Here is a 61,790-nt window from a genome sequence, read left to right on the forward strand (position 1 = left end):
ACAGGGGTCGCCTAAGACCATCGGAAAACACATATTTTCGATGGTCTTAGGAACCGAGACACCGCTCCTCTATCCGTCTCCAGGTCCACATGCAGATACGCCCACATACGAGTACCCGGCGACCCCTGGGAAAGGGTCGTTCAACCCCCAAAGGGGTCGCGACCCACAGGTTGAGAACCGCTGCACTAGAATATGGATTCTTTACACCAAATTAGAAGCAATCCCACAGATGGGACATGCCTGGATTTCATGCTTAGAACTTTGAACTGGAAGTGTTTTTAATATTCCATCATAATTTTAAAGGAGGATAATTTCAAATCAGTGCTTTCTTTCCCTCCATTTTATCATTTTTATGCCTTAAACCTAATCATTTGCTATCTGATAGCAGCAGTAGCTACCTCAAAGTCATTACTATCTCAGACTTCTGACTTGGTTATCAAAATAATTCAAATGAGCTCTTCTTGTAATTTGATACCACCTTTGCTTTAAACTCTTTGAAACTTAAAAAAAAAGAGCTGCCTTATCAGTACTGCACTTTCATCTCCTGCACTGAGCCCGCGGGCTTGCCCTTGGTCTTGTCCTTTCTCGAATGTTCATGTTCTGCGAAGCCTTTTCTATTACACTCCATGCAATCCAAGTCATGCCATTAAAGAGAAAATAGAGTGAGCTCCCAATTTCTCTATATCTAGAAGTTAGTGAACAAGGAAGGAAGGTCAAAAAGTGAAATGATCACAACATTTGGAACCTCCTTATGAATATTTTTTATGTTTCTTTAAAACTGGGAAAAGATAAAAGTCAAGTAGCCAAGGAAGGTAAAATTTATAACAGAATGAGAGGAACAAAATATACCAAGTTAGTGAATAAAACACTTGAATAATTTTGCCAGACCAGAGCAGATATTTCTTTTTTTTTAATTAAAGTTTATTGGGGTGACAATGGTTAGTAAAGTTACATAGGTCTCAGGTATCCAATTCTGTAATACATCATCTATATATCACATTGTGTGTTCATCACCCAGAAGCAGATATTTCTATATCTGGATGATCGTTGGTTTTTAGGAAACGCTAATCAAACTGCTCTCCAGATGGGAGTTGGTGTCAAGTCTTTATGGCTGGCAGCAACACTTACAGTATTATCACAGTATCATGTCACTTTGCCTAAAACAGTGAAGCATCTACAGTAACTCTGTTTGCTGAAGATTGTCTTGAAAATGGGAGGCCAAATATGAAAAGATGCTCCCATGGGGGCACATCTATGCAACTCTATAACCTGCAAACAAACCAGGGGGAAACTCTGACAGAAGAATGTTGTCCTGGAGAAAAATAAATGTATATGGAGAGATGGGTCATCAGCTTTCCTTTGTTATAGTGCTAAGAGAAGCAAGAAATTAGAGTCACTTATATGGAAATTTGAAAACTCCTTTTATATATACAACTTTCCTTTGTGTATATAAAGTTAACAAAAATGCACTGACGTCTGGCAGGTTGTTTGGGAAATGCCTCCTGCAATTAGAGAGAAAAGTGACTTACCAGAATGTGAACATTCTATTACTGATAGCTGCACACAGACACTGGAGGTTTAAATTAAGACAAGTCTGTGGTGTTTTTGGGGTTTGGGGTTTTTTTGCCTACAAGCACCATGGCTACGTGTAGCCATTACACTGAGACATAATAAATCATCAAAAATTGGATGCTGTAAGTGCTTGGTACATTATGAGAACCATCATTCTAGTGCAGATGTGAAGAAATGGTATGTTCTTGATATGATGAGAAATTTCATTGTTATGTGGGTTAAAAACCTCAGAAGTAATCCACCACCGCTTTGCCAAAGCTGATGTTGGAACTACTGTTGGCTCAGATGAACAGAGCAGGGTATGTGATGACTATGACTGGAATGAGCCGCAAAGAGAAACAAACTGTCCCATACTCAAATGTCAATGATGTTGTAGATATTGACATGTTACCTCCCTCTGCTGATGGGGAATTTCAAAGGAGAACAGACATTCTTGAGGTAGGTCTGTTTGGAGCATTGAATAACAGGAAGAAAATGAGCCCACATCCAAATATCTAGGAGAAAGGAGCATAAACAGCACTGGTGAGCAGTGAAAAACTGCAATAATGTGAATGATTTTGGTGCCAAAGCAACAGTGATTACATTTGTTTGTGAACCATAAAATAACACATCAATATCCAATCCTGGTAAGCCAAATGTAAAACCAGGGTATCCCAGATATGACTAGTGGTCTGTGATATATATATATATATATATATATATATATATATATATATATATATATATATATATATATTTTTTTTTTAGTCCACCATATATATACCGGGGATGCCAAAAAATGTATACACATTTTAAGAAAGCAAAACCCTATTAAAATTGTAATACTCAGCATATACCAATAAAAAAAGATGAATACAAGTCTCGTTTGATGTCTGCAAATACAAGAGGCACTCAAAGTGGTTCCCATCAGCATCCAGACACTTCTGATGATGGCGAACTACTGCTTGAGCAATGCTGACAAAAATGTCTGCTTGTATACATTTTTTGGCACCCCCGGTGTGTGTGTGTGTGTGTGTGTGTGTGTGTGTGTGTGTGTGTGTGATATTTTAGTCCAACAGATATATCTGGACCATCTAGTACATGTGAGCTGATTTGTAATCCAGGCTCCATCTCTTCTTAGCTTTGTAATCTTTGTCAAGACCGGAAAAATTCTCATGTGTACAACAAGGGGACTAGATTATCTAAACCATCAGTTCTATAATTCCAGACTTGCTAGCTGCAGGAACTGAAATGGAAATTGGAACCTTTACTACATAAACTCAAACTATCTAAAATATGAATTATTAAAAAAAAGAGAGAGATTCTATTCTTCAGTAACTTGATGAAATGGCACCAGAACTTCTGAATTTGAAAATTATAAAATTATAAAACCACCTGTTTAAATAGTTCTGCATGTACTTTAGTACACATTCAGAAGCATTCTTTTCTAGGAAACTACCCAACATATTTTGAAAACTGTACATATTAATTTATTGCTAAAATATACAATGTATTGGCATGATAAATGAAGCCAGATAAATTTTTTAAAACTCATACATAAGATCATATCGCTCCTCTGCTTGAACCTTTCTGATTATTTCCCATTACACTTAGAATAAAATCTAAACACCTTCTAGCTTACAGAGCCTTGCAAGACCCTCTGGACAGAAGAAGATAAGAAGGACCGGAACTCCAAGCAGAGAAAGCTGGTGCAAAGATCATAAGATGGGGAGGAGCTTGACATATCTGAGGAACAGAAAGAAGGCCAGTGTGACCTCCTCTCCTACCACTCTACCCTTATTTCTGCTACCATCAGTCGCTCTGGCTTTATTTCTGTTCCCTCTCATCTTCTTGTGGCTGACTCCTCCTTGACATTCAGGTTTCAGCTTAAATGCTACCGCCTCAGCGAGACCTTCTCTGATTTCCCAATATAAAGGCTTAGGCTAGAGACACAAATTTTGGAGCACAGATGATATTACTTTAGGAGAGAATATGGAAGGATTTAGGCTCCAAACTTATTTCTCTTTCTAAGATACTATGCTGCCTCTCAAAGAATAGGTATTGAATAAAAGTAAATTAATATGAGAGGCAAACCTTTGCAGAGGGTGGATAAAGTTAAAAAAAAGAAGCATATACTTTGCTGAAAAATGAAGAGGTGCTATTTGAGACAGGTCTTGAAGAATAAATAAAATTTAGACAACAGGCAGCATGTGCAAAGGCACTGAGGTGTGAAAGAGCATCTTATTGAAATGTTAACTCCATGTATGCAAGGACATTGTCTGTCTTGTTTACTATTATATCTCCAATATCCAGAGCCGGCTAGCTCACAATAGGCACTTGGTACACACTTCTTGAAGGAATGAATACATGGAGGGATGGATGGATGGATGGATGGATGGATGGATGGATGGATGGATGAGTGAATGCCACCATAGAGGAGCAGGCTTGAACACAGAGTGCTTTGGTGAGAGAAGCAGAATATGAAACAGGAGAGGTAGAGAGAGGTCAGTTCACGGAGAGCCTTGAATCTTAGAATGTATCCTCTCCATAATGGAGAGCCAATGAGGATTTTAAGTAGGATTTTGAGGTGATCAGGTTTTGTTTTAGAGAAAATCTCAAGTGACAAAGAGGCAATGGTTACAGAGGTACAACAGGTACAGAGGCATTTATTCTGATTGCTAGTGCCCAGATCATTTTGTTCACGATTCCCTGAATGTACTTGTTTCTCCATAGCCCACCTAGAGCTGATAACAATAACTAAAGGATAGTATATCCTGCACACATTAGAGTAGAGCCATTTGTATAATGCCTCATAACCAGTACTATATTTTTGTCATACTTGAAAAAATACTGAAGAATAGAGTGGGGAGAAGTTGCACAAAATATCTCACCATTTCTTGTTTTTTTCCTTTTATTTCTTTCTAAATATAAACTAAATAAAAGTAAACACTAGCTATCACATAAGACCTAATGAAGGAGAACTAATGACAAACAGAATGCTTGTTCAATAGATACTGACTATCCTTGAGTGCTTACTCTCTGTCTGGTACTATTGTGCATTAATCGTTGCAACAATCCTTGCATACAGGTAGTACTATCATCTTCATTTTAGAGATGAGAAAACTGAAGCTTGACAAATGAGATAGTTAGGAGATAGAATTAAAATTGCTTGGTGATCATTTGGATGTGAGCATCGAGATAGTGAAAGCATTCAAAATGATACCCAGCTTTCTAGTGTAGGCAACTGACTGTGTGGTTTTGTGCCAGTCACCAAAATGGTATTACAGAGGAGGAGCAGATTATGGGAGAGGAGAGAGTAGAAATGTATTAGGCCAAATGAGTGCTACATTAAGTTTTAGGTGCCTGAAAGAGATGCCCAGCTGTCATTAGATATTTCAGTCTGGGTTACAGGAGTCCTGTCTGGGCTTCCCATCTGAGGGAATAATCAGCATATTGCTGCAACCAAAGCAATGGTAATGGTTACGATCACCCAAGAAAAGTGTGAAGAGTAAGAAGAGAGTCTAGGGCAGTCCTATGGGACATGAATATTTCAAAGGAAAATGAGGATCTGTCACAGAAGTGGGAGGGGAACCAGGAGAGTATGACATCTTAGAAAGAGCCAAGAGACTAGAGGGTGCTATGAAGTGAATGTTTGTGCTCCCCGCCTGAATGTATATGTTTGAGCCCTGATCCTCAAGTGGTGGTGTTAGGAGGCGGGGCCTTTGGGAGGTGATTATGTCATGAGGGTGGGGCCTTCAGGAATGGGATGAGTGCCCTTACAGAAGACGTGAAGGCGATGATGTCGCTCCATCTTGTGAGAATTCAGCAAGAATGCAGCAGTCTGTGGGCCAGGAACCGGGTCCTCACCACAACCTGACCGTACTGGCACGCTGCTCTGAAATTTCCCAGCCTCCAGAACTGTGAAAAATAAATTCTTGTTGTTTAAGCCATCTAGACTATGACATTTTGTTAAAACAGCCCATACTAAGACAGAAGGTTTCAAGGAGGAGGGGAATGAACAATCAATGTAAAGTTGGCAGAGTCGAAGTTGAAAAGTGCCTATTTATTTTAGCACCGCTGTTGAGAATTTTGACTGGAAAGGAGAGGTGGGAGGAAGCCCACAAGGTTACGTCTGTGTGGTGAGTGCTTTGGGGGGTGAGGTTGAGAAAGGTGACTCTGGAATATTTTAGATGAGAGAAACTTTGACAATCTTTAAATGCTGATAATAAAGAGCAAATAAAGACGAATCAGGAGACAGACGTGTTCATCAGGGGAGCCAGTCTCAGAGTTGGCAAGAGGGAATAGTGATGCAAAGCAGATGGAGGAGCTTAGATCAAAGTAGTAGTAATAGTTGTTGTTGCTGCAAAAAGAAAATGGGAGAAAGGATTGCTGAGGTGTCCAAGGAGGTTAGAAAATCTCCTGACGGAAGTACAGGGAGTTCCTGTCAGATGAATTATATCGCATTTTGTCTGTGAAGTAGCAGGCGACACAACCTGCTGAGACTAAGCGGGGAGATGGCGGGAGAAGATCGGCCCTTTCTTTATCCCGCCGACTCAATAGTGGCCAACTCTTTGTGGCCCTGCATCCTCTTGTTTTCCCGGAGGAACAGCGCTTGACGTTGTTTACGAGAGTTGACTGAACGTGTGACATACTCCGCGTATGACAGTCGAAACTACCACTCCCGGAATGCAGTGCGGCTCCTAGGAAGTATGGTGCCTTGGAGCGCTCAAGCCTAGCCCCTCCGCCCGCAGCCATTGGAGGAGTGCTCACATTCCCAGGAGGCCGCGCGCGGGTGGGGCCCTATACCCGGAAGCTGGCGGCGTCCGGTCCCTGCCGTCTTTGGGAGCGGGCAGTCGGCGACGCCGTGCTGACCCGCGCCCCTCAGTCCCGAGCCCGCGCGCTCTGAGAGGGTGCCCGGACAGGTAAATGCAGCGGGGCGCGCTTGGCGGAAGGCAGGGAAATGACGGCGGTGGGCGAGCAGACAGAGGTGTCGACCGGAAAGTGCTGGGGTGGGAGGAGGAGGCGGCAGTGCAAGGGTGACGTCCTTCTCTGGTGTCGACAGTTCGAAATGTCAGGCAGGTCCAGTTTTGGCCAAGTGCGTTTTATGCCACTGAAATGGCCTCGAGTTAAAGAGTGTCGGAATGCGTCACTGAAGTTTTTACAGGAGGGAAAAAAATGTTAACTTCCCCTCAGCTCGCATCCCGCAAGATCTCTCTCTAGCATTTGAATCTCTTGACATCTCTCGAGTCTTCTGAAAACTCCTCGCTACGCCCTTGTTTCGATGACGTCACTTTCTGCGTCACCTCCTCCTCTTGAGCGCCCACGTGGGTTTCTGGTCCTTTGCGTGCCCTTCCTCCACCATCCAGTGTTGACATTCTTCTTCCTCAGTTGGGATAGGAACTCTCATCCCCGCCCAGATCTATTTTCTCAGCGTTAGACCTGTATGACGTCATTATTATTATTGGCCAACTCTGATCATGTAATAGATTCTTTGGTACATGCTTTACATCTCCCTCTCCCATAATCCCCACAAACAATCAGTTATCAAATCCTTTTCTGTCTTATTCATTGCTCTCAACTATCTGTACCTCCACTGTCCCACCCTCGATCTCAGAGGATACTGTCATGTCATGTTTGGGACATTCTCTCCCTTTGAATGGCTGTGGTTGAGAGCATACCCACTTATATGTTTAACAGATATTTACTGAATAGGTAATAGGTGCTAGACATTCTTCTAAGCGCAAGAGATATAGCTGGAAACAAGACATAGGAGATCACTACTCTCAGCAGCTTACATGTTGGTGTGTGGGAGCAAACAGGAATAGTCCAAGATCATGTAATATGGTGGTGGTGGTTAATGTAAAATAACACAGGTGGTTGACTTGACAGAGGAGGTTCCTATCCTGAGAAAGAGGGATTGGGTTGGGGCTCAGAGCATCACCCAAAAAGAGTACTTCCAGTACCAACAAGAATAGTCTTATCTGTGACCAGACTTAAGGTTTTCGATAAATACCCCTTCTTTTCCTCGGTCATATCAATGTTTGTTCTTCATTCTTCTGTCTCCTCCAAGGTTATTACATCAGAATTGGTGGTTTTTCTGTCGTTGGCTTATTTCCTCCTAAGACCCAGGCAGAAGAGTTGGGGGTTGGATTATTCACAGCTTAACTGCTTTATCTTACTTATGGAGATAATAAAAATATTTGGTAGTCAAAATATTCTTCTTGCCAGGTCCTACTGAATATAAAGTTGTCTATCATTTATAGTATATTTAAAACCCAATCATGCTCAGTGTTCATTCATTTATTCAAGAAATATTTGAAGGAATTGTATTGGGTTGTTGGAAAAGTCATGATGCTTTTTTTTCCATGTTAACACATCTAAATTTGGTCATCATTTATTTTAACTGCTGTACATTATGAATATGTTAGAATTTATCCATTTCTTTCCTGACAGGTATCATGACAAATTTTTGCAGTGAAAAACATAGAAAAAAATACGTCATGACTTATCTGACAACCCAATATATGCCAGGCACTGTGCTGGGCACTGGGAACCTAGTAAGGATAAAATAGACACTTTGACCTCTCTTCCAAGGAAAAATAGTTGTAACAGTAGACTGACAAAATTCCTAATACGTAGGCTCTCACCTGCATTCTTTTTTTCTTCATTCAAGGTGAGGTAATCACAAAACTTGAAGAAATCTCCTGAACAATTGTGTACATTGTTAGATTATTCACTCGCTACATTTTATTGCATTTATTTGTTTGTGTCTGTCTTCCCCATTGTACTGTGACTCCCTTGTGTGTAGAGGTCTCTTTTCACTGGTCTTCATGCCTCCAGTGTCTACTACAATGACTGCCATATAGTGACCCTCAGAATGTATGTGTTGAACTGAAATAGAAAAAACTATTTGATCCAATCCAAATCACGTAATTTATACAAGGCCTTCTTTATATAAAGCCATTAGACTTATCCCTAAACCTTCTCGCTCACCAAATGTGGACCATTCCATTTCATGAGGCTAGTTTATGTACCTTCCCTAGCTTGTTCTCATGTTTGTGTCTTCTCTTGTTCTATAGCTCCCTCCTAAAATGAGTTCCCATCTCTTTCCTGAGCACCTTGTGTGCCAGCCCCCCGTTTAATTCAGTGGGCCACTTTAATAGTATGTCCCATGATACAAGGGTGGGAAAAATTTAGTATTCATTGTGTTCCTGTGAAACATTCGGCTAATGAACTCTTGCAAGGATCCGCATAATACATCCCCTTGCGGTAATATAAATGATGATACAGGATGCTTGCTTTTTATTTTGCATTGACTATTACCATGTGCTGTGCATTGAGTTGATTCTTCCCCTTTTTTCTGTTTGAACAGTTGCACAACCTTTATTCATACAGCACGTTGTGGTATCATTTGGTTTCCACTTGGTACAATCACATCTTTGAGGATCATTTTCTCCTCAGCCTGAGATAATGTATGGTTCATGTTATTCTGCCATACTGTCATTTTCAGAATAGCAGATAAAAGTCTCAGTTCTTAAAATAAAAGTTTTGTTCCTTGCAGATACCTTTCGACTGTAAATTGTTACTGCGAAAGATAAAATTTATCTTTATAACTGATGATTTAAAAACACAACAGGAATACAAGAGTGCTTGAGTCATGACTGTCATTATGATTTTAGGATGTGCCAACCTCAGAGCAGCCAGACATGCTTCTAAGGCATTAAAAATTAAGCATTGTCATTTTAGGGAATTTCTTGCAGCCTGTGCCTTCCTAATGCAAATGAATACTGAATTGTGTGCCATCGCTCATTTATAAGGTATATATATATGTAGATGATCCAAATATTCACATACATTTTTTAATTTTCCAAAAATAAAACTATAGAATTTAAAAATTTCTCAGAACACATAGACTCGAGGGTGAGGAACACTGACTTGGCCTTTTTCCCCAGTCAGTTCCCTGAAACTCTCCAACCTCCGCTGGAAGATGCGTCCACCCAGGGGGAATTTGCATCATTGCTGTGCTGTTTGACTAGCAATTTTTTAAAAAACGGGCAGTCCCTTACTCACAAATGGATATATTCCAAAGGCTCCTTTGCAAAATTATTGCAGGATGCACTTTCCTCTGTAAACAATGCTATTTATGACATTTCATTTGTTATACCAACCAGTAGCATCTTACTTAACCTTTAATTTAATGGACTGAAAGAGCTTCACCACAACTTATAATAATTCCTCTATAAGAAAAAAAGCCACCAAATCTTATGGTTATACCTCAAAGGTACATTGTATCACAGCTTGACTGCCACTCTGATTATTTGTAATTTACTGCAACAATACTGATAACCAAGAAACATAATATCGGCCCATGGTGCCTAATGTGTAATAAAGTATATCGAAGCTACTGATATTAAATTGAGAAAAATTGCTAGTGAATTTTTGAAAAGAGAATAAAATGCCTGTTACATTTGAAAAAAGAAAAAGAAAAAAAGCCACCCTGATACATTGTAATTAAAAAAAATAAAAATAAAAACAACTTCCATCATACTTACAAAGAAAGAAACAAACTAACTAACTATATCGAGCATTCTCATTTGAGTTCCCTCACAGCATATCTTCTCCTGGAATCCCAGCAACTGGAACAAAAATGTTCTTTCCTTGGAACCTTCTAGGCAATAGAAACAGACGTTTCTAACTCCAAGCTGTTGGAGGTTGCCTTTCTGGCCCAATGAGTAAGGAAAGAGATGGGATGGAGGTTTTGGAGAGGAGAGGGAGGCAGGTTGGGGTGATGCGGGTATGTGGAGAGGAAGAGTAGGAGTGATTTGGGAGGAACAGTTAGTTTCTAAGATGGGAGTTTATTGTGTCCTCAAAATGAAATGTTGTATCCTGACTCCTGGTACCTGTAAATGCAACCATATTTGGAAATAGGGTCTCTGCAGATGTAGTCATTAAGATGTAAGTTAAAATGAGGTCACACTGGAATAGGTGTCCTTGTAAGAAGAGAAGAGACACAGAGAGTGCCATGTGAAGACCTGGACACACATGGAGAACACCACATGTCTATGGGGAAAGAGACTGAAGTGCTTCAGCTGGGGGCCAAGGAACGCCATGGGTGGCCAGCAGACCAGCAGAAGCTAGGAAGAGACGGAAGGATTCTCTCCAACAGATTTCAGAGGCCGCGCAGCCCTGCCAACATCTGGATTTCAGGCTCCTGGCCTCCAGAACTATGAGACAGTACATTTCTGTTGTTTTAAGCCGTGCAGCTTTTGGCACTTTTTTATGGCAGCGACAGAAATCTCATACAGGATTCTTAGGAGGGGTCAAGTAGAATGGGGACGATGGCTCTTGGACACAAGGAGTCATAAGAGAACAGGGAAGGACAGTGTCGAGACAGGGCTTTCCTTTATATTCCATTACCTTTTTCTCCCGCCTTTTCTCTCTCTGGCTTATCTTTACATTCTTTTTCTTCTTAAATATTATATTTATACAGCACTCTATGGTTTACTAGACAGTCACATCCTGCTAATAATTAGCAAAGGCAGGTTTTCTAACTTCAAATGCAATATTATTTCTACCACAGTTGTTTCTGTTATCCCGATACTCAAGACATTACAGGTTCTATTGCAAGAGAGTTACAGTGGGGGCTGGTGAGACGTACTAGGCGGGGCTTTTAGCACTATAGGAGAGAGGAAGAAATTTCTATTAGCCACATCTGAAAGGAAAGGAAAGTTTCTGTTGCTGTGGGCCCGATGTTTAAGTCAGACATTTAAAACTTGAGGACTGCTTTTATTGAACACGACACTGCTTCCCTGTAACTTCTATCCATTGTTACTAGTTATATTCTGAATAATGCACTCCCTGTTCCAGGTGACTGTACTTTATATAAACTTGAAGACTGCTGTCACATTCCCCCTAAGCCTTCTCTTGTTCATGTTAAATATTTCTACTTCCCCTGGCCATTCTTCAAATGACACACTCTCCAGGTCTCTCACCCATACTGTTGCCCTTCCGTGCAGTCTTGAAATGCTATACCAGCAAATGAACTCCGTATTCCACTTGTGTTCTAACCCCACAGAGTATAATGGCAATAGTACTTAAAGAGATCAAGATACGCTGTTTCTTAATGTAATTTAAGATTACATAAGCATTTTAAGCGATTACCTCATGTCAGTTCATAATGAACTTATGGTCCACTAAGACACTAGATATTTTTGTATTGTTGCCAAACTCAGTTTTCTTCTTGAAGCTGCTGAGGGACTGAGGCTGCTACTTTTTCATGTCTCTGTGTCAGGAACCGTATGAGTTTGCGTTTCTGTTTCTCTGTGTTTTTGTTCCACTCCACCACATGTCTCTTTGACCCTAAGCAGTGACTTACTTCTTTATAAAATTTCAGTGACTGTTTTACAGTCATCTTCCTGTGCATCAGTGAACACAGCTAGGAGCTGACACTTGTTCCTTCTCGAAGCTTTCTCTCCCTTTGGCTTCCAGGCCACCACACTCTTCTGGCTTTCCTCTCCTGTTCCCAGTTTGCAGGCACCTGTTCCTCCACCTTTCCCTCAACTGTTGCACCTTGGGTTTTGTCTTTGGTTTTCCTGCAATTCTGGTGTGCTTTGCTCTTGTTTTGTTTTTGCTTTTGTTTTGCATGCAGTGTGTCTTCAGCAAATAAATCAGTTGGAAATGGCAAGTCTAGATGAGCTCATCTAGAGATAAGAGTGCAGAACCAGTCCCTGTGGAAATTCAACATTGAGAGGTAAACTGGAGGAGGCGGACTCAGCAAGAAGACAGAAGGAGCAGCCAGATATGTAGGAGTGTTTCAAGAAGGAGGGTTAGTCAGCGATGCTAACTGTTCTGGGAGGTCGAGTAGAGTGAGAATGGAGAAGTTACCACTGAATTTTGTGACATAGAGGCCGATGGTGATCTTGGCAAGCATGGTTTCATGGAGTGTTGAGGACAAAAGCTAGATTATAGTAAGTTGAGGCATTAAAAGGAGGTAGAGAAGCAGTGAGTGTGTAGATTATGATTTGAAGAAATGGAGCCATACCTGGAGCACGTTATAGGGTCAGTTGAGGCTTTTAGAATCGAGAGACATAATGTATGAAAAGTGATTTGGAAATTACAACTTGCTACATATGTGTAAGGAGAAATCCAGAAAGAAGATGGCTGAGGACATGACTCTGGGGAACACCCTCATTTAGAGAGTGGAACGAAGAAGAGACTCCGAGAGGAGCTCAGTTCATGAGAGAGATGGGCACTTCCGCTGTGTGCTGTCCTTCCGTGCTGGGATTCCAGGAAGGGATCGGTGGGTTCCCTAACCTCAAGCATTGTGTCATCTGTTGCTGAGTTTCACAAAATATGGCTCTGCAGGTCCCCTGCAGCCAGCAGCTTGTCTTAAAGTTATAGCTCGGGGCCCCACCTCAGGTCTACTGAGTCAGAATTTCAGGGCATGATGCCAACAATATGAATTTTTAACAAGTGACTCTCGCTCTGCCACCTAAGATACCTCATTCACACTACAGTTAGAGAACCACTGGCTTATTGGATGAAACTGAACATGTTAACAAATAACATTAGGTTGAAGAGTTAGTTGAAGAATAGGAAGGCATTTTCTCATCTCTTTTTATGTTTATACCATTAGATAAGACAAACTGGGCTATTCAGTGGGGAAAAAAATAGTACTGATTCATAAATATGAGAAAAATAACCTTAACCTCGTGCTGCATTGTTTTAGAAATGTTTTGCTTATGAAGGCTCTTACCATAATCTGTAGAAGCATTTCTCTCTCGTGGAAGGTTTGGGTCATTTTCACTTCATTTCTATTATGGGTCATGCCTTTCTAATAGAGGCAGTATGCACACAGGGATAAGATTGTGGGTTTGAATCCCAACTCTTACCACTTACTAGCTCTGTAATTTGGGGCAGATTGTGTAAGTCATCTATATATACTTCAGTTCTTCATTTTAATATAAGAATCATAATGGTGTATACTTTCATTGATGTGAGGATTAAATGAGCTGATAATTGTAAAATGCTTAAAATGGTGCCTGACACATAGTAAGTAAGCACTTAATAAATATGGGCTATTATTATTGTTAATACGTATCTTTATGAATCTAGAGGCTAACTTCTGTAACTGTTTCCCTAGGATAAATATTCCGGATGGGATTACTGCATTAAAGGATGAAGACATCTTTACGTCCCTTTTGCTATCTGTGGTCATTGCTTTTCAAAGGGTGAAATGAGCTTGTGCTGTCTAATTTATAAATGCAACCTATTTATCAGTGTGTGTGTGTGTGTGTGTGTGTGTGTGACATAATTACATTGCATACACACACACATAAATACACAGGTACATAGTTGGTATGCATATATATGTATGCATGTCAGCATGGTTTAGGTTGTAAGCTTGTACAAGACTGTGATATTGTTAAATTTTTTACATTTAATATTACAGTTAGTACCTCGTCAATACTGTCTCCAGGTAGATGTTGATGAATGATAGTATGTTATTTCTGAAAGATCATGTCAAAGAAATATTCTAAGTCTTGTATGTCTTTTTGTCCTTTTGATAGATTGAAGCCATGGCCATTCTTTTTGCTGTTGTTGCCAGGGGAACCACGATCCTTGCCAAACATGCTTGGTGTGGAGGAAACTTCCTGGAGGTGACAGAGCAGATTCTGGCTAAGATCCCTTCTGAAAATAACAAACTAACGTACTCACACGGCAAGTGAGTTCTGCTCTGCGTGGGTAGAGGGTGAAGGAAGTGAATTCTAGTATTATAATCAGGACAGTGGAAAGCTATGAAACAAAATTCTTGGTAGATAATTTGAATAAGCTGACAGGACAGTAACCTCTACTGTTGTCGAAAATGTCTAGTTGTATCAGTTAGAAATTTAACTTGTGATTATTTTATTCTAGCACTGAAGTGATGTTACTACTATTTTAAAAAAGATAATGGAAATGCTAGAAGTAAAAATGACTTGCGCTCTAGGTTATGTGAAAGTTGATATAGATATAGAGTATTCTTGTCTTCATTCTTTTAGTAAATATTTACTGAGCAGTTGACTACTGCCACGCACTTTGCCTCGTGGTGGGGCTACACCAAGACATTATGTAGCAGTTGCCCTCATAGGGGTTGTAGTTTAATGAAGGAGGCAGTAAAACCCATGGACAGTTGTAGTAGAGGGTGCCATAGTGGTGAAGGAGGGTGGCATTCCGGGTAGAAGGAGCAGCTTGTAGGGAAGGATGGAGGCGTGAGATCGGGGGCATGGTTAGGGAGCTGCGGGTGGCTTTCTGTGACCTGTGCCCAGCGTGGTGGAAATAGAGGACGGGTAGAAGAGAAGCCATGTAGGGCCTTACAGGCCATGTAACCCATTGGACTTGACGCTGTGGGCAGTGGGTGGGCGCCGAAGGTTTTCAGCTGGGGTTGACATGATCAGCTTTTGCTTTAGAAAGATCACGTTGGCAGCTGCTTAGACAATGGATTGGAGAGAGCATAGATGGAAAATCTTAGTAATCAGATAACAAGTCCTTCAACCTACCACATCAGCACTAAAAACAGTTTTGTTACTTAAGCCATCCTAAGTTTCTTAGTTCTTATCTCAGAAGGAGGTCCTTCCTGCTTTCCAGGGCTAAGTCCTTGTATAGTGTAGGATCTAGCCTAAGCCACTATAGGAGAGTGACCCCTAAGTACACTGTTGACTTAAATGAGATAGCCCAGAGGCGAGTGTTTTCGGGCTGGTGGGGTGACTCGGCCATGTTTACTTAGTGCTTTCCAACTCTGCCCATGGCAGCCCCTTCAGTTCGTGTTGCTTCCCTGTGGTCGCCCAGAGGTGGCCTCACATGTTACTGTTCAGAAGCTTCTGCTCCCACTTGATTGTTTGCTGTGTAGTTATGTAGCTAATCTAGGAAGGGAGGCTAGGATTTGTTATTTCTATCTGTGCGGCCATATGCTCAGCTAAAATCTGGAAGAAGTTGCAGGATGTCAGGAGACAACTTACCATATTCCAGTCTCCTTTTCCCGGCCACCCAAATATCTGGGCGCACACTTCTTCCCCAACATAGAACACGCCACCTCCCTGCAGGAGGTGGCCTCAAAGACTCATCTGGTCATTGTCCTGAGAGTCTGGGTGACTCTCAGCTTCAAGTCCCGAGAGTCTGGGTGACACAGTCCTCTCTGTCAGGTGCAGGAATGGCTCCTGTGACCCGCTGACCATAAACTAAACCAGAAGCCCTATGTTCCTCTGCTCCCCCAGCCCCACCCAGTGGACAAAGGTGAAATAGGCACAGCAGCACTGCAGTGGAAGGTGCAAACTCCAACTTAAGGGAGGAACGAGAAACACGTCGAGGCTGCTGCGGCCCAGCAATGTGAAAATCAGTGCTTCACCGCCATTTCACAGACTTCCTGCTGTGACCCCGGCGTGGTTAGGGCCCTGCTTTGTGAGCGGATCCCTTGTCTTTCTTCCGCGACTCCTGGCTTTGCTCTCCAGGAGGCTCCTCCTGCTCCATTATCCTCTCTGGCCACATTCACAGTGGGTATTAGAGAGTTGTCAGGTATGGGAACTGGACAGTCTTGTGGCCTGCTGCTTGCTGGTGTGGCTTACAGGCCTACAGGTTGCCTTAGGGGTTAAATACTCCCAGCTTCTTGTCAGTATGGCTTTCTGGTTTCTTCAGAAACGTATCAGGCTTACTATCTGTGTTTCTAGTCAGCTCCCAGGAAAATGCCCAGGGAAAGCACGTGCAGTCCTTTTGAGGCGAGGCCAGGAAGTAGGGCACATACCTTCCACTCACATTTTATCAGCTACAGCATAGTCACATAGCCATAGCTACCTCCAGGGGAAGCCAGAATGTGGAATCCAAGGAAAATGCGGTCTTAGCACAAGAAGGCTATGCACTCTGTCTGCTGTGCCTCTCCACCTGCGTCCTGATCCCGTCCAGCCCAGTATCCTCAGGAGCGAGGCTCCATCACCGAGTTGGTTCTTCCTTTTAACCTTCTGCCTCGATCTCTCCTATAATCATGTTCCATCACCCCATTCAAAAGTATCTGTTATTACTGTACACCAAAGGAAAGACGTCCATTTTACTATAAGACAATCATTTCTGCCCTGGAATCTGATCTTCCGCTGAGCCTGGAATTTCGGAATCATTTCTGACTTGTCACCAAACCCTTGCTTCAGTCCATTCCCTCTTCTGTCCCCACTTGTCACAGTATTAGTTTGGGCCTTTATTGTTTCTCATTTCTAATAGCCTCCTCCTAACTGGTGTTTCTGCTCCCTCCTTAAATCTAGTTTTCACATTTCTATGATTACACTTCCTTGCTTAAAACCCAGTGCTTTCAGAATAAAGCCCGCATTTGGCCTTTGCAGTTTGGTCCCTTCCTGACCTTTCTACCTTATCTTTGTAGGACTCCTTGCCATTCCCTGACCAAGGAGTATTATTTCAAGCTTTAGTATATTTGTTTCAGGCTTTTGCATCTTAGAATATCCTTCCCCTCGTAGGCTCCCTGGTAAATTTTTGCTCATTTTACAGGTCTCGAATGAAATACTTTCTTAATTCTTTAATCCTCATTCTTTAATCCTTCTAAAAGGGCACTTCTGTTCCTGTCCCCTCCTTCAGCAGGTACTCCTGGCCCTCGGGCTAAAGTTTCTTAACATGAGTTGGAAGATTCTTCAAGATCTGACCCGCTCCCTAATCTGGCCTTATCTGTCACTATTTCAGCCTTCAGTTTGTTCTCAACCATACTTAGCCATTTGCATTTCAATGTTGCTGCTTTGTGTCTTCCTAGCCTTTGCAATGGTATTACCTTTTACTGGAATATGTTTGTCTTACTTTTAAAAAATCTGACTCTGTCTTCTTGAGCTTGGGTGTTTCCTCTCCTAGAAACCCCTCACTCCAAAACTGGGCCAGGTGCCTCCTTTTTGTGTGTCTCCATAGAATCCTGGGTGTATTCATATTGTAGCCCTTACCACACTGTATTATAATTGCAATCTTTATTTTTTGTCTCTGTCCCCTGAATGTAGGCTCCTTGATGGCAGGGACCATCCCTTGTTACCTTTTGTTGTCTTTGCACCAAGTTACTCCCAAGTGTGGTTTAGGAGAAATAAATTTTGTCGGGAAAAGGATTTCCATTTTGGACACATTGTATTTAAGTTGTCTGTGGCACATCCAGATGGGTATGTGTAGTAGACAGCAGCATATGTGGGCCTGGAGCTCAGGAGATAGGTCAGATGTAGATTTAGGAATCATCATCATCATTGTGGGAGCTGAAAATGAACATCAGCCACAAAACATGAGAGTGGATGCTGCCCTCCAGGGAGCGTGTGCAAGCAAAGCAGAGGGCTGAGGACGCTGGCAAGCATTAACAGAGAAGGACAGAGACTAGCACTTAGAGCAGGCGAGCCCGGTGTCAAGTGGTATACTGGAGGGAAGCACTGCCCAGAAGAAGGAAGTGGGCAGTACTATCCAGTGTTTCCAACGGAGCCACTGGAGGTGGCCATGTGGAAATCGTTGGTGAAATGGATGAGAACTTTTAGAGTAGGGGGGGAAGACAGTTTGCCCGAGCTCCCACACCTCCTTGTACTTCTGTCAAGCCTGCATGTGCACATTAATACTATAATTCAGCAGGTGCTCCTGTCTGTCCACTGGCCCAAGGTGGAAATGTGGGAGGCAGAGTTGAGCTATCCCCGTGCCTCACCCCCGACAGCCAGTCATCAAGTTCTGTCCTCCTGTGTCCTCTCTGTCACCTCTTCACTGCCCACAGGACTTGAGTTTATTTCCCCAATGGTTTCATACCTGCTCTGCTGCAGGGGAGTCTCCTGTCTGGCCCTCCCTCCTTTCAGTCAGCTCCCCACGCCCTACCCGAAGCATCCTTTCCTATTGGAAATCTGATCCCACTCTCCCCTGCCTAAAGGCCTCGGGTGCCCGTTCACTGTTCCTAGGATGATGCACTGGGAGGTTTGAAAGTCCTGCATAACCTGGCGTTGGCCCGCTTCTCCAGCCTCGCGTGTGCAGTCACTTTATTGTTCTTACAGTCTGTCCCCTGGTCATGTGACCAGCTTTTACTGTCCTGAACCCGTTACGTGCTCCAGGCTGTGGTGCTGGTTGGTGTCGCTCCGGCTCACTCCTCCCCTTGCCATCTCTTGCTTAGCCTTCAGGTCTCACCTTAGACATGGCTTTCCTGTTATCCTTCACCTAACTGTGAGGAACCTCCTGTGTTCCCAGAGCGCCATGTACTGCCCTCAGCCCCCTCACCCTGCATACCATGCTTCCCTGATGATTTTGCTCATTTGTATCCTCAGCACCCAGGCAGCTACTGACTCAAAGCAGATACCGAACAAATATTACGGTTGAGTATTTGGTGGAAAAAAGGTGTTTGCTTTGAGATCTGAGGAGAGGGCAAGGAAGAATGTACGGCTCATGGAGGGTTAATTTAACTGCGTCCCTCCTAAGGTTTCCTCTCATGTTCAGGCCTTAAGAGTCCAATTGTGCTTTTATCACTGTCGTCTTAATGGGCACTATGCATACTGCTGCTTTGTGTAGCGAGGGTAGAGACCTTTGAATTTCTCATTTGTTCCTATCAGTTTGGCTTGAGAGAAACATGTATGCATAGGGGAGGGCGAAGAGGAAGAACAGACAGACAGCATCTGTAATTAGCGTTACCGAAGTTGCTGATACACAGAAGATAGGAGTGAAAGAGATACGGCTCAGAACCACAGTAATTTTTATATATTTTATTCTACAGTTACTTGTTTCATTACATCTGCCAAGACAGGATTATATACCTTTGTATCACCGATGATGTAAGTAACTTGGACATGCTGCTGTTCAACTGTGTGTACTATAAATGGAGTCAGTTCTTAATCAGCTCTATCTGTTGTGGGTAAAGGTGACATGGATATAACTGTTCCTAGCTGGAAATGTTTTCTATACTTTGCATTTATCATATAGAGCAGCTGAAGACAAGAAAAGTTGATACCTGGGCATATGCCCATCATCTCAGTTTTAATAGAGTTTCGCTTAGCCTCTTGTAACTTCTGCATTGATCCTGTTTAGTAGTGAGAATTGGTGTTCAGAATTATGACCCTTTGGTATCACATCCTCTCAAAGTTTATTGATCTGAAATACTAAAGTATTTCATTCCTCCAATCAATAGCTAGTGATTTTTTTAATGTGTATGAAGTTTATGCAAACAAAATCACAGTACATTATGATCAGCTTCGTAAACCCATAGTTCACATTGGTAGGTTGGCATTTGAGTATTTATAGGTTCTAGACTCAAGATGCTTAATAACTTAGAATGTCATCAAGGTGCTTTCTCTCCTCTGCTGTCCTTAGTGTCAGCCTCTTCCTGGACACATTTCCCTTCTGGTTGCATGGAGCCACATGCTTATTTACTCGTGTGCAGAGAAGAGGAACTATGTCTTGTTGTAGGAATGAGGAAACTTTTCCCAGAAGCGCGCCCTCCCCTCCCCCTGTTTTCAAAGTGGACTTCCTTTTATGTGTTATTGACTAGGGCTAAGTTACATACTTATTTCTAAATTGATCACTGACAAGAGGCATGGAATTGGTATGCTTGCCATAGGTCAGGGTTCTTAACCTTTACTGTGTCACAGACCCCTTTGACACTCACAGGCCCCTCCCACAGTGTTTTTAAATATAAAGTAAAGTACATGACTCTAAACGAAACCAAGTATATTGCAAGGCTACAATTATATTTAAATATATATTTTATATATATTAAAGTATTTTAAAAATTGATACAGTGATGTCTATGCTCCTTTATGAATTCATTAAATAACAAGATTTAGTCATGAGTCTAATAATAATAATTTTAAGTGGTGATGAGTATAAATGAGACCTCAAGATGAAATAAGATTTCTATTGGTGACAGAGTCACAGCTACCGGCTAATGCTACTATGGTGTGTTCTGTTCACAATTGAAATATAACTTAAAGATTAGTGAAAATAACAATGTAGTCTTTTTCCTATCCAAGTACATGGGCCCCTTGATTTTGGACCATAGACCCCTGTATAAGTAGCCTTGGCTGAGACTGAACACCTGGGGTGAAGTGGAAATGAATGTCAACCACAGTGATCATCACAGCGATTTTTATTCTTGGTTTCACAGCATTTTCTAAAATTACTTTTAAAAAAGCCAGCTATATCTGAAATGACTAATGGGAATGGGCTTGGAGTAGATGAGAAATATCACTAAATTTGGGACAGAGTTGAGTCTTGTATTTCTTAAGCTATAATTGTGTGTGTGTGTGTGTGTGTGTGTGTGTGTGTGTGTATGTGTGTTTGAATACATAAACACTTTTTGAGTAACTGGGCCTAGACTTGATCTTTTCAAATATATCACCACTGTTGAAATAAATCAATTCAGAGTTTATGTCAATAGTGTTATCTTTGTATGAAAGACTGCTGTTGTTAAGGATTCATTAAACATCTTGAGCTAGGCCGTCTAATAGATCCTGTGAAAGATACGGAGGAAGTAAAACCCAAAGCCTGCTCTCAAGAAGCTAACCTTGGATCTGTTATCTTCAGTGAGCAGTAATCAAACATATTTGGACTGGACTCTCAGCTCTTATTTACTAGTTGTCTGACCTTTGGCAAGTTAGTTCCCTTTGCAGAACCTTTGTTTCCTTATCTGTAAAGTGAGGTCAGTGCTAGTTCCTGCTCATGGAATCATTGCTCAGTAAATGTTAGCTGTTCTTACGGTTGTTGTTAATCATCCATCTCATTCTTTGTTTACTTAATAATGTGCACTCTGTGTTGATATCTCGTCAGGATTTTGAACGTTCCCGAGCCTTTAATTTTCTGAATGAGATAAAGAAGAGGTTCCAGACTACATATGGCTCAAGAGCACAGACAGCACTCCCATATGCCATGAATAGCGAGTTCTCAAGTGTCTTGGCTGCACAGCTGGTAAGATCTTCCTCAGGATATAGTGTTTTCAACCATATCTTCTTTATTACCTCAAAGCACCACGAATATAGGGGGCCCTGACCTGTGGTATTTTCCCTGTTTTATTATTATATGCCAACGTAGTAAAGCTTCCCTCATCAAAAAATGGAAAGGGGCCATTTGGGGGCACAGCTAAGAACTGGTGACATTCTCTATTAATAGTGGTCAGTATCTCAGGACTGGGAAGGACGTTTGGGATCATCTAGTTAAGCTGCCCATCTAAAGCACGGATCCACTCCATGTGCCACGTGGCCTGTTGACCTAACCATTGGTCTTCTACCATCCCGTGAGGCGAATTCCATGTTTGAACTGCTCAAATGAGTCATTTGAAAGTCTGTTTATCTGTATGAATACCTAATTGTCAGCTCAGTGAAGTTTTACATATGTATACACCTGTGAAATAACACCCTTTCCAAGACAGAAAACATCTCCATGACTGTAAAAGTTCCCTCCCTAACACTCTGCCTCAGGCAACGACTGCTTTATTTGCTGTCACTATAAATTAGTTTTGTCTTTTCTAGAATTTCCTATAAATGGAATCATACATTATACACTCTTTTGGGCCTTGCTGGTTTCACTTAGTGTAAGGCTTTTGGTGTTCATCCATGTTGTGTAAATCAGTAGGACCCTTTTCTTGCCTAGCAGTATTGTATGCATATAGCACAATTTCTTTATCCATTCACCCGTTGCTGGATATTTGAGTTGCTTCCAGTTTCCCCTATCGTGAATAAAGCTGTTATGACCATCCATATACAAGTCTTTGTGCGGACGTATGTTTTCATTTCTCTTTGGTAAATACCTAGGAATGGAATTGCTAGGTCAGATGATGAGTATTATTTAATTTTATAATAAATCATCAAACTTTTTCCAAAGTAATTGTACCACTTACATTCCCACCAGCAGTTCCATGTTTCTGCATCCTTGCCAATACTTGTTATGGTCTGCCTTTTAATTTTAGTCATCCTAGTGGGTGTGCAGTGATATCTCATTGTGGTTTTAATTTGCATTTCCCGGATGACTAATGATGTTGAGACCTTTAGAAATGCTTACCTTTTATCCATGCAACTTTTTGAGAGCAAAGACATTAAGTTCTATCTCTGACTGTATTGTGAATGAGAAAAAAATACTTATTTTAATTGCATACTTTCTTTTTCACTTCTCCTGTGAGTGTTCTTTTTTACTCTAGATTTTTTGAGTATTATACTTAGAAATATGCATTCCTCTGGAGATGAAGTTCCTTACCTAGTTATAAATCTTTATTATTCAGTAAGTTGGTTTGTTTTATGCTTCCCACTAGGAAGCATTCATATACATGAAACTATGTAAAACATCACCAACAAAAAAATGTACCAGCGCACAAAGTAAATAGGGTCAGCTGACAGCCAGACTTTCAACTTACCCAGCTTGTCATTAGCTCCAGTTCTGTGTGTGACCCTCTGAATAACTCCATGCCCATTTCCTCATCTATGAATGGCGATAATAGTAACATCTTCATCATAGAGGTTTTGGGTGGATTAAATAATATCCCCTACTTGAAGCATTCGGCACAGTGAAGTGACTGGAATATCCTTTATTAATTACTCCATGATTATTAGCTGTGGATAATAATTAAAAAATATATGCTATCATCAGTGTCTTACATTTGTAGATCCTATAAGAAGCCAGTGAAAATAGGATGCATATCCGATCCCAACAGAGACAAGAGCAGGTGCTGAGAAGCTGGCCATCCCCTACCTCATCATGGTCAAGAAGTAGGGAACAATTTAGGGTGCCCTTTCTCTGTCCTGTTCCCCCTGCCCCAGCTCCAGTCATCTTCTCTTCTTTCTTGCTTGTCTGAGCACAGACTATATTACCCCCTACTTCTGCTCTAAGAGTCTAAGATGTATATTTGATATGTTGTAATACACTTAGCTTTATTTAATTTAAAATAAGGTGGTATTTTTGCACATTTCATATAGCAGCATTTTTTTTTGTGCTGCCTGTATTTTTTGCTAGGTCTGGTAACAATTTTTGAATGAAGTGACATATATCTTGTGTATCAATAGAGACATAATTTTATAGCATTTCTCAATGTCATGCCTCTTCTTTTTGTTTTCCTATTTTAAATAATGTGTAGATACTGTAAGTTAAATATTATTGTCTTACAGAAGCATCACTCTGAGAATAAGGGCCTAGACAAAGTGACGGAGACTCAAGCCCAAGTGGATGAACTGAAAGGAATCATGGTCAGAAACATAGGTATGTTTCATGGCATAGTCCATACACACGTGGGCAAAAATGGTAATAGTGTACGTGATGGGGTCAAATTATTCTAGAGAGGCTGAAACAGAACTTCCTTACTCTTACTACTGGAAGCTAATTGTCAGCTGAGCTGTGGCGATGACATATCTGGGAGATGGTCTACTGTATGAGTAGTTTCTTTTCAGTACTTATGGCTGTTCTTCATTCTAAATTTGTTATTGTACTTAGCAAAACTAATTTCTGACGCCCTGACAACAGTTCAGCAACTTAGCATAATTCAGTTTTGGCTGGAGATACTCAGATGGCTGGTATTATCACTAGATACTTAAAATGTAACTATTTGACGTCCTTAGAAAGTTTGTAGCTCTTGATTGAGAGAAAGAAAGAATTGGACCAAAAAACTGTTATGTCCTTCCAGAGTACAAACTGTGATATAAATTTTGTCAGCCTGTGTTTTGTCAAGAACCTATTTAGCACATTAAAATAATCCAGAGAAATGCATCTATAATAGTTTATTTTTAATTGATTATTCAATGGTATTTCGATTTAGGATGATACTAGTTTTTTTCAAAGCACTGGTTCTCACAGTGCAGTTCCAGGGCCAGCAGCAGCAGCAGCCTCTCCTGGCATCCTGTTAGAAATGCAGATTTTCAGGCCCCATCTCAGACCTACCGAATCAGAAACTCTGGGAGTGGGACCCAGCAATCTTTGTTTCCACAAGCCTTCTGGAGAATTCCAGCGCATACTCAACTTTGGGAAGCACTCTTTTAAATATATCTTCTAAGGGAAATACATATCTCACAGATGGTAACTTTCATAAAATTCAACAAAAGTGATTACATAGTTGCTTTATAAGGTATTTAATTGATACATTATCAAATTTCATAAATGTCCATTTACTTACAACCTTGGATTTCGTATTTGATTTATTTTTATATTTATTATTAGAACAGTTACACATTACGAAAGGACATTTTTAGAAATGTACTCGTGGTCTCACCATCCTAAAGACTCATTTCTATTTTCTTTCCTTTCCATTTTTATCCACATGTATACATAGTTGTGGTCATGGTTTAGATTCAGTTTTGTGGAGGCAGACATGCCTGAGATTGAGTCCTGATTTCATTTCCTGCTTGCTGTTAGCCCTTGACCAATCCTCTAACCTCTGTGAGCTTTCTTTCCTAATGTGCAAGAGGGAGGTAATGGAACCTGAGGTTATCAGGATAAAGGAGGTAATGTAGGTTAAAGCACTTTGTGCCGTGCCTGGCACATAGTAAGAGCTGAATGCTTTTTAGCTATTGTTAGTCTCCTTTATGCTCGTGTAGTATTTCACTGAGTTATATCATAGGTTACCCATCGTATCCTTATTTTGGACACTGGTTCTTTAGAGCAGTGGCACCCAGAGTGCTGTTTTACACCCAGAGAAGGAAGGAGCTTGCTTCAGAATGTAAGTCAGCGCTGTGCTTCCTTCATTGAGAACGTCTTACCTTGAAAATTCCGGCTGGGCTGAACAGTGTGCTTAGGGATGTAGGTGAGGCAGTATCAAGCACTCTTAGGAGCGCTCCTCCTGATTTAGAGGATCATGTTCCTATAACAGTTCTGATATAAATGTTTTCGTGCCTATTATGTCTTTTCTTATTTCCTTAAGATCCATTTCCAGGAATGAGGTTAATAATCAAAAGGCAGAAACATTTTTGTGGTTCTTGATAGGTATGTCTCTTGGCTATTTCAAGTGATTTCCTTTTACTGATTTTAGTTTTAATTATACGTCTAAGTGCAGACAAGAGAACCTATTGAAAAAACTACTGATATTTATTTTTCCCCTTTTTTGGTCACCAGATGTATTTATTTTGCCTGAAAGTGGAAGCAGCTAACTACTACAATATTATTTATTGCAGATGCATAATGTTTCCAGAAAATGAACCTTTTTCAACTCCTTTTAAACGACTTATTTAGTTTTAGAATTGTTGCCTTACAGCCAATCCCACGACCACCCCCTCTGCATTAGCCTCATACCCTGTAGTCGAGAGAGTGTCTCGGAAAACTGAGGCCGGATGGAATGATATCTGTAAAGCTCTCTCGGGGGGCGTCTTGGAAAACTGAGACCTGATGGAATGATATCAGTTGTCTCCCCTGGGAGGACATGTGACAGAGTGTCCTGGGACTGTGCAGTGATGTACAAAGACATAACATTTGTTGGAGTACAAAGGGGTCCGGTAATGGGAACAAGCCTTAAGGCACCCAAGTATACACGGTTAATGATTCACCGTTCTGCAGTTTTGCTTCTTTTGAAGATTCTCAATAAAAGCCTTGCATTGACCCGATTCGGGGCTCAGTCTTTCTTAGGCTGAGTCCCTTGGTCTTACTCTCAAATCTGACTTCTGTCTCTTGATCTTATTCAATCTGCGCCGCCCCTCTCGTGTCCCATTTGCCCTTTCCACGCAGGACGTGACATAGAATAACAGAAATAGATTAAAAATGTAATAAAAAACCATGTCTAACCATCTCCCTTTGATTTGATTTTTTTAGCAGTGTTATTGAGATACAACTCATTTATCATACAATTCACCCATTTAAAGTATATAGTCCAGTGGCTTTTACTATAACCACAGTTGTGCAACCATCACCACAATCAATTTTAGAACATTTTCATCACCCCCAAAAGAAATCCTGTACCCACTTCCACTTACTCCTCTTTTCCCCTCACCTCCAGACCTAAGCAACAATTATCCTCCTTTTGTCTCTATAGATTTGCCTGTTATGGACATTTCATATAAATGGAAGCATATACTATGTGGCCTTTTGTATCTTGGCTTCGTACACTCAGCATAATGATTTTGAGGTCCATGTTGTAGCGTATATGAGTACTTCCATTTCTTGTTATGGCCAAATAATATTCCACTGTATTGATGCGTTTTATTTACCATCTATTAGTTGATGGACATTTAGTGGTTTCTTCTTTTTGGTTATGGATAATGTTTCTGTGAACATCAGTGTATGAGTTTTTGTGTAAGCATGTTTTCAGTTCTCTTGGGTATAAACTTAGGAATAGAATTGCTGAGTCACGTGGGAATTCCATGTTAAACATGATGAGTTAGGCCAGACTTACCTCAAGTGGCTGCACCATTGTGCAATCCCTGTAGCAATGTATGAGGAGTCCAGTTTCTCCACATCCTTGCCAAAATGTGTTATGTGTCTTTCTTCTTATAGGCAACTTAGTATGTGGAAACCAGTATCTTACTGTGGTTTTGATTTGCATTTGCCTGATGACAAATGATGCTGAGCATCTTTTCATGAGCTTATAGGCCATTTATATATCTTTGGAGGAATGTCTGTTCAAAACCCGTTGTCATTTTTTAAGTGGGTTGTCTTTTTATTGTTGAGCTGTAAGAGTTCTTTGTATACTCTGGATACTACACTATTATGAGACATACGATTTGTAAATATTTTCTCCCATTCCATGTGTCGTCTTTTCACGTTTTTGATAGTGAACTTTGAAGCACAAAAGTTTTTAATTTTGATGAAGTCCAATTTATTTTTTTCTTTTGTTGCTTGTCCTTTAGATGTCATATTTAAGAGACCACTGCTTAAACCAAGGTCACAAAGATTTACTCTTTTGTTTTCTTCTAAGAGTCTTGTAGTTTTAGCTCTGAACTTTTGGTCTATGATCTATTCTGAGTTAATGGCTATGTACAAAATAAGGAAGGGGTCCAACTTAATTCTCAAGTGTGTATATCCAGTTGTCCCAACACCATTTGTTGAAGAGATATTTCTTTTCCTGCTGAATGGTGTTAACACTCTTATCAAAAATCAGTTATCCATAGATGTGTGGGTTTATCTGGACTCTCAGTTCTGTGCCATTTAATCTGTATGTCTGTCCTTGGTACCAGTACTGAACTGGCATGATTATTGTAGATTTGTAGTAATATTTAAAGTCAAGAAGTATGAGTCTTCCAACTTTGCTCTTCTTTTTTAGGATTGCTTTGGCTGTTCTGAGTACCTGTCATTTCCATAAGAATTTTAAAGTGAGCTTGTCAGTTTCTGCAGACAAAGTAACTGGGATTTTGACAGGGATCACGTTGAATCTGTAGATCAGTTTGAGGAGTATTGCCCATTTGACACTATTAAACTTCTGATCCATGAACATGAAATGACTTTTCATTTATTTAGCTCTTCTTTAAGTTTTCTTCAACAATATTCTGGAGTTTTCGGTGTACAAGTCTTACGTGACAAGGACTTTATGCTTGACCAAATATTAGATAGGCTCCTCTGAGCCCTCTGTTTGACTAGGCCTCATCCTTGGACTCTGTCCTCTGCCTGCCTAAGCCAGTCTTAGCAAAGAATCCTGCTAAGTCAGTCCCCTACTTCTGATATCTTATCACACTTGATAGCTGATCAAGTTCCTAATCCCCTACCTTTGATGTACAAATCTTTGTCCTGCCTTTATTTAGGGACATCCTTTTAGGTCAGTTTAGCAAGGTTGCCCTGCCCTTGTTTTCTTCTCTTAGTAATTTTCCATCCACTGGCAACCCCCTCACTCTGCTCCTTACCTATAAACCCCCACTTGTCCTTTTTTAAAATTATTGAAATAGAATTTACATAAAATATCCTGTGAGTTGAAGGTGTATAATGTGTTGATTTGATACATTTATATACTGCGATATGATTACCACCTTTGCTTTAGCTGACATCTATCACATCACATAAATGATTCTTCTGTGGTGAGAACACTTAAGATCTAGTCCCTTAGCAGCTTTGAAGTTTATAATACTGTACTCTTGGCTGTCATCACTGCTGGCGTTAGATCTCCAGAACACATACATCTTCTGCTTGCAAGGCTGTTCCCTTTAACATTACCCTCTCCCCCCCCCACAGCTTATTAATCTTATAACTGAGGGTTTTTTTACCAGCATCTCCTCCCCCCCCCCCCCAGTTTCTCCCTTAGTACCACCATTCCACTCTGTTTCTATGAGTTCAGCAATTGTAGATTCCATATATAAGTAATAGACAATATTTGTCTTTCTCTGTCTGGTTTATCTCACAAGGCATAGGGCCATCAAGATCCATCTGTGTTGTTGCAAATGGCAGGATTTTCTTCTTTCTCGTGGCTCAGGAATATTTGTGTGTGTGCGTGTGCGTGTGTGTGTGCGCGTGTGTGCATGTGTGTGCGTGTGTGTGTGTGTTTTCTTCATTCATCCATCAATGGGTACTTAGGCTCTTTCCATGTCTTGGCTATTGTGAAGAACGCTACAAAAAAACATGGGGGTGAAGTTACCTCTACAAAAATCCTGTTTTTATTTCCTTTGGCTACATACCCAGAAGTGGAATTGGGAGATCATATAGTAGATGTATTTTTCATCTTTTGAGAAACCTGGCTAAACCAATTTACATTTACACCAACAGAGCAAAAGGGTTCCCTTTCTCCATATGCTTGCCAGCACTGGTGATCTCTCCTCTTCTTGGTGATAACTATCCTGACAGGTGTGAGGTGGTATCTCATTGTGCTTTTGATTTGCATTTCCCTGATGACATTGAGCATCTTTTCATATGTCTATTGGCCATCTATCTGTATGTTCTCTTTGGAGAAATGTCTATTCAGGTTGTCTGCCCATTTTTTTTTTGTTGGCTTATTGGGTTTTTGTAACTGAGTTGTATGAATTCTTTGTATATTTTGGATATTAACCCCTTATCAATATGTGGTTTGTAAATATTTTCTCCCATTCTGCATGCTGCCTTTGCATTTTGTTGATTGTTTCTTTGACCCTGCAGAGATTTTTAGTTTGATGTAGTCCCACTTGCTGATTTTTGCTTTTGTTGCTTGTGCTTTGGTGTCATATCCTAAAAAAATCATTGCCAAGAGCAATGTCAAGGAGTTTCTTCCCTGTTTTCTTCTAGGAGTTTTATGGTTTCAGTTCTTACATTTAAGTCTTTAATCCATTTTGAGTTCATTTTTTTTTTGAGTGTGTATAGTAACCCTCACTTAACATCATCAATGGATTCTTGGAAACTGCGACTTGAGGTCAAAAGACATATAATGAAACCAATATGACCAGAGGCTAATCGATATAGATAAGAGCTAAGTTCCTACAGCGTATTTCTCATCACAAAAACATCACCAGACTTCTAAATAAAGACCCAAAACACTTCTAATATTAAGCATTGAAATAAGTGTGAGCTATACCTACATTTAAGAAAGATTAATAAGAACAAGTAAAATTATTTTCTAACCCGCTTATATCAATCAGTTCAGGGTCGCGGATGGCCAGAGCCTCTCCTGGTAGCTCAGGCTGCAAGGCGGGCACCCACCCTGGATAAGATGCCATTCCATCACAGACACACAAACACACACACACACACACACACACACATTCACACACTCACACTCAGACACAGACAGTTGACACACACCAGTTAACCTCACATGTACATCTTTGGGATGTGGGAGGAAACCAGAGTACCCGGAGGAAACCCACACACATGTGGAGAACATGCAAACTCTGTGCAGACGGGGGCCCTGGCCAGGTATCAATTGTTTTTTTTTCTCATCAATGTTATCATGAAATGGTGTAATTTGAGGACCTCCTGTATATAGGACACCAGTTTCAGTTTTCTGCATATGATTATCCAGTTTTCCCAGCATCATTTTTTGAAGAGACCATGCCTTCCCTATTAAGTATTCTTGGCTCCCTTGTCAAGTCTTAGTTGACCATATATGTGGGGGGTTATTTTGGGGCTGAATATTTTTTTCCATTGGTCCACATGTCTGCCTATATGCCAGTACCGTGCTGTTTTTAATTACTATAGCTTTCTAATAGTTCGAAATCAAGAAGTGTGATGTCTCTGGCTTTGTTTTCTCAGGATTGCTTTGGCTATTTGGGGTCTTTGAGTGTTCAGAGTTTCTATTTCTTCCTGATTCAGTCTTGGGAGATTGTATGTTTCTGGGAATTCAGTTGACCCTTGAACAGCATAGGTTTGAACTTCATGGGTCCAATGTATATGTGGATTTTGTTTTTTTTTAATATACACTCAGCCCTCCGTACCCCTGGGTTTTGCATCCATGGATTCAACCAGCTGTGGATTGCAGTATTTGAACTGCAGTTGGGAATCTGGATGCAGAGGACCAACTTAAGTTATCCATGGAATTTTGACTGCATAGGGGGTGTCAGTGCCCCTGACACCCATGTTCAAGGGTAAACTGTATATCCATTTCTTCTAGGTTACCCAATTTGGTGACATATAATTGTTCATAGTAGTAGCTTATGATCCTATGTATTTGTATAGTATCATTGTAACGTCTCCTCTTTCGCTTCTGATTTTGTTAATTTATTTATTAAATTCATTGGAGGTAACATTGGTTAATAACGTTATATAATTTTCAGGTGTACAAGATTATAATTGGATATCTGTGTGTGTACTCTATTGCGTGTTCCCTATCCAAAGTCTAGTTTCCTTCAGTTGCCATATGTTTGACCCCTTTGCCTGCCTCCTCTCCCCCCATCCTTTTCCCCCTGATAACCACCATTCTGTTACCTGTATCTGTGAGTTAGTTTTATATTCCACATCTGAGTGAAATCATACGATTTTTGTCCTTCTCAGTATGACTGACTTCACTTAGCATAATACTGTCAGTATCCATCATGTTGTCACAAATGGCAGGGTTTTTCATATTTTTCATGGCTGAGTAGTATTCCATTGTATATATGTACATCTTTTTTTTGGTCTACATTTCTGATTTTATTTATTTGAGTCTTCTCTCCTTTTTTCTTAGCTAGTTAAAGGTTTGTCGATTTTGTTTATCTTTAAAAAGAAAACAAAACAGCTCTTAGCTTCGTTGATCTTGTATTTTTCTGGTCTCTGCTTCATTTATTTCTACTCTGATTGTTATTTCCTTCCGTCTAACTTTGGGCTTAGTCTGTTCTTCTTTTTCTAGTTCCTTGATATGTAAACTTAGGTTATTTGATATCTTTCTATTGTCTTAATATATGCATTTACTACTAAAAGCTTCTCTGTTAGAACTGCTTTTTTCTTATTTATATATCGATTGATGTTTTTAATTCAAAAATTATCTGATGATTGTCTTCTTTGGTTTTATTTTTCAATTCAAATTTATTGGGGTGTCAATGGATGGTAAAATTACATAGGTTTCAAGTGTACAATTCTGTAACACATCATCTATATATCACATTGTGTGTTCACCACCCAGAGTCAAGAACTGCTTTTTCAGCAGCCCATTGGTGTGTTGTGTTTCCATTTTCAATTGTTTTGAGGTATTTTTTATTTCCCTTTTGATTTCTTCTTTTACCCACTGGTTGTTCAGGAGTGTGTTGTTTAGTTTGCACATATTTGTAGATTTTTTAGCTTTCCTCTTGCTGATTTCTAGTTTCATACCGTTGTGCTTGGAAAAGATAGGTAGTATGATTTCAGTCTTCTTAAATTTGTGAAGACTTGTTTTGTATTCTGTCATCTGATGTATCCTGGAGAATGTTCCTTGTACAGTTCAGAAGAATGTGTATTCTGTTGCTGTTGGATGGAATGTTCTGGATATGTCTGTTAGGTCTATGTAGTATAATGTATGGTTCAAGTTCAATATTTCCTTGTTGATTTTCTGTGTGGATGATCAATCCATTGCTGAAAGTGGAGTATTGAGTTCCCCAACTATTATTGTGTTGTTGTCTGTTTCTTTCTTCAGGTTTGGTAGTATTTGCTTAAGATACTTAGGAGCTCCGATATTGTGTGTGTATAGATTTATGATTGTCATATCTTCTTGATGAATTGGTCACTTTTCTTATTATATAATGACCTTATTTGTCTCCTGTTACCGTTTTTGGTATACAGTCTTATTTTGTTTGATATAAGTATACCTAGCCTCACTTTCTTTTGATTTCTAATTGCATGGATTATCTTTTTCCATTTCTTCAGTTTGAATCTATGAGTGTACTTAAATCTGAAGTGAGTCTCTTGTAGGCAGCATATATTTGGGCTTTTTATTTTTTTCATCTACCCAGCTACTCTGTGCCTTTTGAATGGTGAATTAAATGCATTTACAATTACAGTAATTATTTATATGTAAGGATTTACTAATTCCATCCTATCCATCGCTTTCTGGTTGTTTTGTAGAGTCATTGATTTTTACCCCCTATTTCTGCCTTCCTTTTGAAATTGGTGATTTTCTGTGGTGGTATATTCTATTTCCCATTTCTTTATCTTTTGTGCATCTACTCTAGGTTTTTGTTTTGTGGTTACCATGGGACTTAACATAAAACATCTTATTGGTAAAGTAGTCCATTTTAAGCTGATAGCAACTTCAGTTGCACACAAAAGCTCCCCATGTGCTCCTACTCTGTTATATTTTTAATGTCCCAATCTACCTAATTTTACCTCCCTTCTCCACAAAACAGTTATTCTAATATTTGTACATTTGATGGCGTCCCATAGATTACATAGGCTTTGTTTGCTTTTTTGTATTCGTTGTTGTTGTTATCCTCTGCGTGGTTCCTATTCTCCAGCTAATTTATTCTATTTTCCATTTGATCTACTCTCTGGTGGATGCTCTTTACTGCATTTTTTCATTTCATTCATTGAACTCTTCAGCTCCAGAATTTCTGTTTAGTTCTTCTTTATGATTTCTATGTCTTTGTTAATTTTCAGATTTTGTTCATGTACCGTTTTCCTGATTTCATTGCATTGCCTTTCTGTGTTTTCTTGTACCTTGTTGAGTTTCCACAAAACAGCTGTTTTGAATTCTTTATCAGCTAGAACACAAAATGTTGTGTCTGATTTCAGTTATCGGAGGATGATTGTTACCTTTTGGTGATGACATGTTTCCTTGATTCTGAATGTTCTCTGGAGTTTTGTATTGCTGCTTTCACATTTGAAGTAGCAGACACCCCTCACATCTTTACTAGTTGCCTTTAGGTGGGAGATACTCTTTGTTGGTCCTCTGGTATCAGGAGTTTTTGTCAACCTTGCATGGGTACACCTGCCCCATGCTTCTTGCTCCCTCTTGTGGCAGAATTCTTAAACTTTTATATCTTCTCTGGTCTTACAACTCACCAGGCTGGCTCCTGGAAACCGCTCTTTTGTTTTCCAGGAGATGGCACTACAGCTCAATTCTGTGGTTTCGCCTTTGTCCACGGACCCTGGTCTGATATTCTGCGAGCATTCTTTTCACGGGCACTCACTCTTGCCACTGCACTTAGGAGCACACGTTGCTCATGAATAGACATACAATTGATTTTTCTATACTGATCTTGTATTGTGCAACCTTAGACAACTTCTTTCTTAGTTATAATAGCTTTTTAGTGGGTTCCTTATGATTTTCTATATACAGGATCATACCATCCGAAAATAGAGGTAGGTTTAATTCTTCCTTTACAATCTGGATGCCTTTCATTTCTTTCTCCTACTCAGTTGCCCTTTCTAGAGCCTCCAGTACAATGTCAAATAAAAGTGGCAATAGTGGACACCCTTGTCTTATTCCTGATCTTAGGGAGTCTTTCACAATTGAGGATGATGTTAGTTGTGGTTCTTTCATAGATGCCCTTTATCAGGTTTAGGAAGTTCTCTTCTATATCCTGTTTGTTGAGTGGTTTTATAATGAAAAGGTGTTGGATTGTGTCAACTGCTTTTTTGTATCTATTGGAATGATCATCTTGTTTTTGTCCTTTATTCTATTAATACAGTATATTACAATAATTTATTTCTAGATAGCCAATCAACCTTGCATCTGTAAAATAAATGCCACTTCATAATGGTCTATAATCCTTTTTATATATTTCTGGATTCACCCTGCTAGTATTTTATTAGAGACTATTTTATGTCTGTATTGAGACAGAGACAGGAGGGGGGGGAGGGGGGGGAGAGAGAGAGAGAAAAAAAAAACGCCCTCTGGTGTCTCTGCTTATAAGGGCACTAATCCTGTCATAAGCCCTCATGGAACCTCATCCAAACCTGCCCCCTCCCAAAGGCCCCATCTCCAAATGCCATCACATTAGGCGCTAAGACTTCAACATACAAATTTGGGGGGACACAATTCAGTCGATATAACATCTTCTCTTTAATGTAAGTTGTTACCGCCATGTGCTTTCTCTCTGTTACTTTAATTCCAACAGTGGAGCCCCGTCTAAGTAAGTTTTGTGATCTCTGCTCTTTGTCCTCTGTATGGGCCACATTTTCCTGTTGCTTTTTTGTCTCATAATTTGTGTGTTTTTGAAAACTGGACATTTCAGATAATGTATTGGAGCTATTCTGGGCACTGATTCTCAACCCCCTAGGTTTGTTGTTTGCTTGTTTATTTGTTTAGTGATTGGGCTGGGCTTTTTTTTTTTTGAAGTCTGTTTCTCCCATGGTGTGCAGCCTCTCATGTCACTTCTCAGAGGGCACAACCTTGGGCATGCACACAGTCACCCTGGAATGACATGGCTCTCATTGAGTCTCTTTTCCTGATCTCCCTGTTGTGCTTCTAGCTGGTCTGCTCCTGTTGGTGTCTCGCCCAGCTATTAGCCTCTACTAATTGCAGGCTAATTGCTCTATTTTTTTCCAACAGTTCCCCAGACAAATTGCTCCAGGCTGATCTAATTAGATTTTGGCTGCCTTGTCTTTGTGTCCAGTCTTCGACATTTGTTCTGACCTCAGGAGGGTTCTTCTTAGCTGTCTCCTCCCCTGCTACTCACTGTGAAACTTCCAGATGGCCTGTGGCTTAACTTGTGGTGGTCCTGAAGCTATCAGCTGCATCTTAATTGCTTATCTGCATTGTTTTGACAGCACCCTTAGGCTTGAACTGCCCCATACTCTGTTCCAGATAAAGTCTGTTCTCTTAGGGAAAGCCCTCTATTCCTAAGACCTGCCTGTCCCCCTGGGAACAGTCCCTGAGCCACTGCTGTAGCGCTATGGATAGGGACAGTGGACTACCTCCCTTGGAGTGACACCCTTGCTCCAGCTGTGGCGTGCTGGGTAACTGGTCTTTTAGGCTTGCCTCTCCATCATGGGACCTCTGCTCTATGAGGAAGTCAGCACAGGCATACGCGGGGGCTCGGCGATTCTTGGCCTGCCACTTGAAGTAGAGTTTCTGCCCTGTGTGTTGGGGCAGGTGGAGCAATGGAGCCTCGGACCTCTCACCCATGCCTTGCTGGAGTAGAACTTCTGCATCATGTGGCTTGGGGTGGGGTGGGGTGGGATGGGAGGACAAGTGCTGATGACTCGCCCCCCTGGGGAGGAAGCATAGCCTTTGACTGGGACCTCAGGAGGAAGAGAAACCCCAGACTTGACTTGCCAGGAGTAGCGCTTCCATCTCTCCGAGCTGTTGGTTCGAGCAGGTCATGGCTTAAATGCCATAGACCCACTGTTCTTACTGAGAATTAGCTGATTTTCTTCCATAAATGTTTCTTCATTTGCTGTTTGTCCTTAGGACATTCACAGTTTTCAGATACTTTAAATGGTTGTTGTTTGTTTGTTTTAATTTTAACTGGTTATGGTGCTTTTTTTGGAGAGGGTCTGTGCAGCTCCTCACACCACAATTATTGAAGTGTCCAACTCTCAATTTATTTTGAGGGTTCCTTTTTTTTCACTTTCAGATTATATCCTTAATTTAGAGGTTTGTAAACTATATTCCTTGGATCAAATCTGGCCTATTTTTCTACATAAAGTTTCCTTGGAAAACAGTCATGCCCATTTGTTTACATAATTTCTCCGCCGGACAGAGTTGAGTAATTGCTACCGAGATGGTTTGGCCCATAAAACCTAAAATATTTAGTCTCTGGCCCTTTACAGAAAAAAAAACCACCTGCCAACCCCTACTTTAATTGATAAGCTTTACTAAAGTCTTTTATTACTTAAGGATATAAGTGCTTCTCTAGTAAATGTGAATTGTCAAGAATACCAAGTATAATTAAAAATAAGATTTCTCTTACAATAAAGACAAAAATAGCAGAGTTTTAATATAAACATGATATTTTCTGTTTTTCCAACATTTTTAGATCTGGTAGCCCAGCGAGGAGAAAGATTGGAATTACTGATAGATAAAACAGAAAATCTCGTGGATTCGGTAAGTACAGGCTATGATAATATTTTTCAGGATGTAAGGTAGAGAATGTGTGGTTGATAGCTAACATAATAGGGAAATGTCTTAAATTTAATACTGTAGTGGGTTTTTTTCTTTTCTAACCTCTATTATCTGATTACATTCTGATTACAAGGATAACAATGAGGCATAGAAAAAAAACCATGTCCCATTAATAGCCATTAAGGAAGCTTTGGTTTGGAAAACATACTCAATTTACAGAAACAATTTGTTTAAAGCTTAGGATTGATGTGTACATAATTCAGCACCTCCTCTGCACATTTTGTAAAACATGAAATGAATTTTCAGGCCCCTTGTGACACAGCGTGGATTCTGAAAACTGGACAGTTCATTCACTTTCTTGCTCATTGTGACAGCTGGAGCTTTCCGTGTGTCAAGCAAAAGGCAGGATCGGGAGGGGCCCCTGTGCCTTAAAGGAGTCAGTGTCCCTGTGACCTACTTACGCTCCAGTTCCATGTGTCTTTGCACTCTCCATCCGGTTAGTGGATGAAGGTTTTGAGGAAAGATGATAGATACACGGTGAATAGAAAGAGGGCAGAGATCAGTTACAGCTTGAGTCTCTACAATTACAATTGAAATGCAGAGTGGAAGTTTACACCTTGGAACAGACCCGTGGGTGATCAGGTTCATTCTTACTGGCAGCTAGATTGTAGAGGTTAAGAGCACAAGCTCTAGAGGCCAGCTACCTGGGATTGACTCCATCTCTGCCACTTATTGGCCGTGTGACCTTAGGCCAGTTACTTAACCTCTCTGTGCCTCAGCGATTATCTGTAAAGTGGAGATGTACTTACTCTATAGTGTTTGGAGAGTTAAGTCAGATGATACATGCAAAACGCCCAACACAGTTTCTCGTACATAGTAAGAGCTATTTAAATGTTTGTTGTTATTGTTGGTTTTACAGGGACATCCATTAACAGTAGGTCTTAGAAGGATAACAGTTTTCTTCTTTGTATCAAAGCCTGTGGTAGTTGCAGGAAGGGTGGCACCGTACAGGAAGTCAAAACCCCAGGGTGCTGTAATGGCTCACTTTATAACCCACTGCTGGGGGGCCAAGAGAGCAAAGCAGTATCGGATGCCAGATCTGCAGACTGGTGTCTTTGGTGCTCCCAGTCCATCTCTTAGCTACTCTTAATCCCGGAAGGTTACCCCATTTAGCTGGAACAATCCTGTGTTTGACCAGTGCTAGTATAGTCTGCACTTTTCAAATAAGTCTTCTTCATTTTGTTGACTGCACGTCCCCGGATAACAAAAGGAGCTAATTAACTAACAGGTGTCTCTCTGGAGGAATAAAATACATATGATAAAACACAGCAAGGGTACTACTGTTAATAAGCTTGCAGTTCATTAGTTTTTACATCTGCCTGTACCCATGTGACCACCACTTGGGTTAAGATGCAACACATCTCCAGCACATCCGAAGGCTGGCCTATGCCCCTTCCAGGTAATAACCCCCAAGAGATAACCATTTTTCTGACTTACATCACCCTAGACCAGGGGTTGGCAAACTTTTGAGACAGAAGAGCCAACCCTGACCCTCACTACAATTTAAAAATCATTCGAGAGCCATAAAACAAATGAAATCACCATTATGTGAATAATATCCTGAAAAATTTTATAAATGAAACTATGATAGTTTTATTTTCATTTTCAATTTTATTTCAGAGCCACATGTATGTACACCCAAAGAGCCGCATGTGGCTCGCAGGCCGCAGTTTGCCGACCCCTGCCCTAGACGATATTTTGCCTGTTCTTAAAGTGTATACAAATAGAATCATATGTTATGTACGCTTTTGTGTCTGGCCTCTTTTACTCACCATTATAGCTGTGAGAGCCGTCTACATTGTTGAATGTAGTAATAGTTTATTCTTTTTTATTATTTTTCACGGTTCATTGTACAAACCTGCCTACCACAATTTGTTTTTACGTTCTTCTCTGTGGGGCTTGAATCCTGGATTCTCTATTTTATTTCATTGATCTGTTTGTCTGTCTTTACGCCAGTACAACACTGTATTGATAACTATAGCTTTATACAATTTCCTCAGAACTCCAACTGTGGTCTTTTCCAGGACTGTCTTCACTATTTTCGGGCCTTTGCATTTCCAGTTATATTTCAGAATAAGCTTGTTACTTTCCACTTTTAATCAAATCTTGCATCTTTGATTGTGATTGCACTTAATCTACAGGTCAATTTAGGGAGCATTGGTATCTTGGCAGCATCACGTCCTCCTTTCCGTAAACATGGCATATCTCTGCTTCTGCGTAGGATAGCTTTTGTTTTTTTCAACAATGTTTGGTAGTTTCTGATGTACAGATCTTGCACATATTTTGTGAAATTTACCCTTGAGAATGCCATGCATTTATATTCTACTGTAAATTTTTCAATTTCATTTTTCAGTATGTATTGCTAATATATAGAAATAAAATTGATTTTTGTATATTGACCTGGTTTGTATCCTGCAACTTTGCAAAATTCACTTATTAGTTCTAGGAGCTTTTTTGTAGATAGTTGCCTTTTATTTCTTTGCCTTGCCTTACTGCACTGGCTAGAATTTTCTACACAATAGTAAATGCAAGTAGTGACAGTGGAAATTTTTCTGTGTAGCACATCTTATGGGGGGAAATTCAGTATTTTCAGTAATTATATTGTTAACCATAGATTTTTTTATGGGTGTCCTTTTATCAGGTGGAAGAAATTCACTACAGTTCTTCATTTGAAAGTTCTATTCATGAATTTCATCAAATGTTTTTCTCTGTCTGTTGAGAGGATTGTATGTTTCTCCTTTATTCAGTTACTGTGACTGCATATAACTTATTCAGTCAACATTTATTTATTTTTGAGTGGCTTTTCCTAGTTTATTTTTTTTTCTTTCAATTCTTCCCTTGCTTTTATTTTTTTTCACAAATTTTTATTAGTTTCAGGTGTACAAAACAATGTACTAGTTACTCGTTTTGGGCTTTGGTATCAAGGATATGCTGGCCTCATCAGACGAGCTGGGAAGTGTTACCTCTCTCTAGCTCTCTCTCCTCCAACAGAGTTTAGGTGCTGTTGGTATTATCTGTTCCTTGGCTGTTTGGAAGAATTCACCAGTGAAGCTGTCTTAGCCTGGAATTTTGTTTGTGGGAAGGTTTTAAATCTACCATTTTGATATTTGTTTCCTATTTGTACCATCTGTCTTTTGTTCCCTGCTCCCCCTTTTTCTGCCTTCTGATCAATTCTTTGAGTGCTGTAGAACTTCCATTTTTACCTCCTTTATCAGCTTATTAGCTATACCTCTTCGTTTAGTTATTTGGTGTTTGCCTTAGGGTTTACAGTGCAAGTCTTTAACTTATCATAGTCCGCCTTTGAGTGGAATTATTTCTCTTCACTAATAGTATTAAGAACCTTCCAATAGCATGCCTCCATTTGACTTCCCTGGCCATGAAGCTGTTTTAAAATACTTTTATTTACACATATATTAGAAACCTCACAATACATTGTTACTATTTTTGTTTAAACACTTGATTATCTTTTAAAGAATTCTAATAAGAAAAACATTATTTATTGTAACTTCATTCTTTTGTGGATCCAGATTTCCATCTGGTGTCATTTTCTTTCTACCCGTAGGATGTCTTTTAACATTTTTTGTAGTGCAGTTCAGCTAATAATGAATTCTTTTCAGCATTTGTATGTCCAAAAAGCTTTTATTTCACATCCTTGTTTTAAAGATATTTTCTTTCAGTATTTTAAAGGTGTTCATCACTGTCTTACATTCTTTCTGACAAAAATCCTGTCGTTCTTACATACTAATGTGTATTTTTCTCCTCTGAGTGCTTTCTTTTTTTATTAGTTTCAGCTGTACAAACAGTGTAATAGTTAGACATTTACACCCTTCACAAAGTGATAATCCCTCTCCCCCAATCCCCTACCCCTCTGACATCGCACATAGCTGCTACAATTCCATTAACTCTATTCCCTATGCTGTACTCCACATCCTGCGGCTATATATGAATATATATATATACATATATATGTGTGTATATGCATGTATATATATATATATATATACACATATATATGTATATATATATATATACACACATACATACATATAAAATAATACATTCAGTATTATTCAGCTTCCGCTTCAGGTGTCCAGCACAGTGCTCAGGCATCTATCTACACAGTCTATGAAGTGGTCCCCTTGGTGCTTATAAGGTTTACTTTTTAGCATTGGTTTTAAGAGATTTGATTATAATGTGCTTTGGTGTGGTTTTCTTCATGTTTCTTCACCTTTGGGTGTGTTGAGCTGTGGGTTTGTAGTTTTTTTCAAATCATGAAAATATACAGCCATTCTTTCTGCAGAGATTTTTCCATCCCTCTCCTCTCCTTCTAGGGCTACAGTTACATGTACATTATGCCACTTGAAGTTGTCGCACAGCTCACTGATGCCGTGCTCATTGTTTTCCATCTCTTTTCTTTCTGCTTTCATTTAGGATAGTTTCTATTGGTATCTTCAAGGTTGAATATCTTCTGCAGTTTGTAATGTGCTGTTACTCCCATCTCATGTGTTTTTCATCTCTACAAGTTTGATTTGCATCTTTTTATACCTTCCATGTGTCTCTGTAACATGTGCATGCCTTCCTCTACCTTCTTGAATATATGGAGTGTGTTTATAATTGAAATGTTTCTTTCCACTTCCATGTCATGCAAATATTGACAGAGTTGGGTTGAAGTGAGATATGTTAGTCTTTGGTATTTTTTGTGCCGGCGCCTTTGTTCCTCTTCATCTTTTTTTATTTTGTTTACTCGGGTATTTTATCAGGTAATTGTTTTGTTTGATCACGTCTTGGTTTTTTAACATCTTTGTGGAGCTCTTTCTTGATAAATAATCCACAGACCATACGAGTGACCCATCATTTGAAGTGTACACTTCAGTGGGTTTTGGAATATTACAGTTCTTTCAATTGTGGTAAGGTATATACCAGCATAACATAAAATTTGCCATTTGAACCGTATAATTCAGTGACATTAATTATATTCACAATGTTGTGCAGCCATCACTAATTCCAAAACTTTGTTCTTGTCCCAACCAGAAATTCTGTAGCCATTAATCAAAAACTCCCCACTCCCCTTACCTCCAGCCTCCAGTTCTAATCATACTTTCTGTCTGTATGAATTTGCCTATTCCGGGTACATTCATATAAGTGGAATCCCACAATATTTCTCCTTTTGCATCTGGCTTATTTCACTTAGCGTAATATTTTCAAGGTTCATCCATGTTGTAGCGTGTGTCAGAATTTCCCTTCTTTTTGTGACTGAATAATGTTCCATTGTATTCCTACACCACATTTTATGTATCCATTCGTCCATTGATGGACCCTTTGGATTGTCTCCATCTTGGGGCTATTGTGAGTAATGCTACTGTGAACGTTGATGTAGAAGTATCTGTTCAAGTCCCTGTGTTCAGTTCCTTTGGGTCTATAACTAGGAGTAGAATTGCCGGGTCATATAGTAGTTCTATGTTTAGCTTTTTGAGGGACCGCCAAACTGTTTTCCATAGTTGCTGCACCATTTTACATTCGCACCAGCAGTATACAAGGGTATCAGTTTTTCCACATCCTCAGCAACACTTGTTATTTTTCCATCTTTCTTTTTTTTTTAAGATTTTATTGGGGAATGGGGGGAAGGGGACAGACAAATTGCTGTAGTTTGGTTCTTCAGTCTAGTTGTGGAGGACGTTGCTTCACTGGTCCAAGTTGGCACCATCGTTGCGCTCTTCCCGGGCAAGGCAGATCAGTCGCCGGCTTCTGGACGGCTGCTCACTGCGGCTCTTGACAGCTCACAGTGGCTGCCGGCCACTCATGCTGGCTGCTGGCCACACAGGGTAGCTTATAGCAGCCCACGGCAGCCCAGCTCCAGGTGGAGCTGTTGTTCACCATCTTAGCTATAGAGGGTGCAGCATCACTGGCCCTCATGCGGGATCTGAACTGGGGCCCTGCTACTCAGAGCTGGTGTCCCAAGCCAGCTCCTAACCAACATGCCACTCAGCAGGCCCCTCCATCTTTTTATTATAGTCATCCTGGTTGCATATGAAGTGGTATCTCATTGGGGTTTTGTTTTGCATTTCCCTAATGACTAATGACACTGAGCATCTTTACATGTGCTTATTGGCCATTTGTACATCTTCTTTGGAGAAATTATTCAAGTCCTTTGCCCATTTTTTAAAAGGAAGTCATCAGCTGCTAATGAAACCAGGTACATGGAGCAAAGAGGTCATCAGGCTGGTCAGCTTGGCCCTGTTACTCTCATAGGGATTTTTACATCTTCCTGTTCTCTTCTACCCCCCACCCAACTCCCCAAGGGGAGCTCTGGTATGGTGAAACAATTGTTCTTTATAGCTGAACTGGTTTCAAAACAGGTGATTTGTCAGTGTTCATATATTGACTTGAGGATTGTAGAGGAATCTCCACTCTGACATATTGAATCACATGACTATATATATATTTTTTGTTTCGTTGCTCACTACTTTTTCTGATCCACATTATCTTCCTCTTTCTTGGATTCTTACTGTGATTTCGTTTGTGAGTCATTGCAGAGTTCACAAACTGTACAGTTGAGAGGACACCGTCCCCAAGACCGGCCTCAGTGCTGGCACCTCAGGTTCGGTAATGCACTAGAAGGGCTTACAGAACCCACTGGAGGGTGGTACACTCACAGGTACCTGTTGTCCTGTCCTCATGGAGTCAGGACACGGTACTATCTCAGCATGGATGTGTGACACATGTACACGGTGTCATGAAGCAGGGAAGTTTGCCCAGGCCTTGGTGATCAGTTTTTAGTGGAGTCTCATTCCGTAAGCACCGTGCCTGACTGCCCATGGGTGGGATATTTCTCATGTCTACAGCTCCTCCAGGTGCATAGCTGCTCCTTCTGTGGTGACTAGTCCCCGCCCTCAATGACATTGTTACTCTCTGGCTAGCCAGTGGCCCCCAGGAGCTGAGGGCAAACGTCAGACCCATTTTGGGGCAAGTTTAAGTTCTTCACTGCACAGTACAGCTGATGGGCATTTGGGTCATCTCCAGTTTGGAGATAAGACACATAGCGCAGTTGGAAATACTTTTGTGTGTGTCTTTTGGTGAACTTGTGCATACATGTCTCTTGGGTGTATACCTAGGAGTGGAATTGCGAGGCTTTTGGCGAATTTTATTGTTTGTTTGTTTTAAACTGCTTGTGTCCTGGTGGGAATGGTTCAGTATATACTGAGAAATCGATGTTTCAAAAGAAAATGAGTAACCGAAGGAGTGAAGTTTTTTGGGTTTGGGCCTCATACAAGTAAGTACTTATCTTTCTATGGAAATTGAACAGGCTTCATGGCTCAACATCACAGAGTTATACTGGGCAGAACAGGCAAATGTGTTTGTAGCCAGCTGGCCTGGAAACCTTTCTCATTGGAAGCATAGAGGATCAGGCTTTCCCACTAACAGGAGGAACCACTTCTGATGGTGACGTCATGGGCATGGCTATGGTGTAGAAGAAAAAGGAGAGAAGCCTTTGCAGGGGGCTCCTACTGCTTACCACAGACCTGGCAGAGCCCCGCTTTGGGGAACTAGTGATCATGAATGGGCAGTCTCCACATGTGACGGGAGGGAGGGGGTAAAAACATTGGGACTTAACAGAATCAATGAAAGTAAAAGCTCTGGGGGTATTTCTGCAAATCAATCATATAGTCAGTGCCAGGGACCAAACAATTCATGCTTTTTTTTTTCTAGTCTGTCACCTTCAAAACAACCAGCAGAAATCTTGCCCGAGCCATGTGTATGAAGAATCTCAAGCTCACCATCATCATCATCATCGTATCAATCGTAAGTTTTTGTCCTTTTCGTGTGTGATCTTATTTTTTAATCTCTTAAGAAATCGGGTGGTGGAAGTCTTTCTAATAATTAGCACTCTAACATGAGCTACATATAACTTTTAATGGTGAAACACATGCCCAGGCAGGGGCTTTCCTATGAAGTCACATTGGAATATTGTCTCAACTTAAACCCCTTCTCCCTATTGAGAATTCCTACTGTAAGGAGTTGTACAAAGCATTCCGAATATTCCTGGGTATATAATGGTTTTGCCACTACTGAAATGGGATTCTTTTAAAATTCTATTTTCTTATTGATTCCATATTTTCTAATTATATTTCTGTTTTGTAGTTGATTCTATTTACTATTTCTTTATTTCTGTCTTTTCTAATTGCTGTATTTTGTGTCTGGCAAATTTGCATACCTCTTATTAGTCATCATAGTTTGTTAGTTAATTCTTCCATGTGCTATAGGTCAGGAGTCAGCAAACGTTCTGTAAAGTGCCAGTTAGTAAATATCTTAAGCTTTGTGGGCCACATACAGTCTGTCACAATATTATTCTTATTATTACTTTTTTTAAAGATTTTTATTGGGGGAATTGGGGGAATGGGAACAGTGCTGGGGAATTGGGGGAAAGGGGAACAGACAAGTTGCTGTCGTCTTGTTCTTCAATCTAGTTGTGGAGGATGTTGCTTCACTGGCCCAAGTTGGCACCATCATTGCGCTCTTCTCTGGCGAGGCAGATCAGTCGCCGGCTTCTGGACAGCCGCTCACTGCGGCTGCTAGCCGCTCACGCTGGCTGCTGGCCACACACGGTAGCCCATGGCAACCCACTGCCACAGGGACTGCAGCCTACGCCGTCGCCGGCGACTCATGGCAGACCAGCTCAAGGTTGAGCTGTTGTTCAGCATCTTAGCTGTGGAGGGCAGTGTCACTGGCCCTCATATGTGGGATCCGAACCGGGGCCCTCTGGCATCCCAAGCGAGTTCTTAACCATCGCACCACTCGGCCGGCCCTATTCTTCTTATTTTTAAGCAACCCTTTAAAATTATAAAAACCATTCTTAGCTCACAGGCCATGGACTGTAGTTTACTGGGTTTTGTGATTTAGAACTCGCACCACTCGGCCGGCCCTATTCTTCTTATTTTTAAGCAACCCTTTAAAATTATAAAAACCATTCTTAGCTCACAGGCCATGGACTGTAGTTTACTGGGTTTTGTGATTTAGAACTATCAGTTGACTTCAAGTAACTGATATACCCCTGCTATATAGCAAAATTTATAATATCATCTGTTAATAATTTTCACTTCATCAAATTCATATATGTATATACATATACACTATATATAATTGTATATACTTATATATTTTTTCTTGCATTTACTAGGAATGTTCAGTAATTGTGGTGTCAGTGGGCATCTTTATTTAGTTCCCAGTTTTAACTGAAATGCTTCTAATATTTCATTCATAAGAGTGATAGTTACTATGAATTCTTCCTAGCTTTTTCTTGTCAAGTTAAAGAACTTTTATTTCTAGATTGCTAAAACTTTTTATCAGGAATAGGCTTTTAATTTTAGGAAATTATGTTTCTTTACCCAATGAATTGATAATGTGACTACTTATATTTAATATCAATGTGTTGAATTACATTAATAAATGCTTTTATAGTTAACTATTCTTTCATTTCAGGGATAAATACTAAGAAGTTATTATGTAGTCTTTGAATGCATGATGAGTTTAATTTCCTAATATTTATTTAGTAGTTCTCTAGTCTATAAGTATAAATTAGCCTGTATACTGTTCTTTTGGAACTCCTCTGTAAACAGATTATTGGACCTCTTTGAACTATCCTGCATCACTAGTAACTTTTTTAATGTGTTTAAATGCCTTTTTTGCATTGCATCCTGGGAGAATCATTCAGCTAACTCTTCCAGCAAACTAAATCTATTTTCAGCTCTTCATTTACTTTCATAGCCATGTTTTAGATTTCTAAGAAGTTTTCTTCTTACTTTAACCTTATTTTCATGGAACTTGTACTTGTTAACAGATGTACTGTATCCTTGAATTTCTCTGGGTACACAATGAGAGCTGTATCACAGGGAATTACATAACTTACACAATGCTGGGAGCTGGCTAGGCAAGCCTAAAATCTGTAGGGTAGGCTGTCAAGAAGGGCAGAATTCCTCCTTCAAGGAAACGTCAGCTTTGCTCTTAAGGCTTTTTAGCTGGTTGAGTCAGGCTCATTCAGGTTATGTAGGATAAACTGCCTTACTTCAAGTCAACTGATAGTTCTAATCACAACTGCAGAATAAAGCAGCACACTAGCCTACCGAGTCGACACATAAACTGACCTCACAGAAATGTACAATAGTTGTCTGTATGTAATGGATTTATTCTTTTTATTTTGAAATGAATTATAGGTCTTCTTGTAACTTTTCATTTCTAATATGGTGTTGATCATTATAACGCCGTTAAGCAAGAGCCCCTTGGAGTCCTCACTCATTTTTAAGAGTGTAAAGTGGTCCTGAACCAAACATTTGAGATCCGCTGCTCTAAGGAGGAAGGGGGATGCATTACTTTGGGGGTGCTTGGTGACTGGGCAAGAGGCCTTTCCTCCCTGTCCTCTTGGCATTTGCAGAAGCCTCAAGTTCACTCCAAGCAGATACCCCTGCCTTGGCTCCACTTTGCCTTGGCCCCTTTGGCAGAAGGGCAGGCACAGATCTGTTGGCGTTCTACTGGCCATTGTGTCATGACCTTAAATATCTCCTTGCTCAGGATCCCTAGGTGGCACATTCTAGGTTCCTCAGCTTTTTTCTTCCCTCTTCTTTGGTCTGGGAATTTTGATTGATTTATGAAGCTGGGTTGTTGTTACATTCAAATTATATTTATTGATTACTGAGCCCATGCAGAGTACTGCTCTGGGTGCAATATCAATCTTTGCCAAATGGTGTTGTCACCTAACCTCAGCTTTAAAGATTTTTATATTTCACCTATGGCAGGGGTCAGCAAACTGCGGCTCACGAGCCACATGCGGCTCTTCGGGTACATTCCGTCTCAAAAGTTTGCCGACCCCTGGAAGAGCCAATCCTGTCCCTCACAACAATTTAAAAATTATTCGAGAGCTGTAAATATATTTTTACATAGTCACCATTATGTGAATAATATCCTTTAAAAATTTTGTAAATGAAACTATGATAGATTTTCATTTTCAATTTTACTTCAGAGCCTGCGGCTTGTGAGCTGCAGTTTGCTGACCCTTGGCGGCTCTTCCGTCTCAAAAGTTTACCGACCCCTGGCCTATGGCAAATGGTCAACTTTATATCAAATTGGAATATGCGTTAATTGTGTAAATGTGTGAGTATGTGTGTGAGTGTGTATGTGTATGAGTGTATGTTATGTGATGTGCATAGTTGAACCTATTCATTAATAAGCAGAATTTGCTGTAAACTACCACCCAACATTTGTAGACAAGTAAGGTAAAACAGTTTGATGACTCTTGGGAGGAGGCATAATTATGAATTATGGAATTCGTAATTGTTTTTTCCCAAGCATGTGAGTAATGACATCAGTCACTTAAAGATCTCAAAAATGTGTAATTTAAAGCACAACAGAATGACTAATGTATCTCAGTGAATCAAATGTTTAAAATAAATCTACTTCTGGAATGAAGAGATGTGAGCAAGCACATACTATTAAAATATCATAATTTAAAATGACGATACTCTAATTAAAAAGCTAAAACACCTCTAATAGGACTGGGGGTTTTGCTGTGTTTCTTTTATCATCAGCTTTCTTTTGATTTGGTGATTCTAATTATCGTGTCCTTACTCACTGAAAGGTTAGTAGTGACATTCTTTCTCACAGGTGGTATAGAGGTAGAGTCTCTACTCATGCTTTTTAATTTTTTAATCATCCTAATCCATGTGCAAAGCCTAAGAATGTACTTAATAATAAAATCATCCTTCAAGGGAGCGCTACAGCAATTTGGGATCCTTATGACAATTAATGGTGTCTCGGTAGGAGATGCTCGCATAGCTCCCTTCTTCCTAGTTCCCATAAAGACAAACACGCCCTGCTCTCTGTCCTGCTGAAAAAAGTGCAGTGGAATTCAAGTGGGTGAGACTTCATCAGAAAGGAGAATTTAATTGAGCTTCCACCTTTGAAAGTACTTGGTTAGCGCAGTGTATCATTCCACAGCCACACTCTGATGGGACCAGTATTTGTTAACAGGTTAGGAGCCTGGTGATGGATTCAAGAAAATAAAATTGCCTTCCTCCTCTGTCCAGGTCTTCATCTATATCATCGTGTCACCTCTCTGTGGTGGATTTACATGGCCAAGCTGTGTGAAGAAATAAAACGGAAAAGGGATCATCAACCAAGGGTACGAGAGAACAAGGAATGAAAGGCTCCCTGCAATCGCAGCCTTTTAATACCGACAGATGGTGTCTGCCAGTCTCTTCAACCCTCTTGTTTCTTTTTCTGTTTGTAATCTTGTTCTATGCATCCAGATTTTTCTTTGTTCTGTCAACCAGTTTATTCCAGTCCACTTCCAATTGAGCCATTTATTGCAGCAGTCGCCTTAAAAAGGCCCTTTGTTTCTTTGGTTTGTTAACTAGAATCACCTCCTTAAAGAGACATTTTTGTTTGTGGTTGCGCACAGCTATGAACAGGGTGCAGCGCACCAGTCTGATGGCTTGTCTGTGAACACTGCAGTTGAACGTTGTGTGTGCACACACAGGCATTCACGAGACAGAGCATTGTTCACATCTCATCCTTATGTCTTTTATAATTGAAGACTTTCAGGTACTTGAGAACAACATCCATGGAGAATCGTTGTTATTTGGGGAACTGTGATTGAGTTGTCGGTGCTGCTTGCTTCTAGGAGTCCAAGCAGGTAAAGTGTTAGACATTGTATCTCAGTCAGAGGGAGATCATTTTGCCAGCCCATTAGAAGCACATGGAATTATCTTTGACCTCCTAGTGTTCACTTTCAGGAAGAAGGCTGACCGTTCGCAAACCTTGCAGAGCTTGATATCCTGTTTCCCCATTGCAGTTGATTTGAGAAGATGATAGTTTAAATACTGTTGAAGGTTATGGGTTTTTTTATATATTCCTTTTTTCTTCACTTGATTTTTAGGGCAATAGTTACTAGACCACATAATGGAGGGAGTGGGGAGGCAAATTTCTCTGGCTCACCAAAGAAAAAGAAGAGAAGCACAGTGGATGTGCTAGCATCTGTGCTGTATAAAGGCAGATAGTGTGGGAAATTGGTTCCAGTCTGGGAAAATCCCGGACAGAATATAGTCAATGGTCAGCTCCAGGGTTTGCCTTTGACTGCTGTTCAGTACTTGTCGGAGCATCCCGTGTGGTTCAGGAAGTTCTTTAATCTGCCTAGTCTTGAAGAACTCTTTTGTGAAGCGAGATATGTATGATGTATAGAAACAATCCAAGACAGTTTAACGTTCATTTAAGCGCACTGTAAGAAAGCTGGAGTGCCATCAAACTGCTTCGTCTACTCTGGCCACTATGTGCTTTTCGTGTGTATCTGAAAGGACATTTGCTGCTCTAATTGCATTTATTTATCAGCAAGTGCCAGCAAGTGGAAATCACATGACATTTGACATTTTCCCAATGAAAGAACAAATTAGTCTGCAAAGCCTAGCCACCTGTGTAGCCTAGTCATGTGCCTTGAATACATATGTGTCATAGAATCTGGCTCATGCTCCCTGTTCTTCCTTCTACACCTTCCAGCTCATTTATTTGACATGTATTTTAGGCCCCACTAGAACTCTTTTCCTGGTGATTGTGCAGCGCTCAAATGTTTTTCCAGTTCTTTTTATCAACACTAATGCCTTTTAATTACATCAGCATTTCCTAGTGGAAAACGCATTTGTTCCAGGAAAACATTTGGCATTCCTGAATAATAATTTCCAAATGTCTTTAATCCAAAGAAAAAGACTTAAAGTTTATTTCCCTTTCTTATACACAACTGAGTAAAAATGATGTGCATGTTTTAGGGATAAATTACTTAACTGTCCCTTGATCTGTTTATGTATAAGAATGCTTTTTAAAGCACATATCTTGTGTTAAATGACGCACAAACTGAAGGCATTAATAAAATTTAAGAGTAATACAATGAGTTGCTTGTTTTAGAATTTCTTTCTGGAATCCAGTTTCTGATGACATTTTGCCATAATTTACAGAACAAATGTATTTTACTTATGATGGAAATACATTAAGAAGTGTGACTTATATACAAGACATTTTTGATCACCATGTTGTACACCTGAAACTAATGTAATACTGGATGTCAACTGCAATTAACAAATTAAAAAGTTTATTTTAAAAAAAAAGAGAGGAGGGCCGGCCGAGTGGCTCAGTTGGTTAAGAGCTCGCACAAGAGTGAGAGCTCTGAGCAACAGTGGTTCGAGTCCCAGCCCGAGCTGAGCAGCCGCTGAGCTGCCAACAGGTGGCAGGATGGCTCAAGTAAAATAAAAATAAATAAATAAATAGAAAAAAACTGATAGAACAGGCAGACCAAAAATATAAGAATTCAGAAGAACTAAACGATACTATTAAAAAAAGTGTGACTTGTAGCCTTTCAGCAAAAGCATTGTCTCAGGTTTATAAAATTTCTTCAAATCCAAAAGACACAAAAGAACTTAAAAATACATGTAGGTTATACTGAAACCAATGAAAGATCCTGAAATGACCACACAATCTCCACAATTATCATCCTGATAACATGTTCAGACAGAACAACAACAAAAAACTCCAGGGATTGTTTCTTTCTTTTTTTTAAAATATTTTTATTGGGGAATTGGGGGGATGGGAACAGTGCTGGGGAACTGGGGAAGGAGAACAGGCAAGCTGCTGTCGTTTTGGTCTTCAGTCTAGTTTTGGAGGACGTAGCTTCACTGGCCCAAGTTGGCACCATCATTGCGCTCTTCCCAGGCCAGGCAGATCAGTCGCTGGCTTCTGGACGACCACTCACTGCGGCCGCTGGCCGCTGACGCTGGCTGCTGGCTACAGACGGTAGCCCATGGCAACCCACTGCCACAGGGGCTGCAGCCTATGCCATCATCGCCGGCGACTCACAGCAGCCCAGCTCCAGGTTGAGCTGTTGTTCAGCATCTTAGCTGTGGAGGGCAGTGTCACTGGCCCTCATATGTGGGATCTGAACTGGGGCCCTCTTGCATCCCAAGCCAGTTCTTAACCATCGCGCCACTCGGCCAGCCCAGGGATTGTTTCTTTCTGAATGAATGGATACAGCTTGCATCAGATAATGTTTTCTCCTTGCTTAGCTCGGCTGGTACCTATCTTTCCTGGCCTTGAGATAGACCGAGAAATTTGGTTGCTTCCCAGGGTATCTTGATGGAACTGCATGTAACAATAATAATAATAGCAGCCCTAGACCCACCCCCAAGCCCCCACACCCCCACGCCCGCACCAATGTTCCATATTAGAAGCAAGTCTCTTTCTGACAGCTCAATGTTTTTCAAAAATAATAGAACGGAGTGGTGGTAGTTAATATGTATGATTCAGTTTGAATTCAGTGAGGAAAACAGCCAAAACAAGTGTTTTGAAAACGGGTTTGATACAGGATTCAAGTTTACACGGGGGTGTGATGACAGACTGGGAAGGGAAGGCCTGGAAGGGAGGCACCAGGGGATCAGAGGAACAGCCCTAAGCATGGGCACTTGAAGGACTTCATTTGCACTTGAAGCACAGGTTGAAGCTTGCTGAAAAACCTGAGAATGCCTACATACCTATTTGCCAACGTGGGTATGTGAAGAATGACGTGTGGAAAGGTTTGTGGAAGCCACAGCCTCAGTAGACCTGATGCCAAGTACATAACTTGGCAGGCAGAGCCAATATTCAGGAAGAGGAGTTGTGTGTGGAGGTGGGGGGATTGATACCAGGCACCTGACTTCGTGTCTGACTGCCCTGACCTTCAGAGAGTATCGCCATCCACTTCCCTTCTGCCTTCCAAGTCTCACGCGAGTTCATTTCACTGGCAAAACACAGGGAAAGACTTTATGAAATTCCCAGCTTCTGGCAATGAAGCCAGAGACCAAACGAGTCTGGGGCTTGTGCTGCCTGCGCTGCTCAGCCAATAGACCGACACAGGAGTTGGGTCAGAATAAGCATTTATTTATTATTTATTTATTTTTGTTAAAGATTTTATTGGGGAATTGGGGGACAGGTACAGCGTTGGGGAATCGGGGAAGGGGAACAGACAAGTTGCTGTCCTTTTGTTCTTCAGTCTAGTTGTGGAAGACGTTGCTTCACTGACCCATGTTGGTATTATTGCGCTCTTCCCAGGTGAGGCCGATTGGTCGCCGGCCACTGTACGGCTGCTCACAGAGGCTCTTAGCAGCTTATGTAGGCTGCTGGCCGCTCATGGTAGCTTATGGCAGCCCACTGCAGCAGGGGTTGCAGCCTACGCAATTGCCGGCGACTCATGGCAGCCCAGCTGCAGGTCGAGCTGTTGTTCAGCATCTTAGCTGTAGAGGGCGCAGCGTCACTGGCCCTCATGTGGGATCCGAACCGGGGCCCTGCTGCTCAGAGCTGGCGCTCCCAAGGCAACTCTTAACCAATGCGCCACTCGGCCGGCCCAGAATAAGCATTTATTATCAGAGGATCGGTGGTCTGAGAAGGCAGCAGGTTAGCACCTCCAAAAACAGCCTTCACCTTCTCAGACCAGCCTGGGGTATGTAAGGGAAAATCTGGGCATTCCTCCAGAGGCCACGTGATGGTTCGGGGGTCTGCATGGAGCCTTCCCTCAGGTGATGTGGCTCTCTAATGTGGTCACCAACCCAGGAGCAGTGATGAGAGTAACCTGGAAAGAATGCCAGGCCATAGAGATTGTGATCATAAGCATGGGGTATTGTGACCAGTCAGCAAACACAAGTTTCAGGGTAATTATCTAAAGCAAGGAACTGGACAGAGGATATTCCAAACTCAGGAACTGGGACTGGGGACATTCAAGCTCAAACCACGGGGAAGGAATTGATCAATTGTTAAGATCTAGGGTAGGGAGACGGGAGGCCAGGGACATTGCAAGGCCTCTTGTGTGGGGGTCCCAACTGGGCCCTGTTTCAACAAGAGCCGTGGTTGTTCCCAGATTTAGTCAGTAGATCAGTTCAACTGCTTTATTTTATGGAGAAAGGCTATTGTGGTCAGTTAAAGCATTCTTTTGGTCAGGGTACAGTGTACAAAATCATGTTGGATTCATGCTGTTTATTAAACAAAAACATTATCTAAATCTGAAATATGTTGGGACTTTCTATATCTCTTCTGTTGTGTCTGCTCGCTCGCGGGCTGTGAAAGAATTCACGAGTCAGATAGAAATATACAAGATTTATTAAAGTAGGCGGGTCGGCTGGGCAGAGTCTGCTAGAAACTACTGCAAACTACTGCCTCAAGTCTTTGTTTGGTCTCAAGTTTTACATTTTCCTGTAGTTGGGGAAGGGGGAAGGTGCAGTAAAGCTGGTTATCACTACCTTTGCATACGTTATATAGATTTAAGTTGGAGCCAGGAGAGAACTGGTCCCATACAGATGTGAAACCTCTCCCAAGGCACAGGGCCAGCACTGGTCCGAAGTGAATAGAAACATTCAAATTGGTATGCATAGTAAATATATAGGAAGCAGAACCATTAAGAGGTAAAGAAAAGAAAGCTTTCAAAAATTCCCAAGCTAAATTGTACTTGTTAACTTTATAATTATACCAGAGGTCCAAATCTCAAAAATAGAAGATTTAGTGCCATCATTACAATGCCATCTGAAAATTTTCCAGAGGGAGATGCCGGGACCCGATGCCCAAGGCATAAGCCTTGAGTTTACCACTAACAACATTGCTTTCTCAGCAAGTGGAACTGCTTCTCGCCATTGTGGGAGGACAGCAAGAGCGCTGAACAGGTGGCTGCAGCCACTGTCCCTGTGAACCCCTCCTTCCATGGGCTTCAGATCCTGCAGTTGGGGCATCAGTGACTGCAAAGTGCTGCTTTCCGTGACACAGCGTCTGTTCCCGGGCCCCAAGCGCAGCACCTCATCTTCCTCTGGGAACACATCTCACCTGCCTCCAGTCCAAACAGTTCCAAAGGGCTGACCCCACGTCTAGCCAGCGACAGATCCATCCTCTGGGTGCTCTGATGGGTTTGAGCATGAGAATGTCACCCAAGCCAAGCCAAAGGCTTTTGAAGCCATGACTTTGCATGGAACCCTAGGGAAGGAGAATGCCGCCCCCCAGTAGAATGCACGGTGAGTGGTGTCAAGCTGGCATTGTTGGAGGCCCTGGATGCAGTGAGATGGACTGTGCCTGTGAATGGGGCCGCCCAGAGGCTCTTAGCAGGATGGGATGCTGGACAGAAAGCAGGTCACATTGCGCGCGTGTGAGAACCGGGACCTGCCAGGTTCAAACCCACTCTTAAAGTTGCCTCTTGCAAGTATTAATTTATTTCTACCATTTAATAAGCAAATGTGTCCAGTTCCTTGCAATCAAAAAAGCTCTGGCTGACACATCAGAACCTATAATCCCTGAGATTCCCTCCAGCACAGTGTCCTTGCCGAGCAGGGCATGGCTGGGGGACAGGAGAACAGTGTGTGGGGTCAGATCTTAGGGGACCTGCAGAACAGTTCTCTCCCTGTTCATGCCCTGTCCCAAGAGAAGGAACCCCAGAACAAAGAGAGGGGAAGCAGCAGGGGGGAAGAGGTCCCAGAAGCCCAGGACAATGCGAGTCAATGGTGCTGCAACAACTATGTCTAGTGCCAGGTGGGTACTAGACTAATCGGAGGGGATCAGTGCATAAATCATATAAATGTCTAACCACTATGCTGTACACCTGAGACTAATACAAAATCATATTGAAGGTCAACTGTAATTGAAATCAATAAGTAATAAAAATATTGGGTTGTCGAAAAAGTCATGACATTTTTTTCTATTTCATTGCAAAAATGCGTCTGACTTTTCCAAAAAACCAATAATAAACATTAAAAAAAGAGAAGAGGGAGGGGGAATGCCAATCACGTGTTGGGCACAGCTGACCTGTATCACCTCATCGACCCCTCACAGCCACCCTGAGAGGGAGCGGTTATCCGCACCTGGCAGCCCGGGAGATGGAGTTTCCATGCCTTTGCCTGAAGTCACACAGCTAGTACTTGGATGGGGACAGAATCAGCTCTGTGTCTGTCTGGGGGCTCAGGCACGCCCCGTCAGGAAAGTGTCACCCCAGACTCCACTCTGAGCTGCCAGGAAGCTCTTGACAGATGTGACCTGAGAGGTAGGGAACATGGGCAGAAGCAGAGCCGTGCTCTGGCCTGAGCGAGCACAGGCAGGAGACAGCACAGAAGTGGGGGAGTCGTTGTCCTAGGGATCTGGTGCTGCTTGTCCTCCTGTGAAGGGCCAGGCCACCTCCTCCCTCTACACCTGTCCCTATCCCCAGCTGCCAGCCCAAGTCCCACCCCCAAACTAGCCCGGGTGATTGCATGGCAAGTTGGACCATGAGGTTATGTGCACATTTTCTTCTAGTACATTGACCAAGATTCAAACCCAAGCTTCAAGGACTATTTGGATCACTCTGTTTGTCCAGGATCCTGTGTGTGCACGCTCTTCTGGCTCATCTTGACCCATTTAGGCCTCAGTTCTGGACTCAGAAGTGTGTTAGAATCAGTCTTCAGATTAAATACCTGTAAAATGGAGATAATTGTCCCTGTCTCATCTGGGAAATGGGTGAGATAGGACCTGTGCAGGGCCTACAATAGGATTTATGTCAACGTGAGCTTAGTGCCAGGGCTCTGCATTTTCATTTTAATGCCAAGTGAGCAGAGACCCTAAGGAAGGGCAATGCTGTTCTCTCCTGCCATCTAGTGTGCATCTTGGACATAACCCCCGAGCGGAGGTCACCAGGAAAAGCTCTTTCTCTGCTGCCATCTAGTGTGCATCTTGGGAATAACACCCGAGGGGAGGTCACCAGGAAAAGTTTTTCTCTCTTCACAGGCTTCTGAGCCACTGAAGAATGTGCTGTGCACCAGATGTGGTCACCTGTGCCCTGGAAGCTGCACACAGTTAATATGGAGTCGTCGAGGTGAAACCTGGCACAGCGCTTGGCACACCCTGAGTCAACTGCCTTGTCACCTATGCTGCCTTATGCCTCCCTTTCCTCTTGGCTCCCTACCTTTCCTGGAGCTGTTTTTGAAATAATGGTGTGCTTAGGGAGCCTCTGTAAGTCACCACACCTGGGGGCAGTGGGGTGCAAACCAAAGATTTATTTTGCTTGTAAAAGAGGCAGCCCAGGAGGACCAGACCAAAAGGAACCAAGGTCTGAGAGCTGAAAGCTTCCATATGCAAAGACCACAGGAGGCCTGCAGGGGCCAGACTGCAGCCCCTAGGGAGAGCTGGGGGCGGGCAGACTGTGGTGGGATCCCAGGCTCTGGCCTGGTCCCTGGGGCTGAAGTGGCCTTGAGGACTCCACTCCAGGTGCAGGGTTTGCAGCGGGAGCTGAACACCAGGCTCCTCGGGCAGCTTTGCTGGAACAGCCAACCCCCTGCACAGCTGTGGTAGCTGGAACTGTCCGGAGGGTTGGGGTAGAGCCCATCAGCTTTGCCCTGGCATAAGGTGTCTTGTCAAGCCTGGGGTCACTCTCAGGTCCAGAGGGCTGGCCTGGTGTGGGAACTCCAGGCCCTGGAGGAACTAAAGGCATGTATGGAAGGCCTGTGAAGACAGTGAAGAGTCAGCCCAGGACACCCCAAGAGACCCTAAACCCATAGGCCACACATCAGTCAGCAACCCTGGGCTGGCAGCAGCTCAGCACCCCATACCCTACATTTGCTGTCTCCTTCCACCACCGTCTGGCCATCTCCTGCGTTCTCTGTCAATGTCCATCTTCACCTGACTAGGTTCAACTGTCATTCTTTTCACCCCTCATCCTCACTGTCTGCGAAGGCTGAACTCCTGATCCTGATCAATGCCCCCTCCCTCACTCCACCCCCTTCCTCCCTATCACTTCTTCCCTATGACGTTCTCCTTCCAGGCCAGCACACAGATACCTGCTGCTTTACCCCCCTCTTGTCCATCACCAGCTTCAGGCACTGTTTGTTGTCCCTCCTTCCCCTTCCTTAGTCTCTCTCTTTCCATCATTCTCTGATTAGACTGGGCTCTTCATCTCACGGTCACTCTCCTCTGTGTCAACCTCTGACCATTTCTTCAGCTCTTGCTGCTGTGGTCCATCGCCACCGCCATCAGCTGGTCCAGCTCCTGGGTGTCTGTTATCACTGGCGCTTTGGCTGGCTCCGCCCTTTTCGTCATGTCTGCCACTGCCTTGCTGGCTCCCCTGTCACTGTGGTGTAGTTTCCACTCTTAGCTGGTTTCTCCTCACCCTCTGCTCTTCTTTCTGGCCACTAGGGTCTTCCCGGGCCTGTGGTCCTCTGGAGGTGAAGCCAAGTACCTGGAGAGGCAGCCACTGGTAACTGGAGAGTATGCGGTTGAGCTGCAGGGAAGCGCATTACCATCAGCACAGCCTCCAAGTGTCAACTTGAAAGGGCTCAGGCTAAACCAGGCAGTGCTTCAGGGCCAGTCAGCCCTGTGTATTCCTGCCCTATAAATGTATGCATACTAAGAACCATAGGCAATGTTTTTTTGTTACATTTAGAATGAGAAAATAACTTTTTTAAAAAATATTTTTTTCTTTTTCAATTACAGTAGACATACAATATTATATTAGTTTCAGGTGTACAACATAGTGATTAGACATTTACATAACCTACGAAGTGATCACACCAATAAGTCTATACCCACCTGGCACCACACATAGTTATTATATTACTGAGTATATTCCCTATGCTGCACCTTACATCCCCATGACTACTGTGTAACAACCAATTTGTACTTCTTAATCCCTTCCTCTTTTTCAACCGGCCTCCCAACACCCTTTTCATCTGCTAACCATCAAAATGTTCTCTGTATCTATGAGTTTGTTTCTGATTTGTCTGTCTGTTTATTTTTTTTCTTTAGATTCCACATATAAGCGAAATCACATTGCATCTGTCTTTCTCTGTCTGACATACTCCACTCAGCACAATTCCCTCCAGGTCCATCCATGCCAACATAGATGGCAAGAACCCATTCTCTTCCAGGGCCAAGCAATATTCCACTGTACGTATATGTACCACCTACTCTTTATCCATTCATCCATCGATGTACACCCATCAATGTACAGTGCTGCAATGAACATATGGATATACACATCAGTTCAAAGTATGATTTTGGGTTACTTCAGATAAATACCCAGAAGTGAGATAATGCAGTTATTGCTATTTTTATTCATATTTTTTTATCTTTTTTTTTCTCTTAAAGCAGACCCTTTAAAATTCCTTTTAAAAAAAAAAAAGCAAGTTCATGGTTGAAAGGAAAAAAAAATTCCTTGTAATACTGGTTTGGCAGTGATTAACTCTTTTAGCTTTTTCTTGAGCTCTTTATCGGTCCTTCAATTCTAAATGATAGCTTTGCTAGGTAAAGTAATCTTGATTGTAGGTCCTTGCTTTTCATCACATTGAATATTCCATACCAATCCCTTCTGGCCTGCAAAGTTTCTCTTGAGGGATCAACTCACAGTCTTATGGGAGCTCCCTTGTAGGTAACTACCTGCTTTTCTCTTGCTGCTTTTAAGATTCTGTTTTTGTCTTTAACCTTTGGCATTTTAATTATAATACGTCTTGGTGTGGGCCTCTTTGTGTTCATCTTGTTTGGGACTCTCCACTTCCTGGGCTACTGTGTCTATTTCCTCTGCCACGTTAGGGAAGTTTTCCATCATTATTTCTTCAAATAGGGTTTCAATTCCTTGCTCTCTCTCTCTTCTCTTTCTGGTACAACTAAGATGTAAATGTTGGTATACTTGATATTGTCGCAGAGACCAAATAAGTCCCCCTCATTATTTAGAAAGATTTTATTGGGGGGTTGGGGGAAGGGAACAGTGTTGGGGAATCGGGAAAGGGGAACAGCCAAGTTGCTGTCCTTCAGTTTTTGTTGTGGAGGTTACTAGCTCAGCTCCAAGTCCAGTTGCCATCCGGCCACCCATCGGCAGCTCAGGGCTGCTCAGCTCAAGGTGCTGTGTTCAATCTTAGTTGCGGGGCGAGCATCCCACCATCCCATGTGGGAGTCGAACCGGCAACCATGTTGTTAATACGCACGCTCTAACCACTGAGCAATCTGGCCACCCCATCGGCAGTTCAGCTTGGGCACAGCTCATTGGCCCATGTGGGAATCAAACCGGCGACCCTGTTGCTCAGAACTCGTGCTCTTAACCAACTGAGCCACTCGGCCGGCTCAGTCCCCCTCATTTTTTAAACATTTTTTTTCTGTTCTGATTGGGTATTCTCTTCAAAATGGGTGATTCGAGCCTCTGCTTCATCTTATCTACTGTTGACTCCCTCTAATATATTCTTCATTTCAATTATTGTATTCTTCATTTCTGACTGGATCTGTTTTCATGTTTACTATCTCCATTTTTATATTTCCCATCTCTTTGTTGAAGTTCTCCCTGAGATCATGGAGCTTTTTTATAACCTGTGATTTAAATTCTGCATCTGGTAGATTGCTTGTCTCCATTCTGTTTAGTTCTTTTTCTGAACTTTGTTCTGTTCTTTTACTTGGGACATGTTTCTTTGTCTCCCCATTTCGGCTGCCTCTCTGTGTTTGTTTCTATGTATTAGGTAGGGCAGCTATGTCTCTCTATCTCAGTAGAGTGACCTTATGTAGTAGGTGTCCTGTGGGGCCCAGTGGAACAATCTCCCTGGTCACCTGAGCCGGGTACTCTAGGTGTGACCCTTGTGGGGTCTGTGTGTGCCCTCCTGATGTACTTGAGCCTTGGTTGCTGTTTGCACATGAATGGGAGGGACTGACCCTCAGGTTCATTGGTTGTGAGGACTGGCCATGACTACAGTGGAGGAGCTGTTATGGAGGGGCTGACCCTACAGAGCGGGATTCGCTTTAGTGGGGCCCTGGTGCCTGCACAGTCTGTCCTTTCAGTGTGTTGTCCTTGAGGGAGCCAGGTATTGCTCAGGGTCGGTCTGAAGTTGACCACCGGGTGTGCCAGGCCTGGGGCCACCTGGAAGGGGACCAGCCACAGGCTAAGTTCAGCAGCAGTCGATGCCCTGCCAGGGGCCAGCTGGCATGAGCCACAAAGCAATCCATAGATGACCACCACCTGTGCTGGGCTTAGAGTTGCCTCGAGAAGCCAGGCGACAAACCCAGGCCAGCTGTTGTTAGTGCCAGGCTTAGGGCTACTCTGCCAGTGTTACAGGACCCACCGAAGACAGAAGCTCTTCTTTGCATTTTGTGAACCTTTGAGAGATTTTTAGGAAAGTCTGCAACATGCGCCAAGGCAGCCCGTTTGTGCTGAAAAGTCATTGGAAACAGCTTGGGTGTGCCCGAAAATTGGGTAGGGCGGAGTCTCAGAATCACCACGGCGGGGCCAACAATTGTTGTTAGCCAGGTTGATGGAGACTCGGATATCACAGCCACCTGTGTCTGCTTGCCGGGAAGGGGGAGGGCTCAACAAAGAAACAATGGCTCCCGCCAGCCCCTTCTTTCCTGAGAAAGCTGGCCCTCCAGGCCTCGACCTTATGCTACACAACTCAATTCCTCCCCATATGTCTAAGGCACTTTTCTAACTGTTGCCCCAGGGCTGGAGCTCAGAGTGAGTGAGTCCCTCAGTGGGTAAGTCCATGTGCCAACCCTTCAAGTAGAGCATCTGGGACTGCAGCCAAGCCACTTTCAGTCTCACTCAGCCACAGTCTCTGCTGGTTTGACAGCCAGAGGTTTTGGGGACCTCTCTCCCAGGACTGGTACTCTGTGCTCGGGAGCTTGGTGTAGAGCTGGGACCCTCACTCCTGGGGAGTGACCTCCCCAGCTGAAATATCTGTCCCCGTGTTTAAAGGCCACATGTGAGTGTGGGACCAGCCTGCTCTGCTACTGTGTCCCTCCTACCTGTCTCTAGGTGGCCTCCTCTGCAGGTCCTTTATTGTAGGGCTTCGGTTCAGGTAGACTTGAGACAAATCTCATTGATGGTTGTTTGTAGTTTAGTTGTAATTGGGATGTGGTCATGGGAAGAGGCGAGCACAGTGTTCAT

At 41.7% G+C, this 61,790-nt stretch overlaps 1 protein-coding gene across 2 annotated transcripts; it reads left to right on the top strand.

Annotated features, from left to right (window-relative positions):
* The first annotated feature begins 6,339 nt into the window (after positions 1–6,339).
* Positions 6,340–50,801, top strand: VAMP7 (vesicle associated membrane protein 7). 2 transcript variants are annotated; one of them, XM_019627641.1, is made up of 9 exons: positions 6,340–6,473; positions 13,694–13,781; positions 14,121–14,275; positions 19,289–19,346; positions 21,337–21,474; positions 23,661–23,751; positions 36,729–36,796; positions 44,582–44,674; positions 48,949–49,127. In XM_019627641.1, exons 3-9 carry the CDS (start codon positions 14,130–14,132, stop codon positions 49,015–49,017), a joined length of 663 nt encoding a protein of 220 aa, XP_019483186.1. In that variant the 5' UTR covers positions 6,340–6,473; positions 13,694–13,781; positions 14,121–14,129; the 3' UTR covers positions 49,018–49,127. The 2 variants fall into 2 exon arrangements, with proteins under 2 accessions (XP_019483186.1, XP_019483185.1); XM_019627640.1 differs by lacking the exon at positions 13,694–13,781 and having other exon boundaries at positions 48,949–50,801.
* Positions 50,802–61,790: the final 10,989 nt, after the last annotated feature.

Source organism: Hipposideros armiger, unplaced genomic scaffold, assembly GCF_001890085.2.
Source record: "Hipposideros armiger isolate ML-2016 unplaced genomic scaffold, ASM189008v1 scaffold_738, whole genome shotgun sequence".
Taxonomy (NCBI): domain Eukaryota; kingdom Metazoa; phylum Chordata; class Mammalia; order Chiroptera; family Hipposideridae; genus Hipposideros; species Hipposideros armiger.

What these genes read in the sequence shown, in the direction of transcription:
- VAMP7 (XM_019627640.1), top strand. Translation starts at nt 14,130, where the DNA reads ATGGCCATTCTTTTTGCTGTTGTTGCCAGGGGAACCACGATCCTTGCC. An exon ending in ACCTTTGTATCACCGATGAT is followed by an intron (nt 19,347 to 21,336) that starts GTAAGTAACTTG and finishes ATATCTCGTCAG; the next exon opens with GATTTTGAACGTTCCCGAGC. An exon ending in TCATCATCATCGTATCAATC is followed by an intron (nt 44,675 to 48,948) that starts GTAAGTTTTTGT and finishes TCCTCTGTCCAG; the next exon opens with GTCTTCATCTATATCATCGT.